A 72089-nucleotide genomic window follows, 5' to 3' on the forward strand; every position below is an offset into this window, starting at 1 on the left:
GATCTATAGACAAAAGCTACCAAGGATTTTGGTTGGGTCATGGATATGAATAACACAAACCTGAAATGAAGAGAGGTTACTGAGAAATGGAGTGGGGGAAGGGGGAGCTGAAAGGAAGAACCTGGAACTGGCAGTGGTGAGCAAGTAGTATCCTAAGGCCGCTGCCTCAACCAGTGAGATAAGGAGAATGCGTTTTTTTTCCTGTTTTTCTTTTTCTTTGATCCTGCCTTCACAATTCCACCCTCCAAAAATGGAGTTTGTTTTGCTTGTTACTAATTCTTTATTTCTTAAACTCCTCTTTCCTTCTCCCTGTTCTTATATTTTTCCTTGTGGAGCTTGATGTTTCCTACATTAATTTATGTGTGTATTTTTAACTGTCTTTGGCTATTTCAGGTGAAAGTGAAAATCTGCTTTCTGCATGTTTGTATAGGCTTTTTCTTGTGCACTTAGCCTTATTTACAAGGCACAAAAACCTCCTCTGACTATCTTCTTGCCCCACCTTTCCAACCTCTAACATGAAAGTTACTTTTGCTCTTCAAATTTCTTTGAAGGAAAAAACTTGAGTTACTTTGCCTGATTCCCTCTTATTGTATTCTATCTTGTGTCATATATATTTGTATATGTTTCATAGTCCTCTCCTCTTAAACTCTGATATCCTTGATGGAAGGTACTGTGCTATTTTCCCAACTTTGTGTCATCAGTGGTGTCTAATGTGATGTCTTAAAGAAAGGAGACATTAATAAATGCTTATTGACTTGAAATGAACAGCATGTAGAGCTGAAAAAGTTATTAGAGATCATCTATCTAGTCCATTACTCTCATTCGATGCATAAAGGAACCAAGGCTCACCCATTCAGAGCCAACTGTTACCAGTGAAGAATTTCAGCATTTGAAGATTTGGATCAGGCAGGACTAATAATTTTCTAAAGCTGTGTGGTCTCACCACAGTACACTGAACAGAACAGACCAACTCTAATGACACTTTCAGAGAATGATTTTCAATGTGAATTCAAAAGAAAGCTGAGACAACTCCTATCATTTTCTTAAAACTAAACTAGAGATCCAAGTAGAGGTGTCAAAGCTTTGTGCTTTTAGGAATTGGAGAACAGATATATAGATTTTTTGATTTTCATTATGCATTGAGAAGATTGGTATTGTAGCTTTTGAGGGAAGTTGAAAATGATAAAGGATTAGATGGACAAATTGGAAGATATGAATGCATTGAAGTACTTCTGTGGATCGAGAGACATTCCTAAATAAATAAATGGTCAAAGGATATGAACAAGTGTTTTCTTTTTTTCTTTTCTCTTTCTTTCTTTTAGAATGGCTGGCATTTATTACTGCTATAGAGGTATACAAGGCATTTTACATACATCATTCTATTAATTTACTTTACAAAAATTTATTGAGGCCTCATTATATGCCAAGCATGGTGCTAAGTTGCTAGAGATATAAATACAAAAACAAAATCATTTCCTGCTGTCATTCAAAAAGTATATTAAAAATTATTACTATTTATTGGGGGCAGCTGGATAGCTCAGTGGAGTGAGAGTCAGGCCTAGAGACAGGAGGTCCTAGGTTCAAACCCGGCCTCAGCCACTTCCCAGCTGTGTGACCCTGGGCAAGTCACTTGACCCCCATTGCCCACCCTTACCAATCTTCCACCTATGAGACAATACACAAGGGTATAAAAAAAATAAAAATAAAATAAAAAAATTATTACTATTTATTTTAGCATTCTCTTTTTTTCATTTTAAGTTCCTCCACCTTCTCTCCTCTTCTCCACCCACTAAGAGGGCAAGCAGTATAATATCAATTATACTTATGAAATCATGGAAAACTTATTTTCATATTAATCATGTTAAAAAAAAAAACAAGAAAAGGGGCAGCTGGGTAGCTCAGTGGATTGAGAGTCAGGCCTAGAGACAGGAGGTCCTAGGTTCAAATCAGGCCTCAGACACTTCCCAGCTGTGTGACCCTGGGCAAGTCACTTGACCCCCATTGCCCACCCTTACTACTCTTCCACCTAGGAGCCAATACACAGAAGTTGAGGGTTTAAAAAAACACAAGAAAAATAAAGTGTAAAAAGTATGCTTCAGTCTATACTTAGAGCTCCTCAGTTCTCCCTGTGGTGTTGGATAACATTTTTCATCTTTTGGAATTGTTGTGGATCATTGTATTGGTTGATCTATGTCTTTCGCAGTTCATCATCATTAAAATATTGCTATTACTATGTACAATGATCTTGCTGGTTCTGTGTACTTAGTACTCTATATTAGTTCTTATAGAACTTTCCAGGTTTTTCTGAAACCATTCCCTTTGTCATTTCTTAGAACTCAGTCGTATCCCATCACAATCATATGCTATAACTTTTTCAGATGGGAATATATAGATCTAGTAGTAGTATTACTGGGTCAACGGGTATGTACAGTTTTATAGCCTTTTGAGCATAGTTCCAAATTGCTCTCCAGAATGGGTAGACCAATTTACAACTCCACCAATAGTGCATTAGTGTTCTCTATATTCCCACATGTCATTTTTCTTTTCTGTCATATTAGTCAGTATAATAGGTACTTCAGAACTGTTTTAATTTGCATTTTTCTAATCAATATTGATTTAGAGCATTTTTATACGACTATAGATAGTTTTGATTTCTTTTTTAAAAACTGCCTGCTTGTTTCCTTTGATCATTGATCATTTGGGTTATAGCTCTTATTTTTATAAAGTTGACTCAGTTCCCTACATATTTGAGAAATAAGGCCTTTATCAGAACAGGCTTCTGTAAATTTTATTTATATTACCTCATTATATTCTGGTTCTTAATACATTCTGCTGTCTACTTCTGTTATATCATCCATTCATATTCATGACTGATTACTAACTATATTTTCTTTCACATTGTTTTCTTCTGTTTATCTTCCTTTCTCTCTTTTTACCCTGTCTTTCCTCTCTTTTATGTAAGAATCCATTTACATCCCACCCTCCAAATACAAAACAGGCATTTAAAAATGGGGACATTGGTCCATATGTGGCCTTTTAATACTTATTAGCCGTGTAACAGAGGACAAGTCATTTGAACACTGAATTTCAGTTTGCTTATCTGTAAAATGTTGATAAATGCTTTCATGGCACTATTGCTCCAAATGGGATTGTGGACAAATTTTAAAGGAAAATATCTTTAATTACTAAGGTGATCATAAATAGTTTCATATAAAAGATTTAGGGGGCAGCTGGGTAGCTCAGTGGAGTGAGAGTCAGGCCTAGAGACAGGAGGTCCTAGGTTCAAACCCGGCCTCAGCCACTTCCCAGCTGTGTGACCCTGGGCAAGTCACTTGACCCCCATTGCCCACCCTTACCAATCTTCCACCTATGAGACAATACACCGAAGTACAAGGGTTTAAAAAAAAAAAAAGATCTAGCAGAATTACAAAAATTATGTCTTATGTGGTCTCCATTCCTAATATGCATTAGTCAACCTTCTCTAACTAGGACAAAAAGATGTCAATAGCCATCCAACAATGTAGCACATTTTAAGCAATTCATATTCTGTAGTTATAGTTTTATATTTCTTTACAAATGTAACACTTATGTACATTACAATTTTATTTCTATAGTCCATATATTAAAATTCTATAGTCTTCACTGGGAAAATAGTAAATCTATTTAATTAATACAAATCATCCCTTGTTAAAAAATATTTAATATGTAAACAATCTGGTACCATTGTCCTTTGGCATCTCAGAATTTAAGTCGGAAATATTCTATTTAATATATGAATAAGAATTTATCTATTTTTATAATATGAAATATCATTCCACATAGCTACATAAATTTGTCATCTTGCAATTAATAGGACTATATTGGTGCACTATTGAAAATATGTAGAAACCAATTCAAAATATAGTTAGTGAAATAGAATCACCAGTACTCTTTTAATTTAGTCTGACTTAAATCTGTCAAGTTCTTTTAGAAGATAATGTTTCACCTTTAACTGTCAAAACTTCAGAATTTCCCATGTCTTTCTCTAAAAGCTTATGCTTTTCTCAAAAGTTCTTCATGTTTTTATTCTTCTTTGTTTTCACTTCATTTACAAATCTCCTGCGTTTCATGAAGCAAAAATTCATAAAGAATGCAGCCTCTGTCTGGTCTTCAACTAAGTGCTAGAAAAAAGTCTGTATTGGCAGGAGTCTCATCTTTTACCACATGGAAAACTGGACTCAATGGTCTGTTGTCCATAAACCAGGAAAGAAAGAATTTGGTTCTTTAAAATATTTTTATTTAATTAATTTAGAATATTTTTCCATGGTTACATGATTCATGTTCTTTCCCTCCCCTCATTCCTTCCCCCTCCCTTGGCGAACAAGAAATTCACCTAGGTTTTATAAGTATCATTGATCAAGACCTCTTTCTATATTATTAATATTTGTAATAGAGTGATCATTTAGATTCCACATCCCCAATCATCTCCCCATCGAACCATGTGATCAAGGAAATGTCTTTCATCTGTGTTTCTACTTCCACAGTTATTTCTCTGGAAGTGGATAGTGTTCTTTCTCATAAGTCCCTTAAAATTGTCCCGGATCATTACATTGCTGCTAGTAGAGAAGTCCATTACATTCAATTGTGTCACAGTGTATTAGTCTCTGTGTACAATGTTCTCCTGGTTCTACTCCTTTTGCTCTGCATCAATTCCTGGAGGTCATTCCAGTTCACATGGAATTCCTCCGGTTCATTATCCCTTTGAGCACAATAGTATTCCATCACCAACAGTTACCACAATTTGTTGAGCCATTCCCCAATCAAAGGACATCCCTTCCTTTTTCAATTTTTTGCCACTACAAAGAACATGGCTATGAATATTTTTGTACATGTATTTTTCTTATTATCTCTTTGGGGCACAAACCCAGCAGTGGTATGGCTAGATCAAAAGGTAGGCAATCATTTAAAGCCCTTTGGGCATAATTCCAAATCGCCTTCTAGATTGGTTGGATCAATTCACAACTCCACCTGCAATGCATTAGAGTCCCAATTTTGCCACATCCCCTCCAACATTTATTACTTTCCTTTGCTGTCATATTGGCCAATCTGCTAGGCGTGAGGTGGTGCCTCAGAATTGTTTTGATTTGCATTTCTCTAATTATGATAGATTTAGAACACTTTTTCATGTGCTTATTGATAGTCTTTTGGGGAAAAAACTGGGGGTTAAATTAAATATTTATCTGGCTTCAGAAGGGTGAGTAGGAGACAGGAATTGACAATAGATGGGGACTTAACAAGCTGGGAAACAGGAGTGACTGTTGGGCCTTAACTGCCACACAGGCCCACTTAGCCAGGGAATCAGAGAAACTGCAAGTAAATGATATTGACAAGAGGGCTTATTAACACAGATTTAATTAAACTATAGTCTAAAGAAGGGAAAAGGGGGTTCTGTTCTACTAGTCTATGTGCAAGCCTCAGGGTCAGGGAATGGACTTATCTACACTAAGCTAAAACTATAGCAGGGCAGGGCACAATGGAGATCAGGAAGGAAAGTAGGATCCTCACTGCTGAGTCCTGTCAAAATCCAGTAATGGTGAAGCTTTCCCAGGACTTCAGTCAGTACTCCTTCAATTGTGTAAGTCAGGGAGCTAAACCAACCTGAGCTGACCAGGAACTCAGGTTAGATTTTATAGTCTCTACCTAATCTCCCACAGGCAAATGACTTTCCTCCTTCCGGATATCAGGATATCAGGATACAAACTCCACTTCCTCTGAGGTCTTCCAAAGGTCAGTTACAACTTGTCCCTAACCACCATAGAGGCCATCTCAGAGAGAGAAGCGACACTTCCTGCTTCCCCATTCCATTTAGAATCCTTCAACCCTGCCTGCTAAGTCTCCTAAATAATAATTTATTAATCTACCTTACAACAATAGTTTTTATTTCTTTATCTGAAAACTGCTTATTCATGTCTCTTTCCCATTTATCAATTAGGGAATGGCTTGATATTTTTGTACAATTTATTTAGCTCCTTATAAATCTGAGAAACTAGACCTTTGTCAGACGTTTTTGTTATAAAGATTTTTCCCCAATTTATTGCTTCCCTTCTAATTTTGGTTGCATTGGTTTTGTTTGTATGAAAACTTTTAAATTTAATGTAATCAAAATTATTCATTTTACATTTTGTAATATTCTCTATTTCTTGCTTGGCCTTATATTCTTTCCTCTCCCATAGATCTGACAGGCATACTATTCTATGTTCACCTAATTTACTTATAGTTTCCTTCTTTATATTTAGGTGATTAACCCATTCTGAATTTATCTTGGCATAGGGTATGAGATGTTGATCTAGACCTAATCTCTCCCATACTGTTTTCCAATTTTCCCAGCAGTTTTTGTCAAACAGTGGGTTCTTGTCCCAAAAGCTGGAATCTTTGGGTTTATCATATACTTATCATATCATATCATATCATCTTGCTGAGGGCATTTACCCTAAGTCTATTCCACTGATCTTCCCTTCTGTCTCTTAGCCAGTACCATATTGTTTTGATGACCACTGCTTTATAGTACAGTTTAAGATCTGGTTCTGCTAGGCCCCCTCTTTCAAATTTTTTTCTTTATTTCCCTTGATATTTTTGATCTTTTGTTCTTCCAAATGAACTTTGTTATAATTTGTTCTAAGTAAATAAAAAAGTTTGTTGGTAGTTTGATAGGTATAGCACCAAATAAGTAAATTAATTTGGGTAGAATTGTCATTTTTATTATATTAGCTCGTCCTACTCATGAGCAATTAATATTTTTCCAATTACTTAGATGTAGTTTTAATTGTGTGGAAAGTGTTTTGTAGTTGTGTTCATAAAATTCCTCTGTTTGTCTTGGCAGATAGATTCCTAAGTATTTCATATTGTCTAGGGTGATTTTAAATGGAATTTCTCTTTCTAACTATTGCTGCTGAGTTGTGTTGGAAATATATAGAAATGCTGATGATTTATGTGGGTTTATTTTGTATCCTGCAACTTTGCTAAAGTTGTTGATTATTTCTACAAGCTTCTTAGTTGATTCTCTAGGATTCTTTAAGTAGACCATCATACCATCTCCAAAGAGTGATAGTTTAGTCTCTTCATTGCCTGCTTTGATCCCTTCAATTTCTTTTTCTTCTCTAATTGCTACTGCTAGGGTTTCTAGTACATGTTAAATAATAGTTGATATCAGGCATCCTTGCTTCACTCCTGATCTTATTGGGAAGGCTTCTAATTTATCCCCATTGCAGAAGATTCTTGCTGATGGTTTTAGATATATACTGTCTACTATTTTAAGGAAACACCCATCTATTGCTCTACTTTTTAGTGTTTTCAATAGGAATGAGTGTTTTATTTTTTGTCAAAGGCTTTTCCTGCATCTATCGAGATAATCATGTGATTCCTATTGGTTTGGTTGTTGATATAGTCAATTATGTGGATGGTTTTCCTAATCTTAAACCATCTTTGCATTCCTGGTATAAATCCCATCTGATCATAGTGGATATTTCTCATGATCACTTGCTAGAGTCTTTTTGTTAGTCTTCTATTTAAAATTTTTGCATTAAGGAGATTGGTCTGTAGTTTTCTTTCTCTGTTTTTGGTCTGCCTGGCTTTGAAATTAGTACTATACTTGTGTCATAAAAAATTTGGTAAAACCCCTTCTTTACTTATTTTGTCAAATAGTTTGTGTAGTATTAGAATTAGTTGTTCTTTAAATGTTTGATAGAATTCACTTGTGAATCCATCTGGTCCCAGAGATATTTTCTTAGGGAGTTCTTTGATAGCTTGTTCACTTTCTCTTTCTGATATGGAATTATTTAAGTATTCTATTTCCTCTTCTGTTAATCTATAGCAATTTATATTTTTGTAAACATTCATCCATTTCACCTAGATGGCCATATTTATTGCCATGTAATTGGGCAAAATAGTTCTTAATAATTATCTTAATTTCTTCTTCTTTAAAGGTGAGGTCACCCTTTTCATCTTTGATACTGTTAATTTGATTTTCTTCCTTCCTTTTTTAAAATAGATTAACCAATATTTTGCCTATTTTATTTGTTTTTTTCAAAGTACCAGATCCTAGTCCTATTTATTAACTCAGTAGTTCTTTTACTTTTGATTTTATTAATTTCTCCTATGATTTTTAGGATTTCTAATTTAGTTTTTATCTGGGGATTTTAAATTTATTCTCTTTCTAGTTTTTTAATTTACATGCCCAATTCATTGACTTCTTTCCTCTCTGATTTGTTGATATATGCACTCAGGGATATACATTTTCCCCTGAGTACTGCTTAGGCTACATCCCATAGGTTTTGATATGATGTCTCCTCATTTTCATTCTCTTCAATGAAGTTATTGTTTCTATGATTTGTTCTTTAACCAACTGAAATAAAAAATTAAATAAGGTGGATTGGGAAATTATGTGTTATATATTGTAATTCAGGTTTTAGGGCCAATATCAGAAGTTCAAAGGCTTGGGAAGGCTAGCCAGAGAGAGACTGACAGTATACCCACAATTATATAAACAAGGTTTATTAAACAAGGACAGGAAGGGAAGGGAATTGGGACAAACTCACTAATTATATGTCTAAGCCTCCCACCAAAACTTAGTAGTTATTATATCAGATTGTAACTGCCCAACTGTTCTCCCTCTCTCTCTTCCTAAAAATCCCAGTACCTCACTAACCAAATTTCCCCCTTTTGCTGATAACTAGAGTAGGGAAACAGACTGGATGGTAAGCTGATCCAGAGGGTCAAAAAGAAGAGATACTCACTGACAGTTGGTTTTGGCAAGAGTCTCAGCATAAACACGAGTAACAGGAGCAAACAGGAACAAGATGAATATCCAGAAAGAAGAGTAGTAATGGTCTAACCCACACAGTCCACCTGTGGGGTCCAGACAAACACTCAGCTACTTACAGGGAGATAAGCTGCTTCTCAGAGAAGTCCACACACTGTCTTCCTCCAGAAAGAAAGTCCAACTGCCCCTGGAGAAATTCCGTCTCCAGAGTTCTGGAATCTCCCTGTCTCTGCTTTTGCAGTATTTCCTACTTTCCCATGATTTCCCTATAACACAACCAATTTTGGAGAATGATATCATTTAATTTCTTATTAATTTTTGATTTGCCTCTCCATGTACCTTTGCTAATTATAATTTTCATTGCATTAGGATCTGGAAAAATTGCATTTATTATTTCTACTTTTTTGCATTTCTTTGCAATGTTTTTATGCCGTAGTATAAACATGGTCAATCTTTGTGAATGTACCATGTGCTGCTGAGAAGAAGGTGTATTCCTTTTTGTCCCTATTTATTTTTCTCCATATATAGTAACTCTAATTTTTCTGGGATTTCATTCACATCTCTTACTGCTTTCTTATTTATTTTTTGGTTTATTTATCTAGATCTGATAGAGGAAGATTCAGGTCCCCCACTTGTATAGTTTTACTATCTATTTCCTCCTTAAGCTCCAATAGTTTCTCCTTTAAAAATATGGATGCTATACCATTTGGTGCATACATGTTGAGTACTGCTAATTCTTCATTGTCTATACTGCCTTTATCAGAATGTAATTACCTTCTCTATCTCTTTTAATCATCTATTTTTACTTTGGCTTTGTCAGATATCATGATTGTGATTCTTGCCTTCTTTTTCTCAGTTGATGCCCAATAGATTTTGCTCAAGCCTCTTACCTTTACCCTATGTGTGCCTACCTGCCTCATGTGTGTTTCTTGTAGATAACATATGGTAGGATTTTGTTTTCTAATCCACTCTGCTATCTGCTTCTGGTTTTATGGGTGAGTTCATGCTATTCACATTCAGAGTTATGATTGCCACCTGTGCATTCCCCATCATTTGATTTCCTCCTCTAGTCTTGCCCTTTTTTCTTTCATTATTTTCTTCCACAATAGTGTTATGCTTTTAATCAGAATCCTATTCCCTACCCTTATTTTACTTTCCTTCCCACCCCCTCCCTTCTTATTCCCCTCTTATTTTTCTTTAATGTCTATTAAATTCCCTCTCCCCTCCTTTTCCCTCCCTTTTAATATTCCCTGCTCCACTCCCCCCAACCTTGGTTTTCCCCTCTCAACTTCCCTGTAGCTTAAGATAGCATTCTATACCTCAGTGAATCTAGCTGCTCTTCCCTCTCAGAATTGATTCCACTGAGAGTAAGGTTTAAGTATTACTTATTATCACTCTCTTCTTCTCTTTATAATAGTATTCTTCCCCTCCCCCTCCCATGCACCTCTTTATGTGGTATTAATTATCCAATTTTTCTTCTTCCTTCAAGTTTCTCTTGGTGTCATCTTCTATTCCCTCCCCCTTTTAAATATCATCTTATCATCTTAAACCACTTAGTATCCCAACCTCTGCCTTTGAATAACTCTTCTATCTGCTATGATAGTGAAAACAGTTTTGGAGAGTTACAAATACTTTTTTTCCATATAGGAATATAAACATTTTCACCTTTTTGAATCCCTAAAAAAAGAATTCCTACCCCACCCTCTTTTTTTACCTTTTCATGTTTCTCTTGAATTTTGGATTTGGACATCAAATTTTCCATCTAGTTCAGATCTTTTCTTTCAGAATACTTAGAAATCCTCTATTTTATCAAAAGTCCATACTTTCCCCTGGATGTTGTATGGGGGTGAGTATTGTTGGGGGGGTGTATCTAGACTACCCCCTTGTTAGCTTTCAATGGGCCAGATCAGCTATCACCCCCATCCCCACCCCAGGGAAGACCTATGAGGGAATAAACTCAAAGAGGTTCCCAAACTGGCAAAGCTATAGTTGAGATGTTGAAAGTGTTGGGGTTCAGTTGTGACCTTAATGGGTTGGGTCTCACCCTCAGAGCCAGCCCTGTTGAGACAAGCCTCCCCTACTCTTAAGTTCAAAGTAGTTTTACCCCTCAAGATGGAGTCAGGTAATAGTCTGCCCCTCAGCCCCAAGATCGGTCACCTCCCCCCTCAGTGTAACTGCTCCAGACTCTAAGTATCAAACTCTCAGGGGTTTATTAAATGGTAAATTAATTTCAGGGTACAGGGGAAAATGTATAGGGGAATCAAGGAAGGAGGGAAATGATGAACTTCACTATCAGCTAAGTCTTCTCCCTAAGAGAGCAGCTCTGGACTTCTTCTGTGGCTTGGTCACAGTAGCTAACTCTCTCTTCCCCCTACAGTCTCCTATCAAATATTTCTAAACTAATTTAAAAGGGAAGTAACAGCATAAATGGATTCAAGCAGGATCAGGGAAGGGATCCATCCCCCCAATTCAAGAACACTCCCCCAGGAGTTCAAACTCTCTAGCCAAATTGGATAATTGCTGATCAATATCTTCTTTGTTGATAAATGAAGATAGTAGGTATTGATGTTAGAAGTTGTGATCTCCCAATAATCACTAATAAAAGTACAGAGGAACCCAATTCCCTCAGAATCCACCCCAAAATCAAAACCTCCCAACCCCAGAATTCCAGTCTGGTCAGGAGTGAAGTGACAGTTGAGAAAAACTCCTCCAAACTCCTCTTGCTGCTGGCCCCTCCCAAACAGAATTCTCTCAGGGTTCCATGGAGTTAGTTTCCAGTCCCCTTCCAAGATGAATGTTTAGTGATCCTTGATTCACCCCAATTCCACACTTACAGATTCCCGTTTTTGTCTAGTGCACCCTCCACGTATGTTCCATCTACTCTATTTATCTATTCCCTTTCTATTCTTAATTCCTCCTCCCTCCCCAAAATAAAAAATCTTACATCTATCTTATCCTATATTAATGTTATTCTTTCTATATTTTGCTAAGGCAGGCTAGGAAAGTTGGTAAGGGAAGGGAAGAGAATACAAGATTCCAATACATATTTCTAACACGTGAAACAATTTTGCAACAATCAATGGACTTTTCCTAATGAATACAATATCAGAGTTTTGCAACATAGAAATTCCTATTCTTAACAATTTTTTGTTAGTTTTATAACTAAGCTTATTAAACAATATTCTTAAATTATTTCTACTTAGCTACTTGCTCTATTCTTAATGCAATAACAATAAAATCAATGCTCTTCTTTTATGTTTAACTATTACTTTACTTTTGTTTTGCCAATTTATGCCTTAAATACAATACTATTTTATATTCTCTCCCTGATTCTTTCTTCCTTGAATTTTAAATTTTCCCTAACTAACTATCTCTGTCTCTAATGTCTATTTTCCTAATTACCTCTATTACTATTAGTATGCTTAGTATTTACATGGTTTGGAAGTATTTACAGCCTACTCTAAGGTTTCCATCTATAATACAGTTATTCACAAGATTTTAAAACTATGTACATCCTTTTTGCAAACTGTATTCCAGTGTTAACCAGATATAAAGCTTTTCAACTTCATACTTGGCTAAGATCTTCCTGAGTTGCTAACTATTCACATTTATGTACATTCTTATACATTTATATATACATATTTACAATCCAGTCTTTTGACTCTTGCTTATTTACACACAGTGTCAGCTAGTTATCAGTTTGTGTTGAATTTCATGTCCTTTTTGTGTTGTGTGAATGCACATACTTACCCTTTTCTTCATTTCTCATTGTCTAGCTTCTCAAGTTGCCTTTAAACTCTCTTCTTTGATGAGTTTTATGTAATATGATACAATTTTCCTATTGTGTGATGTTAATGTGTTTTTGTGCCACCACCGCACTAGTCTTACAACTCCCGTTCCTTGTCCTTCTCCTTGCAAAGATCCTGATCTTTCCCATTGTCTTTCAAAGTCCTCTTTCTTTGCATCTTTTCTTGGTAATTTTTTTGTTTACTGTTCTTCTCTTGATTCTTTTCCCCTTCTCTTTATCGCCTTCACATATTGTTGGTTGTCCACCCATGTTGTCTGAAGGGCTCTCTGGTCCAGATGCAGGAACAATATGGATTATGATGTTTTGTCAGTGATGTTAATCAATTGTTTGTGTGTCTTTGTTTGTTTGTATTATAATGGGTGATAATGTCATGGTTAATATGATGCTGGTGGTAAAAGTGAGTCACCAGGGGCCTCGAAGCCTGTAACTAGACCAACAGAAGATTTGGGGCTATCAGTGATGAGCAGCCTCAGCTGTGGTGCCCAGTCAATCTCCATTGCTAGCTGTAGGCTTCTTTAAGGTGTTGAGTGAACTGCCCCTCCCTGCTGGAGTAACTGCCTTCCTATTGGGTGAGAGCAGAACCCAGCAGGAAGTGGGGCTCAACTTCCTGGTTGCAATGGAGGCTTAGCTTCCACTTCTCAGTAAACTCAACTAATTGATATTCTCTCCTCTCCTCAGTCTCTTTAGCCTTGGTGATGATATAGGAATTACAGGAACTCACAGATTTAGGCTAAGAAATTTATTTTAAACTGGAAAGGGAAAACTGAGGTAAGAGGGTTCAAGGTCTTGAGAAGCTATTGCTAGAGGTGACTGGCAAGTGTTGGCAATGGACCTAGAAGGTAAGGTCAGGCTGATGTAACCAGCCCTCAGCCAGAGATGACTTGACACTGGCCTGATGTTATTTGATTCACCAGCTAAACAAATGAAGTTGTTGATCTATACAAGGGCTGTCCCTAACTACTAGGCTACTCTAAAACTAAATTCTGCCCATGTTCCACAACCCAACCTCCCTTCACCTCCTGGGGTCCCCAAGGGGAAGTCAGGGGTAGCTGGGTGTCTGGGCGAGGTCAAGGAAATCAGAACCCCAAGGTTGTGTTTGCAGAGCTTTCTATAGTCACAGCCCAACTGTCAGGACCCAGGATGGCACCTTCCAGGCCAGAGTTCCATTCTGCTAACTGACAGGATTGCCCAGGGTAATATTGCAAATGTAAGAAATCCTGTATTACAGTATATAGTGTTATAAAATAAATGGGCAGATGGAGAGGGAGAGAGGAGGGGTAAACTGAATACTACCACTGGTAATTGTATGACAGCAGTGAAGTCCAGATATGTGGTTAGTGCAAGATCAACTGAGGTTTGCCACCTAGCTAGATGATGTAACACCTCCCTCCTTTATAACAGTGCCCAGGCAGGATCCTTCAGGTCAATGGATGGTATCCCTTCAGGTCCCACCTGGGATTGATTGATGATAGATATTGGGCTCTATTAGCCTTGGACACATTTATCTGTTTCTCCTTTCCCAGAGAAGTGATGACACAGCCACTCCAGGAAGGTACTTGTATTTCTAGCAAAGAAGGAATATTAGGAAATGGGTAGAGGAATTGGGAAACCCTAAACTAATCTGATAATAATAAACCCTCAGAGCTGTAGGCAGGTAATTGAGTCTGGTTAGTTAGCTCCTCTGGCTCAGCGTGGCCACAGCCAAACCAGAGTAAGCAAGCTGCTGTTTGATGTCTTTCAGCTTCTTCTTCCTGCTAGATGTTATGCCTATACAACCTTCATGATCCACCCCTTTTCCACCCTCTTCTTCTTCTCCTGCCCACTTCCCAGATCCCTCCCAGGCCCTGGGATACCTAGATAACTACAGATGATTGAATTCCTAAATATCTAGGGAACAGTGAAATAAGAAGATTGATGGTCTGGGTACAGGTTGACAATGCTAATCAGGTACAAGACAGGAAGTTCATGCAAGGTTGAACCCAGCAAGTCACCAATCCCCAAAAGACCAGGATCCACAGATCTCAGGTCCAAGGGAAGTGAAAGGAACCAAAAGCCAGGGCTGCCAGGGTATTTATACCACCTGGCCAACCACTTTCTCCCCTGTCCTCATGGCCTCTGGGAACATTCTAAGATCCAATGTTCTCTACCTGTCAATCAACAGTGTGGACTCTCAGCTCCCAGAGTTTCAATATAACAATAGTGAGTTTTGATGGGTAGGTATTCATTGGTTGTAGACCTAATTCTCTTGCCCCTGAATATCATGTAACAAGCCTTGTGGTTCATTAGTGTAGAGGCTGCCAGGTCTTGTGTAATCTTTATTGGTGTTCCTTGATATCTGAATTGTCTCTTTCTGGCTTCTTGCAATATTTTCTCCTTAGCCTGGAAGCTCTTGAATTTGGTAGTAACATTCCTGGGGATTGTCTTTTGAGGATTTAATGTAGTGAGTGATCTGTGGACTCTTTCAACATTTATTTTGCCCTCTTGTTTAAGAATATCAAGGCAGTTTTCTTGGATAATTTCTTGTATTATGATGCATTTTTCCCCAGGTTTTCTGGTAGACCAATGATTCTCAAATTGTGTCTCCTAAATCTATTCTCTAAGTCCATTGTCTTCTCAATGAAATAGTTCATATTTCCTTCTATTTTGCATTCTTTTGACTTTGCTTTATTAATTCTTGCTGTCTTGTGAGATCATTAGCTTCTACTTGCCCAATTCTATTCTTTAAAAGACTGGTTTTCAGCTATGATCTTTTGATTTTCCTTTTTTGGTTTGGTCTATTTTGCTTTTTATGGCTTCCAGCAGGTCAATTCTGGTCTCCAATTTGCTTATCATTTTGTGTGATTTTAGGGCTTCTTTTTCCAAGTGGGAGATTCTGTATTTTAAACTGTTTTCTTTTTTAATTACTTGCATTTCTATTTCCCACTTTTCTTGCCAAGTTTCTTCTATTTTTCTTATTTGGTTCTTGAACACCAATTTGAGTTCCTGAAGAGCTTGTGACCAACTCCCATTTTTTTGGAAAGTTTGGATGTGTTTGCTTGTTTGTAGCTTTCTGCTGCCACCTCTGTACTCTGCTGTTTTTCTCCATAGAAGTTATCCAATGTCAGAGGCTTTTTCTTTTTTTTGGTAGTTGTAGATTATAGTTCTTGGGTGTTGGTGGCCATTGCTGTGTTAGTTTTTTCTTCCCTTCCCAGCCAGAAGTCTGGGAGAGGAGGGTAGACAGCTCTCTGTATTGAACTATAGAGTGGTTTTTGCCCTGGGGCTATTTTTCCAGTCTCCACCTAGTCTGCTGTGGGTAGCCCCTCTCTGCCCTATTTCTGTACCCAAGCTCCAAGTTCCTCAGCCTCCTCAGGTCTCAAGTCTTGCCGCTCTCAGGGGTAAGTCTGTGGTGCCCTCAGCTAGCCCCCAAGAACCTAGAAATCACCTCAGCACTTGCTCTGACTCTGGCACCGTAGGTGGAGTTGGGGAAGGGTGACCAGCTTGTACTTTGGTAGGTATAATTTTACTTTTTTATAACATGGGAAGGCCCAAACCCTGCTTACTTTTAAGGCTGCATTAGAGCCCCTTCACTCATCTGATTTTGATTTTTGTCCTTTTGAGACCCTTTATATTGGTCAGTTGTGAGGAGAGGAAGATGCTTGCTTCTATTCTGTGGCCATCTTAGCCTAGAAGTCCTTGAATTTGGTTCTTTTTGAGGAAAGCATATCTAATTCTGGATGGTGTATCAGTTTCTGTTACCAGTGCATAGTTTGGATAACCAAGTATATTTTTTATAGTTTTATCATAGGTTTTCCCAATCTAGATGTAAACGATAGAATTAAAAGTCATAAGGAAGGCATCCTCTGTCATTAACATGTATTCCACCCAAATAAACAAAAAATGCATTGCACCCTTATTAGTCAGTTTGTGTGTTCTGTAAAGGTTGGGATGAATATTTCATTAGATGAATAGGTGACTGATAATTCATCTGGCACATGGCAAACACATAATCATCCAGGCATGTACTCTTACCAATTCTAATAGCTTAATGCTTGAGAAGTATAAAACTATAAAGAGGAAACAGCTTGAGGGAGATGGCAGCTATCAGAGTGGACTGCTGTGAAGTAGAAGAGGTCAAACTATATGCAGAGATGGAATCCACCACCTCATTCACTAAGACATCTCCTGCATCCAATAAACTTGATGAAATTGATCTGCAGCCATGTTTGCTAGAAGGTAGAAGATAGGTACTTGTACATTGACACCTGCATAAATATCTGCCAGTGAATTCACTACTGGCAAACAAAGTGTTTGTACTTTTGCTTGGTATACAATAATGCAGTCTAAAAACATACCAGAGACCTATCTGTTAAATTTTCTTCAATTGCTATCTATACTGCAAATCTAGCACCAGGATTGATGTTAACAAGGGAAAGCAAATCAGTAGATTAAATGAAAAACTTTCTGTGGAAAGTGTGTATTGAAAGACCTTTTGTCCATCTTACTCTCATGACTGCTTCAAATCCAGTTTTCCTTCTGAGGTAAAGTTTTCAGCTTTTTACAGTTTTTCAGCTTGTGAAGTATTTTGAGTATGATGAAAAGCTGAGTAATAATTGATGTAACCTGTGGACATTCAAACTAGAAAAACCCAATCAGTATACTATGAACTTAAAAGAAACAGATCCACTTATGTCTGTTGATCTGAATAGTCTAATGCTAATTTCTTATAAAAATCAGTTGTAGGACCAAGGTATTGCAAAACTTTTGTCCTTGGTGTCTGATTACAATCTTCTTTGGTCTGCAGGAATCCTATACCTAAGGAAGATAACTGTGTCTAGAAAACAGATATTGTAGACATTAATTTAAAGGCAACCTAAAGTATAGGACCAAAAGCACTATGGGATTCTCTTGTGTAGGTGAATATATTTGGTAAAGCATTCAATAAGTTTTTTATTAGCTCTTTGGTTTCATATAGATTTACAAGAAATTATCAGGTGTAGGTAAGAAGATATCATCTATGTCTAAAACAACCAACATCTGAGGCTGTGATAATCCTTCTTTTAAGTTACAGAAATGAACTGTGCTATTAATGGTTACGAATTTGATTCTTCTTGAATCTCTAAGCAATTTGTCTTGATTTTTCAGTTGGAACTGTCAGACAATTGTCAAATATCCAATTTCTACTGCATTCTGTGACACACCTAAAACAAACAAGTATAATTCAGACTGAACACAGCCTGTCCAGCTACTTTTTCAGAAGATCCCTATTCTCTATATCAGGGGTTGGCAACCTTTTTGGCCGTGAGAGCCATAAATGCCACATTTTTTTAAAATGTAATTTCATGAGAGCCATACAGTGCTCACAGTGCACACTCCTGTAACAGTGCGCGCTCCTGTAACAGCGCCTGAAAAAAAATTGGCTTTATGGCTCCTGCAGAAAGAGCTATATCTGGCCCTCAAAAGAGCCAACCCCTGCTCTATACCTAGAATCCTCTGACAATTTACCATTCTCTAGTCTTTTAATCCAGTCTTTAATGCCTAGGTCACCCTTCTCCTCACCAACTCTGACCCTTCTAAATGTTCCCTTGATCCCAATCCCTTCTGTTTGATTATCTCAAAATTCATCTTTTCACCTCAAATCTTTCTTCTTTAGGACTTTTAACTATTATTGTCAAGGTTCATCAGCCTTCTAGTCCACCTAGTTTTGAAAACTTGGTATCATCCTGAAATTTCACTGATCCCACAGATCTAATCAGTTGCCAGTCTTTGGCATTTCTACCTCAACATTTCCTACACCCAATGCTATTGCTGCTTTACTTTCAGCCCTCATCACCTCTTGCCTAGACCATTGTAATAAAGCCTTCCAACTGGACTCCCTATCTCATTTCTCCCTGTTCTAATCCATCCTTCATACAACTAACAGTGATTTTCCTAAAATATAGATTTAATTATGCTACCCCTTTCTTATCTTTAGCAGTTTCCCATTACTTCTAGGAGCAAATATAAACTTCTCTATCTTAGCATATAAAACCTATTACAACCTAGCCTGAACATACCTTTCCATTCTTATCACACTTCTCTTTAAATACTCTGTAATATAGTCAAACTCTCTTTTTTACTGTTTCCCCTAAGAATAGCACTTTCCCTTTCTCTTTACTTTTCTACTGGCTGGCCCCCATCCATGGAATTCACTCTCTCCTTATTTCTGCCTCTTAGAATACCATGTTTCCTTTAAGATCCAACTCAAATACCATCTCCCATGTGATACTTTTCCTGATTCTTAATGTCCTCCTTAACAAAAATAAATCACTTTGCACCTATTCTATTTCTATCTCTATATGTACATGTTGTCTCCTCAATCCTACCCCCTCCCCCTTAGAATGTAAGGTCATAAAAAGCCAACTCACTATTGTCTTTGTATCACCGGCACTTAATGATGTGTTTGTACAAGGCAGGCTTGCTTGTTGATTGATTGATCAGAGGTACTAGGGTTACTTTATTAGTGCCACCTGTTGACAATTATTTTTACTCCCATTTCCCAGATGTAGGAATGTAAATACAAAGGATATAGGAGGTATAGAGAAATATTGACTTGTTCTCACTGTCACATATAAGCCTGGAAGAGAGTTACATAGTCCATTCAATTCATTGCTTTTTCCAGTATGACCACCCCACCACAAATCACTGGACAAAGTTCTATTTTTACATAAAGCACACTAGAAATATTATACATGAAAATGGTTCCAGTTTGGTTCTTAAGGGGCAAGTTTCAGTTATCTGAAAAACTTCTGGGTAACAAATAAGTCATTCCCTGAAGGCAAATTAGCTATAACTACCACATCAACACTTACATATTTTCAGTCAGTATTCAGTATTAGGTAGAACAAATATATAATTTCAACATAGAATAATGACAGACCCATATTGCTCTAAATGTTTTTGGACTTGAAGTCAATTTTATTATATAGTACAGGGGATTATCACAAATTTATATACAAATTTGTCTTTAGTAGAACATCTTTAGAAGGCTCCTAGAAGGCCTTAATTTACTAGATGTGCATTGTGTTCCTATGCTTGTTGGCTCCCTGCCCCAGGGCTCATAATATGAATTAGATAATTCATATAACTCTTAGATTATTGGGGAAGATACCAAATATCATTGTTGACTCCCAATGGAGGGAATCTTTTTGGCATTCTGTCGATTCCTATACAAGAACAAATACCAACTCTTCTCTCTTCTTAAAATCTCTCTTTTCCAGTAAATTTGGGGAAAATGATTCTGTTTCTAATCAAGTAGTAATGGAAAAGAGCCTTACAGCACTAAACTGAAACCAAGATTACATTGATATTTTCTGTCCAGCAGTATTTAGCGCCTTACTTTGGGACTGTTGGTATCTGTAATCTAAAAAAACACCATGCCCAGGGCAATATATCACAGGAACTTGGAATGGTTTAGTGCAGTGATGGGCAAACTTTTTAAAGAGGGGGCCAAAGGAAAGGAAATGTTTGTCTGTCAGTCTGTTTCTAAGGCAACTCTTTCGAAGTTTCATTGTATTGTATCCTCATCGTATTCCTCAGATTAGGAATAATGTCATTCGGCTGGATAGAACATTTCAGGGGCCTGCATCTGGCCTGCTGGACATAGTTTGCCCATCACTGGTTTAGTGGTATACTCCTGCCACATAATCCAGGGTTCAGCCAACTTGTTTGAGATATAAATGTAAAGTGCTGTGCTGTTCAAAATTTTTAAAAAGTGCTAGCTGCAGGATTAGCAAACTAAATTATTCATCAGTCCTTAATTCATATCTCTTGAGTTTGTCAAATCAGAAAATTTCCAGCTCTTTAGATCACAGATTCAGACCTGAAAAATGAAAAAAAAATCATTAGGTTTATTTATTTGTTTAGATAATAACTCTAAACGTCTGCATAAAAATATTTTAGTGGATTTTTAGTGGAAAGCACACTAATGTTAGGGGTCCTTTGACTTCCAACTTCAAGGGTCCTGTGAACAGTGGCAGAGAAACAACTAAGGGACCAGAAGAAGTTACAGAATGTGTTGTCAAAGACATAGATATGACCAGCTTTCTGAAACAGCGTCACCATCACACAACTCTTAAAATTTTTTGTTTTCATGAAAAAACAGTTCATGATGTGCCCCAATACATTCAATTTTTCCAGAAGGGTATTCAACATATATGTACACAGCTAGCCAGTGAAATCATCCAAGCAGCCATACTAACAAGACTCCCTTAAAGCTAAACTATTCTGCCATAAGAATGTCAACTGCTTTTGTTATTTTCCCTCCTATCAACACAGTCAAGTCTAGAGTCATTTTATAAGGACCAGTTTAGGGAGGATAGCCAAGAGCCTGGACTTTTATTGCTTTCATTCTCTATCTCAAGAAAACCTCAGAGTATAAGAGAGGGTGTCCTAGGAGTCATTGGCTTCCTTTCTGAATCCATCAGCACATCTGCCCTTTCTCCATGACTTTGTTGACAAGTAATCTAGTATTTTGAACACCTGGAGTTTAATTTAATTTCTAATTTGCTTTGTGGCCTTGTCACCTCACATCTCTAAACCTTAGTTTCCTCAATGGAAAATGTTCTTTAAAATCCCTTTCATTTCTGGCATTCTGTGATTCTTAGTAAATAGATGCTCTTAGAATTAGTTTTGTTTTACTTTTAATAGAAAGAAGGAAAGATGCTAAATAACTTTTTCCTGAGAGTTTGACTCTCTAAAGTTGCTAATGATCTTATGATTGTTGAACTTCAGTCTCATGCTTCTTGACTTTTCTGCAACATTTCACACTGTTAATCACATCTTCTGGATACTCTCTCCTTTCTAGGTTTTCATGATGCTACTTTTTCCTGATTCTCCTCCTACATGTCTGATCTCTTTGATCTTCATTTCTATTTCTCCATCCTAAGATAGGATTGAGGAAAAAGAAAAGAGGATCCAGGATAATGCTTTAGGGGAACTTCTTCTTCTCTGTCACATCTAGTAATGATGGGTGTTCCCCTAAAGCATTATCCTGGATCCTCTTTTCTTTTTCCTCAATCCTGTCTCATTTGGTAATCTCAATAGCTCCCATGGGTTCAGATGATTCCCAGATCTGTCAATCCTGCTCTAGTCTTTCCTTTAGCTTTGGTTCCCCATCACCAATTTGTAAATTGTAAACTGGACATCTTTTTTTTTTTAACCCTTGTACTTCGGTGTATTGTCTCATAGGTGGAAGATTAGTAAGGGTGGGCAATGGGGGTCAAGTGACTTGCCCAGGGTCACACAGCTGGGAAGTGGCTGAGGCCTGATTTGAACCTAGGACCTCCCGTCTCTAGGCCTGACTCTCAATCCACTGAGCTACCCAGCTGCCCCCTAAACTGGACATCTTGTAAGCATCTCAAACTTAATTGTCCAAAACAGAATTCATCATCATTCCCCACAAATCTTCCCTTCTTCTGAACTTCCTCATTACTATTTAAGGCACTGACATTGTTCTAGTCACCCAAGATGGTGACTTCAGAGTCATCTTAGATTTCTCACTCCCACACAACCAAATCTTATTACTACTACCTTTACATTGCCTCTTTATATATATCTTTTTTTTCTCCACTTTCACAGCCATCACTCTAGTTCAGACCTTCCATGTGGTACATATATTGCAATACATTTCCCTATTTCGAATCTTTCCCTACTTCAATTGACCCTCCACTTAGCTGCCAAAGAGATTTTTCTAAAGAAAAGGTCCACTCATATTAACTCCTCTCTACTTAATAAACTCAAGTGGTTCAATATTACCTCCAAAATCAAATACAAAGTCCTAGGTTTATCATTTAAAGCTTTTCATAGCCTGATATCTTCCTGTCTTTCCAAGCTTCATTTACATTTATTACTTGTATTTCTATATTTATTATATATACTTATTTTAATTTTTTAATTTATTTATTTTACTTATATTTATATTCTAGTATTCTTTTACTATGCATGTACATTTGTTGTTCTTCATACACAATCTTCCCATCTTCTTTCTCTCTTACCTTTTCACTGACTGTTCTCCATGCCTAAAATGTTCTGCTATCCCTCATCTATGTCTCCTAGTTTTCCTGGTTTCCTTTGAGATTTGGATCAAATTCCACCTACAGCAAGAGAACTTTCTCAATCTTCCCAGTTTCTAGTGCCTTCCCCTCACAAATTACTATCCATCTACTATATTATATTTATCTTGTATAGTTTACATGTTGCCTCACCTTTTTGAATGTGAGCTCCTTGATGGCTTTTGCCTTTATTTCATGTCCCTAATGCTTAGCACAGTGTCTGGCACACAATAAGCTCTTGTTGACTGACCAACTGATTTGACTTGGAGTGGACCTGAATGGCAATACCCAAAGGAATGAGGTTAGACACAAGGAAAACTTTCCAAATAAAAATGTTCTTAAGAAACTGGAATGTGTCTTGAAAGGGGTTTGTGTGTTACCTTTCCTAGAGTATGTTAGGTACAGAATGAATAATTCAACTTCCTGACAACATCCCTTTTGGGATGAAGAATGAGGAACTGGATAAGAGCTGAATGCTCTGAATGTGCAGGGCAGTTAGGGAAAAAAGAACCTCAAAAAAGATTTTTCCCATATCCTGTTTTCCTATCCTCTCCCAACCTCATGCCCAGGCTAAGTTCAGTATTTTCCACCTCTCTCATATCCAGGCAATTCCACTCTTATCAGCTTAACAGGTTGTTTTTAACTGGTAACAAAGGAATATTTGTTCTTTCAAGAAGGGTTCCGAGAGATAGAAAGGCTTTCAAGGCCCCAAAGTTTCCCAAATATTTCCAAAGGGAGGACTTGTGTCATATATATCATTATATCTTCAGTGCCTTCCTTGCACAGTGCTTGGCACAATGTGGAGCTTAATAATTGTTGAAAGTTTGTTAAACATAGACTGCCTGGAGGAGAGTCCATAAAATAAAGATGGAAAGGTAAATCTGAGCTGATTATGGAGGGCTTTAAATTATAGTTTAAGGAATTTGTATTTTATTCCATAAGCAATACAGAGCCGCTGAAGTTTTCTGAGCAAGTGAGTAAGACAATGAAATCTGTTTTTTGGGGGAGACAATTACCCAGGGAGTTGAGATATATACATAGGAAACATCCAGAGAATATGTTGAGCTGATCTAGGATGTGAGAGCCATGCATGAGAGTGAGCTCCAGGCATTATTCATAGATCCTGAAAATTCAGAGTAAGACTCAAAAACTTGATAGAATCATAGAATTTTCAAAAAATCTTAAAAATTCCTTCAAAACATAAGCTTGGAGGATTTGTCAGGGTGGGACTAGAGATATCAATAATAAGTCAGTCCTATTTTCATTATGTTTATGCATCACATACAGTTATACAAATACTGTTATACATATCAGGATCTCATCTAATGACTGAAGAAAGATAATTAAATCTGAAAAGTTATGAAACCGCAATTAGGCAAATATATTCATTGCACCATTTATTATCATTGAGCTAAAGAATTTATGTCCTATATATGTTGGGGACATTTCCAGATCTATCAAAATCTGAAGGTCAAGATCACTGAGTAAAATATTTCATTTCCTCATTAGTTGGTGGTCAGGATTACAGTGTATTATGTCTAGCTGCAGTAGGCTGGGAACTGATATTACAATTCTTATCTTAATCCTCTTGAGAAGTCATTTCTAGTTCAGTATTTAGATAAAAAATTTTGATCATTTCAAGTTTCCAGTCATTCTGGCTGCTGGTTCTTTCCAGCTTTACTTAAAAGTTCATGATTTCAATCTATGTCTACCAAGATAGTTATCAGGTTATACATGACCTTTGATCTCTGGTCTCTAAATAATTTCAGGGAAGCAGATGCTTTACATACAACTTGAAAAGGGTGGAGGCGTTGAGGTGAGAAAGTAATCTGCTGAAATGAACAAAAAGCCCCAAATCAGCCTTGCATGCAAACCTAGAGTCACCAAATTCAGAGCAGAATAGCTGAGGAGAAAAGGCTTTGAGTCTCCCAACTGCACCTCACCTCCACACTTCTTAGTGTTCTCTCCCAATTCAATTTATACCTCTATCTATATTTAATAATAATAGCTACCTTTTATATAGTGCTTTAAGGTTTTCACAAAGAAATTTTTGTAGTGTTATATCATTTGATCCTCACAAGAACTTGGTGAGTTAGATACTTTTATTCTCCTTATTTTACAGATAAGGAAACTGAGGCAGTTTAAAGGACTTGCCTATAATTACATAGGTAAATATCTAAAGCAGGATTGGAATTCAGGCTTCCCAGATTTTAAGTCCAACACTCAAAACACAGTCTTCCAAGCTGTCTCTTTGTACTTCCTGCATCCTAACTCACTGAAGGCACAGAGAATATTAGTCTTCATTTTGTCTTTGTGTCCTCAACTGTTAACACAGTCATCACACATAAGGAAGTGCATAGTACATCCTTTTTGGATTGGAGCATTTGGGATTTGTAGTCAGAGGGCTGGATTGAAATCCTGACCTTTTTACTTAATATCTGGGATGCTCCTGCCAAATTGCAGAATTTGTTTCTTCATCGTTACAGTGGAGGTATATATAGGAGTACAGACATGGTTGGACTGGATCCTTTCTATTATTCTAATGCCATCCATTTATTCTAATGCCTTCCCAAGTTAGGTGGAAATTACATATGACTTTTAAAGTGAATTTTGATTAACTTCTGAACTTATGTATATTGCTAAGTGACTTATCCAGAAATGACTGGAAAGGAAATACCATTTTCTCAGGGAGATTGCTAGAACTGCCGGTTTCACAATCAGGGGGAAAAGCATCTGAAGAAACATATTTACATCCTTTCCAATGATTCTGGGCTTTGACCAGACTCTCAAACACCAAAAGGCAATGAAGAGGGCATTGACTCTAGATTCAGAGGACCTGGGTTCAAATCCTTCCTCTGTCACTCACTACCTATGTGCCTTTGGGCAAATCCCTTAACCTCCATAGTTAGTCAGTCAACAAGCATCTATTAAGCATTTACTATATTCTAGGCACCATGTTAAATGCTGTAATTTCAAACAAAGGCAGAAATATGCCCTGCCCCGAAGAAGTGCTCACCCTAAAGGTGAAGAAAAACATGTAAATAACTAAGAAAATATAAGACATGTATAGTCTAAATGAGAGTTGATCTCAGAGGGAAAAGTGCCAGCAGCTATGGGGACCAGCAAGTCTGAAGAAGGTGGAAATGAGCTAAATCTTAAAGTAAGTCAGGGAAGCCAGGAGGTAGAGACTAGAAGAGAGAATTCTAGGCATAGAGTGTAAATAAATTAAAAAGTCATAGAAAAGGGAAATGGAGGGTCTGGTGTGAGAAACAACAAGGAAGCCAGTGTCATTGGATTGTAGTGTTCATGATGGAGAGTAAAGCATAAGATGCTTGGAAAGGTGGGAATGAGCCAGATTATAAAGGGTTTTAAAAGCCAAACAGAATATATTTTATTTGATCCTAGAGGTAATAATAGCTTCTGGAATTTGTTGAGTAAATAAAGCTAATGGTAGCCTTTGGAGTATGTTGAATAAAGGGGTTTGTTGATTAAAGGGTGAAATGGTGGCACTTTCATTGTAGGAAAGCCACAGGCAGCTTAGTAGAAGATGGCATGAAGGGAAGAGATTTGAGACAGGGAGGCCAACCAAAATGGGTGCACCAGTTTCTGTAAAAGTCATTCTGAAATGCCTTAGAAGGGCAATAAACAAGCTTCTTTTGGTAAATGGCACAATTTGGAGGCCAACCATAGATCTGAAGGCAGCCTCAGGAGGCAATGCTGACCTCCTTCCTTGAAATGAGGTGATGGTCTGTACCTATAGCACGAGGATTATAATTGCACCTACCGGGGGCAGCTGGGAAGCTCAATGGAGTGAGAGTCAGGCCTAGAGACAGGAGGTCCTGGGTTCAAACCCGGCCTCAGCCACTTCCCAGCTGTGTGACCCTGAGCAAGTCACTTGACCCCCATTGCCCACCCTTACCACCCTTCCACCTATGAGACAATACACCGAAGTACAAGGGTTTCAAAACAAAACAAAACAAAACAAAACAATAATTGCACCTACCTCTGAACGGTTGTGATAAAGATCAAACAAGAAAATGTAAAAGTGTGAGGTCTCAGTCTATTGAATAAACTATATATCCCCAACCAATTCTAACAACCCGGCATCAACTGCCCTGCCATCTTGTGATGAGGCTGGGGGGCTTGTGAACTAGAGGTCTCTTTAGGTACCTTTTAGCATTAAGTTCCTAACTGCTAATTGACAGTGGTGCTACTGTGCTACAGAAGACATCCTTGCTATCTGGGGAAGACTTTCTATGAATCCCCTAGAGCTGAACAATAACTGATTTCTGCTCTTATTTGGAGCAACTGTGTAATGATAACAAGAGATGGCATGACTTTTCTATGACATTTTATAGTTTGCACATTACCTCATTTGAAACACACACACACACACACACATAAAACCAATCTTATGAGACAGGTAGGGAAGGTACGATGATCATTAATCTAAACAACCCAAAAATAGAGAAGGTAAATTACTTGCCCAAGGTCACGTAGCTAGTAAATGGCTGGTCTGGGCCTAGGATAGTGTCTTGACTCCAAATCTACTGTTGATTCTAATTAATCTTCCATGATACAAAGAAAGTATTTTGACTAACAGGAAGTTAGCAGGAATGTCCAATTTACAATATAAAATTGTTTCATTTCCCATTGCTTATTATTAGAACAGTGGTATATTTCCCTATTTGTATTGACAGAGGAAAAAAATGTGAAAAGTGAAAGAAAGATTGGGTCCACTTACAGTTAACGTTCATTTCCTTTTATACTACTTGGGCAATGAATCTGGTGGTGCGAGGGGAGAGTAATGAATCAAGTTGTATCAATAGTAACAAGAAAATGTATTTGATCTTAGGAAGATAAATTAAATAGGATATAGTAGAACGAATATTGGATTTGGAGTCTCAGGGTCCAATTCTGACTTTGCTACTAATTTTACCTGTGGAAATGGAGCAAAAACTTTTGGGACCTCCATTTCCTTGACTAAAAAATTACAGAGCTGGAACAAATAGCTGTTAAGGTTCCTTCTAGCTTTATTTCCTGTGGCCTTGTAACAGTACCAAAAAAAGAATTACCTTTAAATAAAATCCATATCGATTTGGGATCATAAATTGGATCCTATATAATGCAGGAGCCCAACTCTCAATGTGAATCCTATGCAGTATTGTCAAGTAAGGTTTCCTTTGGCCACTTTCTCAGTTCCCCTTCATGTACCCTTGTCTTCTTGGTGTCCAGTGTTTTAATGTTGAAAATTGTGATATATTGTCATTCTACATTTTTGTAGAAATGACTTTCCTAGACGCTGGCCCTTCCCCATTAACATCCCTCCCTCTTTCTCTCTTTTTATAATTCCTCATTTCTCTGGTATTATATCATAAAGTTAGACCAGCCTCCTCATTTTATTGATAATGAAATTGAGATGCAGAGAGGTTAACTAATTTGCCCAGGGTCTTATAGCTAACTAAGTGTCCAAAGCAGGATTTGACCCTGGATTTCTTGAGTTCAGAACTCTACTACCTAAACTATAATCCATTCAGCCGTCACAGAGAAAAATATCAAATAAATCAATTCAATAAATTAACTAAGATTTCAATATAGGTAATAGTTCATGTGTTTACTATCTCAAGGGTATTTGTATTTTTTTTTGGTATTTGTATTTTTTTAAAAGAATACTTACTGACTCTAAGGAGAGATTCACTAATAGCTGAACTTTATAAAATTACAGAATAGCAACTTAATAATGATGATAATGTTGGAATAATATTAATTTTGGAAGGAATTTTAAAGATGACCTAGTTCAACACTTCCCAAATTATTGTCTCGAGAATTCTTGTGTTCAGTGTGACATATGGTATTAAAGGGAGATATTGATAGTCTTTCTGAAATTATACTTGTCAGTACCAATCTACTCTGACTCTGTTGAGGAACATAAGGCCAGTCCTGCCAATTCAATTCAATAAGCATTTATTATTGGATTACCATGTTCAAAGCATGGATAGGCATTGGAAATACAAAGACAAATCAGTAGAATCATAGATGGGATCTCAGAAGATATCTACTCCAAACCATGGATTGCTCTCTAGAATGTACCCAACAAGTGGTCATGCAACCTTTGCTTGAAGACCTCTGGAAGAGGAACTTGCCACCTCCTTAGGCAACATTTTCCACTTGTACGTAGTTCTGCTGGTAAAAAATGAGTTTGGAGCTCCTAGTTTGATCTGAGATGTTTTCTCATTCCCAACAGAAGTCCTCATTCATTTGTAGACTTTCTGGTACATTCTAATCTGTAGAATTTCTCCAATTTCTTTTTTGTCATTTTGTATGGATAAATCTATTTGCTTGCTACTTACTATTTGTGGTAGTCTTTATACTTGCCAGGTTAGCTCCTTCTCATCAAACTCTGGTTACACAAGCTGCCCTTCCTATAGGAGAAAAGAGGTTCTTTTCCTGAACTACAAACCATTGTGCCACTAGAGATATTTTGGGGAGAGACAGACATAATTCTAACCTGATTTTACTCTAGAAGTTAGTAAGGGAAGGAACATGCATTCAGTCATGGTCTTTCTCCTGATCCTCTCAAGGCAGAAATCACAGTCTCCCTTGGAGAGGGAGCCAGATTCAGGAGGTATCTATCCATGCTTCTCATGAATCGAATCATAAATGAATATTTTGGCAGTTCATGAAGACATATATACCTTACATGGATACATATATACGTGTATATATTTTATACATGTGAATAATTGGAGAATAAGTGAGAGGGAGTAGAAACACTGCATGGTCATTTTGTATACAGAGAAAGCACTTTGTAAAATGTATAGTACTATATAAATGTTAGCTGCTATAATAATTATTATCATCCTCATTATTATTATATTTCTCAGAGACTGCAGGGACAAAAGACTGTGTTGCTTCTTCTTGAGTTGAAGAATAATTCTTATATCTTTGAGCCAGAGATGATGGACTAGAGCTCATCCTGGACAAAATTGACAAAGGACAATGTACATTTTTGACATGGTCAATGTGTGGATTTGTTTTGCTTGATTATGCTTGTTTATTATAAGGTGGGATGTTTTAAAACACTTTTGTTGGCAGAGGTAGAATTTGAGGGATGAAGAGAGCTTGTGATAGTGATAAGTAGGGCAGTAAATTTGCCAATAGGAAGCAAGTTCAGTATCATTTCTGTAGGGCTGTCTCCTAATTCTTCCTCTTTAAGTCAAAGATTTCACTTGCTCTCTTTTTGCAGCCCTCCTCCTCACCCCTTTCCAGTTTCTGTGTTTTATATAATAAATAGTGGAGGCTCAATGACACTTCCAGCCTTCAGTTCTATAGATCTTTAGGGTATTGCTCCAAAACCTCATGACTACAGAATCAGGAAACTAATCAACAAAGATAGGGTTTTATTTCATGATGAACATAAATATAGAAATAATGACTAAGCTAATAAAAAAGGCATTTCCCCAGTTGGAGTATCATATGATAGATAATACATGTTATTTTCCCTCATTATTTTGGAATGGGGAACCAGGGCTGTGGTCCTTTGGAGGGACCAGCTTGATTCTAATAAACAGATTGTTTAGGAAAGTACCAGACATACCCTACGAACTATCCTGTTGGTTTTGCAGATAAGGGCCTCCCATGAAAGCCAGTGACAAACATGCAGGACTTGAACCTTCTCACTAGGAAATCAGAAGATCTTAAGATCTGGAGTCAGAAGGAACCTTTAGAGTAACTACTTAGTCTTAGAGATGAAGACAATACTTACTAGGGAAGGGAAGTGACTTGCTGAACATCACAAAAGTGGTACATGGTCAAACTAGATTTGGAAATGAAGTTCTCTCACTCTAAATCCAGTATCAAACACTACTGACATCATGACTGGTCTTCCATTTTGCGGGATTTTAGTCAAAGTATTTTGCTTTTCTTACCTGCTTTAAGATTTTAGGACAGAGTAAGTAAGGGGCCAGTAGGATAAGAAGAAAGAAGGAAGGGGACCATGCAGGGACCTCTTCATTTATATTTCTCTCAATGTCCAAACGCCCAACCCTAAATATATTGGGGAGAAATCCCTAAAAGATTTTCTAGAAAATCTAATGATGGTGAGAGTCAGAGATGAATTCTGAAGTTCAAGTCAAAAAGACTTCCTTAGGGTGCTTGATCATATTTCTTTTATAAGGAGCACTGGACTAGGAGTTCTAATACTTGGAAATGACTTTATTTTTTGGCCCCAGAGTAGCAGAACTACAAAGAATGTGTGTCCATTGCAGATATGTAGATTTGGTTTCAGGATAAGGAAAAATTTTCTAAGAATCAAAGTTGTGTGTAAATGTGAATGTACTGCCTCAGGAGGTAAGGAGTTCTTTATTATTGAAGTCTTCAAAAGGACATTGGTAAGGGTTAGAAGAGATAGCAACTGAGGTCCCTTCCATGATGAGTATGTATGCCTCTATGCACAGTCTTTGAAAGGCTAACCCTGACCTAAATGGAACTCAGAGCCAGCACATTTACTCTTTTAACATCTGGATCTCATAAACATTAATATAGCCTTGGATCAGAGACTAAGCAGAACAAGGCAAATAGTCATGGCTGAAGGAACAGAACATTCCTTCAAAAACAAAACAATTTTTTTTTAATTTTAAAAAGCAAAAACAAGTATGGAAAGACAAAGAGAATATAAAATCAAAACCAGCAGGTCAGGGTGGAGTTTATAGCATCATGGAGACATAAAACTGAGAGCTAAAAGAAACCCTTACAGATTATATAGTTCTAACTCATTTAATGAATTTGATGAAAATGCTGAGTCCAAGGACATAAAGTGACTTGCTCAGTTATTAAGACCAGAGCCAAGATTTGAATCCCTAATTTCCTGACTCCAGCAAAGTCCATTCCACTTTCCATTATGAGTCGAAGCAAATCATAGAAACAGTTGGGCTTACCTTTTCTGTGAACAACCTTTGGGCAGAGCCGTCTTATAAGAAATATCAATGCTGCTATAAAAATTAAGATGATGATGCAGGTGAAAATGAAAACATAAGTCTGGGATGATTTTATACTTGTATTATCCTTCTGATCTGCAAAAATAAGTTACACCAGAACACTGTTAATAAATAACCAATTCTAACATGGATTTAGATATGCACCATGAACAACTACACTGGACTGCCTGCCTCATGCAACCTACCAAGCTGCCAAATTCTTATCAGTTACTCAGGAAATAACAGTTGAATTGAATTGGGTCAAATAAAATTGGTACTTGCTTATCGATTATATAAGGTTTATTGGTTAGGCCAGCATCATAACTAATAAAGTGATAGGGGTTTCTATGACTCTCTTATGACCAGAGACAACCGAAGCTGGGTCAGGCAGCTTAATAGATTTTTAGGAGCTCATTGTTCAGCTCCTCCCTTAAAAAATGAACTTACCAGAAAGAATTTCTGTTTTAAACAAACAAGAAATGGTTCAAGGAGCCAAATATCATTAAGTACCTAACATGTTGGGCTACTAGAATTTGGATATATGTCAAATCATTCAATAAGCCTCTGGGGTACAGTGGTTCATGATTTCCATTTATGTTTCCCTTGATGATACTTTGAGAAGGGCTCTTAACCACTCTAATAACGAGAAGAGTGTGGTCATTCTCAGAAGCCAAGAGCAGATGGTCAGGGTGACATGAACTATAGAGAAGAGGTAAACAAATCTAAATGCAGTGAAGTGGAAACACCTAAGGCATTTTAAGAAACAGAAATTATGAGGTCTTTAGGCAATATGACTACAGAGACATCATTGATGGTATTAACGCCAAGAAACCATAGAACCAGTAACAGCTACCATAGAGTTTTCTTGCCTTTGTATATACATCAACATAATTCATTAGAGGACTATTGGGATTGAAGTGACCCAGCACAGGTGACATCCAGTCAATAAATATTCATTGTCTACTCTGCCCATAGAAGGTAAACTCCTTGAGAGCAAGGACTATTTCATTTTTGTCTTTGTATCTCTAATAGAGAGCACAGTGCCAGGCACAGGAGAGGTACTTAATAAGTGTTTGCTTGGTTTATTGGAATCATTAAAGATAATGCCTTGCTCAAAAGAAAAATAAAGATCAGATAGAAGAGGCAGTATATTATCTTTGTATCAGAAAGGATATGGCAAGCCATGAACATGAGGATACAGACAGAGCAGAACATTTGGGTGAAAATTAACAGAGGGAGAAATGAGGTTATCTTGTCAAAAGGAGCATATACATGAATTTCTTTCAAGAGATATTACAAAAACCCAAAGAGACTCCAGAAAGAGGGAATAAACCCACAGATATAGAAATATCCAAAGTAACACTTCATGTGTAATGTGGTTGTTGTAGCAAAGATATGGAAAATAAGAGAGTGCACATCAATTGAAGAATGGCTAACTAAATTATGGATTTTGAATATAATCATGTTATTATGTTGTGAGAAATAGTGAAAAGGATGGAGTCAGAGAAGTTCAGAAAAACTTATGTGAACTGATGCTGAGCAAAATGAATTGACTTAGGAAATCCTGCTTTTCTGTCCTTCGTACATGCAAATCTTTGTTGAAGTGTTTTCTGAGTTAAGAAAATAATGACAAAAAAAAATTTAGAAAAATAAGCTTTCAAATTAACTCAAAAACAAAACATAATAGTAATGATATGGTTATTTCTTAAAAGACTCATTCTACTAAAAAGCAGAGCATCTGACAAATGCTTTACCTGATACTAGTTTTATTATTCAGAAAGTAGAGGAAGTCATAAAATAAGTTACTCTTCTAGTAATATTTCTAGTAGTACTCTAATTCTCACCAACAAGGAAGAAATTGGTTGGTGCATAGAAATATTGCAAACCCCGGGAGAAAGTAACCAAGTAATTTTAGAGTTCATAATAGCCACAGAGGGAAATAGTATCAAAATCTATATTGTACTATACTCAATAAAATACTATCAAGTAGGGAACACACTATCAAAATCGCTGATACAACCTTGAAGGTATGAATAGAGAGAAGAACAATGAAGAGCACTTCAGGAAAGAGCCATACCCATATCCATTATCATATATCAGAATGGTTGAAGGAATTGGAAAGGAAGATATTAGATTTTTGCATGACTTTGGGTGCCTGGAATAAACCCAATGGATAGAAATAATGTTAATGATAATAATAATTATGATTATTCCCATTTATATAGTACTCTAAGACATATAAAGTGCTTTTCTCACAATAACCCTGGGTATTATATTTTATTATATATATGTATATTCATATACATATATATAAAACACATATTACATATTACTACCCCCACTTACAGATGAAATATCAGAGGCTTAGAAAAATTGACTCCTACAGTCACACAACTGGAAAAATACTAAGGAAACCCTTTTATATAAAAGCATTTAAAACTAAAAAGGACTTTAGAGGTCATTTGGCTTACCCCCTGAATTTATACATGAGGAAACTGAAGCCCAGAAGATTAAGTTATTTACCCTAAATAGTATAAGTAGTAAATAGTGGAGCTGAGATTACAAACAGAAAGCCAGCAAACAATAAAACACCCCGAGAAGAGACAAAAGGCACCATTTGCTGGGTTGGACAGTGGAGGAGGGAAGACTAAATCATCTGGAAAGCTTTTATGAAAGACGCATCTCTCTTGAAGGGTATATAATATTTAAGGAAAAAGAGAGGAGAGGATTAAGAAAGGTAAAGAAGTATTTGGAGGTCAATAAATCTTTATGCCTAGAGCCTCTTTTAAAGGAGACAGAAATCCAGAATGTGAAGCACTTTTTAAAGTCTATGATTTATATAAAACTTTCTGGTCTCAGACTCAGGAAGCTTGAGTTTGAATATTTCAACTTTGACATTTACTAGCTGCACAATTATGAGTCAGTCATTTTGCTCTGGTTTCATCATCTGTAAAAAGGGACTAAAAATGCTTTCAGAGTTGTCGTGAGAATAGAACTTCAGAATACTAAAAGAGACATCAAAATGTGGGTTATCGCCATTAGGGGTTTAGGTTTCCCAAGGAAAAGACAGAAGCTGATGATCAACTGTAGTCTCTGAAAACTGGCTACTGTACTTGCATGGTTTATGCAGAGTTGTTGCCAAAAAGCATTTGATAAAAACCACTCTTCCACTGCTAGCCACTGATGTTTGAGAGATGTTACCTAAAACGTTAGTGTCCAGAATAGCTGTTGTCCTTTCTTGGGTAGCTGGATTCCAGAATTCACAAGTGAAGTTTCTATGGGTGTTTGTCTTTAGCCTCAGAACACTGGTAATGTTGTAGAGACCCTCAGGGGTGCTTGAGTGGGTGGTATTCACAGGTACACTGATGTTTGTCCAGGATACCACTGCCAGTGGATAGCCTTTAGACCAACAGGTAAGCTCCATTTCATTGCTTCCTGGGACCCTGATGACTTGGATATTTATTGTCTGGTAGGAAGCTGAACAATAGAAAAAAATTAAAATGGAGTGAGTTTTCCTTTTCTACTTCATTCATTCCTTGCTTCCTTGCCCTCATAAAGTCTACATTTTCTTTCTAGTTGACCCTAAGAAAAACTTTAGTTGAAACAGTTAAAAAGGTACTCTGAGGGTTTTAATTAATTTTTCAGTTCAGTTCAATAAATTCTAAATAGTCACCTATGTAATAATGGCTCCTTTGGTCCCATGCCACTTGCACAAATCTCATCCTTACACCTACTATGTATAGGGCTCTGCTAGGTAGAAATATTTAAACATATATGTCTGTGTGCACATCCATATATAAAATATAAATATGAAAAATGACACAGTTCCTGCCCTCAAGGAACTTATGCTTTATTGGGATGTAAGGAATCCCCCTTCCTTGCTTTTAAAAAATAAAGAAAACTATGCTCATCATCATAGCTTTACAATGACATCATGGGCAAGAGAGCAAATAGAATTACAATAAGGGTCCTAGAGTATTTTAGTTGCATCTTTCCTTTATCTTTATCATATATTATCTTGTATTAATATTAAATCATGTGTAATGGACTCTATTCCTTCCTTGTAGATCATAGGTTTCTTTTTTTGTGATTTGAAAATTTTTATTTAATTAATTTAATTTAGAATATTTTTCCATGGTTACATGATTCATATCCTTTCCGTCCCCTCCTCTCACCCCACCCCCTTCCGTAGCCAATGAGCAATTCTACTGGGTTTTACATGTATCATTGATCAAGACTTATTTCCATATTATTGATAATTGCATTAGGGTGATTGCTTAGAGTTTACATCCCCAACATATCCCCTCGACCCATGTGATCAAGCAGTTGTTTTTCTTCTGTGTTTCTACTCCTGGTTCTTTCTCTGGATATGGATAGCATTCTTTCTCATAAGTCTCTCAGAACTGTCCTGGATCATTGCATTGCTGCTAGTAGAGAAGTCCATTACATTTGATTGTGCCACAGTGTATCCCTTTCTGTGTATAAGGTTCTCCTAGTTCTGTTCCTTTCACTGCATCAATTCCTGGAGATTGTTCCAGTTCATTATTCCTTTCAGTACAATAGTATTCCATCACCAACAAATAACACAATTTGTTTAGCAATTCCCTAATCAAAGGACACCCTCTCATTTTCCAATTTTTTGCCACCACAAAGAGCACAGCTATACATACTTTTGTACAAGTCTTTTTCCTTATTATCTCTTTGAGATATAAACCCAGCAGTGATATGATTGGATCAAAAGGTAGACAGTCTTTTAAAGCCCTTTGGGCATAGTTTCAAATTGCCATCCAGAATGGTTGAGATCATATGTTTCTTGAGAGCAGGAACTGTTACTTTTCATATTTATTCTTCCTATATCTATATAATATATTTCTGTCTAGCAGAGCCTGAACATAGTAAGTTAACAAGTATTTATTGAACTAATTTGAAAAATTAATTAAAACTTTCAGAATGCCTTTTTTTAAATTTAAACATTTATTAATATTCATTTTTAACATGGTTACATGATTCATGCTCCTGCTTTCCCCTTCACCCCCCCGCACTCCCCCCACCCATGGCCGATGCACATTTCCACTGGTTTTGTCATGCAGAATGCCTTTTTAATTTTTTCAACTAAAGCTTTTTTGGGGGACCACTAGCAAGAAAATGTAAGTTGTATGAAGAAAAGTATTCTTTCATTTCCTCTGCTGGAGGAAAGCAAGAACTAGATAACCTTAAATAATCATTAGTTGATGGTATTTGCTTAATACTCACACACCTAATTGTTCTTTGGATATTACTAAAAAGTAAACCTAGACACTGAAGACCTAAAACGGGCATTAGTGATTCTGGTTGCTCAGTGGGTAGAGTCTTAGACCTGGAATCAGGAAAACCTGAGATCAAACCCGTCAGACACTTACTATGTCTGATCCTAGACAAGTCATGTGACCTCTGGCTACCTTGGTTTCTTCAGTAGTATATGAGAATAATAATAGCACTTACTGCCCAGAATTGTGAAGATAAAATTAGGTAATGTTTGTAAAGTACTTTGCAAGCCTTAAAATGTTAGTTTTATACAAAGATAAACTGTATATGAGAGAAAATGATATATAGCAAGGTACTGAGCTAAAAGTAATTCAGTAAATATTGACCTAATTTGTGGACATCAGTGAGCTGTGGAAAATATGAGTTTCTTGTTGGCATTGGGTGAAAAGTAGAGGAAATCATTACCAGAGTTCCAGGTAGGCACAGAAGGCTTTTTTGAAGGAGGTAGAATTTTATGTGGTTTCTACCTAGTTAACACACTAAATCATGTAATATTATATATTATAGTTGTCTGTGTTTGTGTCTTTCCTCTATACTATCACTAATAAGCAAACCACTATTACAATTTGCTATTGTGTAAGCTTCACAAAGGCCAGGGATCCTATCTTGTCTAAACTTCATTGTTTCTAGTATCTACAAGTAATGCTTGGCACACAATAGATGTGTAAGGTTGGTCGAATGAATTAATGCATGATTAAATGAATACTTTTTGTACAAGGGTATTAAGGATATTAAAGCATAAGGGGAAATAAAGAAAGTGGGAAGCTGGGAATGAAAGCAATAGCAACAGTGAGGAAAGTTTTACTTTCCTGGGTAGGATTGAAAGTCAGCTTAGTTCATGTAATTCTTAGGCTACTCACTAGTTAAAGCTGAACATTACCGATCCTGATATACAGAGAAACAGCACACAAAAGACATGAAAGCAACATTAGGCAAACACTGCCATCATCGTCATCATCATCACCACCAACAGAAAATGTCCACTTTGTACATTACATTATATGAAATGGTAATTTTGGTATCCTTTTTCTAGAGAGAGGATTAAAGCAGGAAAACCAGGACCTAGAAAGTTACAATAAAGATTTTTTTTAATTGAATAAAGTAACCCAGTCAGAATATGACTAGTGGGTGGATTAGAGATTTTGACATGGGGGCTGAGAGGAAAAAAATATAAGGGAGTAATGTTTGGTAGAAAAGGATTTGAGAAACTTTGAATTAGCATTTATTAAGCAACTATTATGTGCCAGGTGGTATACTAGGTTCTGGGATCACAAAAACAAAAATGAAGCCATTCCTCCCCTAAAGAAGTTTAGCTTCTATCCAAGGAAACATGTATGCAGCTAAGTATATACAGCCATATCAAAAATCCACATCATCTCCTTGTTTGAGAAGTAAGATGGAAGCATTACTCAACCACCTCCACAAAATGTGGAAGTTGGGCTGAGGGAAAGTTTCTTAAGAAAAGATGAGCAATTTTCATGGAATCCTATTACGGAATATTAGAGGTGGGATATTAAAAGCCTCTGGGTCTAGCCTCATGCTTAGGGAGGAATCCTACCTATATCAGTCATAATAGATGACCACTAACATGGAATTTGAAAGAAAGTGAGACCTCTATCTTTGGAGGTAGCCTCTTTTACTCTTGGTAGCTTAAGTGAATCAGGAACGTTTATCAAAGACCTCCAAGTCCCAGTCATTGTGTTAGGTACTAAAGATCCAAAGACAAAAGAATTTCTTTCATAAAGAAGTTTAGAGCCCACTGAGGAAAACAAAATATAAGTAGATAAATCAATGCAAAAAAATATGAGATTATATATAGTAAATTAAGTGTTATTCAAGGAGGAGAGCACTAATAATTGAGAGAATCAGGAACAGTGTCTTGGAAAAGGTGGCATTTGGGGCATGGAGAATGTATTTTTTCTCACCCCTCACTTGCTTCCCAGCAGCAGCTATAGCAGTGAGAACAGATACTGGCCTAGATGAGTCTGAGATGGAATCTCAAATTCTTGGCTGCTTCTTTTGCTGTGTGTGTGTGTGTGTGTGTTTGTGTGTGTGTGTGTGTGTGTGTGTGTGTGTGTGTGTGGTGTGTGTGTGTGTGTATGCATGTGTGTGTTTCCCTTGAGCACAAGTGACCAAACAATGATCTCAAGAGATTACTGCTTTCAGTCTTGATGGCTACCCTCAGAGCTCAAGGGCTATAGAGTCATTGATTTGGATGTTGCTTGCTTAGTAGGAGGTTCCCTGTAACTCTAGCTATCTTGGAAGAGAAGATGACCTCTTCTAGGAAAATGAGCCATTCATGCCTGGATGTCCAGAATTTGGACACTCAGCTACTGCTTTGACAGTACATATCTGAGGTGAATATGAAATTCATATATATCCAGCAGTTCTATAAGTTTTCCATAGGTCAGTGCCTCCTGGAGATTCGAGTATATTTTATTTCTTAAGAGTGTATTAGTGAGCCTGTATGAGCCTTTTGCCTTATAAGTATTTCTTTTGCTGTGAAGGAAGTAAATATCTATCTTAAACCTGTAATTACTGTTTTATACATTAAGTACCCTTTTCCAGAACGGATTCTTATAATCCCTTTTAATGGAGACGCTAGACATAAGTTTTATTGTAAAGATTATGAGACCATAAGTTTAAAGCTGGGTGGAATCTTAACAGTCATCTTATCCAAATTGCTCATTTTGTGGGTGAGGAACTGAAACCCAGAGAAGTTAGATGACTTGTCCAACATCACTTATCTAATAAGTTGTAGAGGCAGAATTTTTTCCCAGGCTGTCTGGCTCTAAATCTATCATTCTTTCTATGCTAACTCTGGACTTCAGGAAAGGGCCATAATGAACTAGAACATACAAGAAAATGTCTGCTTCCCTCTCTTTAGGATCTGACCTCCCTAGGAGTAAACTGTTTACTCGAGCCCAGAATTGGAGACTTTATGCATAAAAAACTCTTACACATTCTAGAACATAACTTCATTTACCCTTACTTACCCTCACACACTTTCACATATGATCATTTACTTTTCCATACTCTTATAAGATAACCAACCTGTTACTTGCAGAGTGACGTACTTGTAGTCACCAGCATCCCCATAAAAAATCAGGCAATGATACTGGCCAGCATCCGTTATTTGGACATCCTTAATATGAAGTAAGGCCTTCCTCATGTATAGCTGGTCCTCTATCAATGTCATTCTTCTTCTACTGTGTTCACTGTGAATTTCCAGGTCTTCCTGCTTGTTAGGAAAATTCACAATTTTCTTTTTATCCTTTGTCCAAGAGACTCTTAATTCCTCAATGTCCACTCGCCCACCAGTATCAAAGTTACACTCCATTGTCACATTGCTACCACAGTCTGCCATATATAGCTCCTTGGGAACAGTCACTGTAAATAAACCTGTAGAGGAAAACAAAATGAAAGCACCCTGGAATTGTCTGCCTACAAAGCCTAATTTTGTCTTAATTGGGTCAAAAGAGACCAATCTCATATCACCCCTATGGATTACTACAGTGAAAAGAGCCCTTGACATTAAGAAACTGTCACTATGAATAAACTTAATGTGTGTCAATTCCTATAATCTCCACCTCAAGTTTCCCTATAAAATCAAAGATTTGGACTAGATGATCTCTAACTACTCTTCCAAATCTGACAGTTTTTGAGTCTATAATCTGTGGCCTCATTACTTCATTTGGGGCTCTTCTCTATCTTTTCCATTAGTGACTCTTTCTTTTGTCTTATTTCTTGGATACACTGTCACTTCTCTTTCTTATATCCCTAAACATTCTACACTTTGACTAATACAACTCTCTCCTTTCCAATAGAGTCAATCAAAAATTCCCCTTTTCAAACATTTTTTACCTAACTACCTCCTTTTTAAAGATCCTGTAGTGGGGCCTCCTTCCCAATATGTTTCATGCCAAATCATAAACTTCCGTATTTCTGTTCAAAGCACTACAATCCACCCCATCTTGCCATTTCATAAACCTCAGCATCAGCCTTGATTCTCCCTTTTCCTTTCCTCCCTATAGCCAATGTACTGAATTTTCTATTTCTAACATTTCTCACATTTGTCTCCTTGTCTCCATTCACAAGACTACCAATTATTTCTAGTCATCATCATTCCTTTCTTAGACTGTGGCAATAATCTTCCAACTGATCTCTCTGCTTCCAAACTCCTCCCTTTCTCAGCCATCTCCTATTCAGCTGCCAAAATAATCTTCCTAAGATACTGCCCCACTTCCCAAAGTGAATGAGGAGTGAGACCGAGGAGTCCAGATGAACACCTAGGTTGCTAACCTGGGTGAATTAGGAAGATGATGGTGCCTTGTCCTTAATAGGTGCTCACTAAGTATTTTGATTGAACAAATTAGTAATTGGAAAAATGAAGGCTAAAATTAATTGGAGTGATTAGGGTTCAGTGATAAAACTCCACATATGCCAAAACCTTCATTGGCTCACTGTTGCCTTTAAGATAAAATGTAAACTCCTTAATCTGGCATAAAAAAAATCTATCAAAGTCTGGCATTATACCTGGATTGCACAACTTCCTAAGACCCAACTCTCAGAATCTTCTTCCTTTAGATTCAGCTAAGATGTTACCTGCTCAATGAAACTTCCTTAATTTTCTCCATTTGTTAATACTTTCAATTGCCTTATATTTCTTTAAATGTATTCTCTTATATCCTAGTATATAACATAACCTTGTTGAGGGCAATGGCTGCTAACATTTATATCTTTGTACCAAACTCTATGCTATAAAGCAAGTATACAACTATATCCTTATTTTAGAAATTAGGATAATTACTATATATAACTTTATTCAAATAAAAATATCACAAAGCTGTTATTATACACTGATATCAAAATAGCTTTTCTTTGAACAAGAGAGTCAGTTAATAATCAAGCATTTACTAAGTATTTACTAAGTGCCCACTATGTGTCAAGGACCATGCTAAGTGCTGGGGATTCAAAGAAAGGCAAAATATACATACACACATATGTATTAATATATATGTATTTGGGTGTGGAGAGAGAGAGAGAGAAGAGGAGAGAGAGGATAGAGAGGGGGAGAAAAGGAGGGAGGGAGGGACAGAGAGAGAGAGAGAAAGAACAAATACACAAATAATTCCAAAATATGTGTAAAATATTTTCAGATGAGAGGAAAGGAAAGGAAGAGGGCAAAGGCAGAAGGAGACAGACAGACATAGCACAACCTGGCAGAGTGCTTGGCTTAAAGCAGGTATTTTACAAATATTTGCTGATTTAATAATCTATAGGCACAATAAATAGAATTTCAGTACTAACATTTCTCTAACACTGGAAAGTTTACAAAATGCTTTCCACACATCATTCCTGTGAGATAGATGGTACAAGTATGATTGCTTCTCTAATACAATTGAAGAAACTAAGTAATTATGAAAGGAGACTTTATCCAAGTATTCCACTCAAATAATAGTACATACACAAACTCATACTAAATGTCCATGGATGGATATAGCCACATTGATCTGTCTGTTACAGATTAAAAAAGAAAAGTTCCAGAATTTCTGACCTTGGGCCCTTGCCTTTGATTTTATTTAAACAGCCTATCTTGTGTGTTCTTCTGTTAGCTGATAGAGCCAGGGACTTGAGGAACACTAAACACTTTTAGGTAAGTGTGATATTTTGCATCTTTTGTAGTGTGGCATAGCTCTCAGCTAGCAACTATGATGACTTCTGGAAACTGAAAACAAATCACTGTTTTTATTATCCAGCTTACTGTATAAAAAATCTCTAGTGACAATAACTCCTTGGGTCACCTCAGTCAAGGAAGCCAAAATTAGGTAAAATTCTTATGAACTCTGTGTAGCCCAGGATTGGGGAGTTCTGGGGCTTGAGGATGGTTATAAGACTCTGTCATGGAGTCATACCTGCACCTAGAGGCAGCTTGGTAGCACAGTGAATAGAATGCTGAATCTGTCATCAAGTTTAAATCTAGCCTTTGTTACCTACTGTGTGACTGAAGGTAAGTCACTCAACTCTGCTTGCCCCAATTTCCTCATCTATAAAATGGGGATAATAATAGTATCAACCTCCCAGGGTTATTGTGAAGATAAAATGAATTATTTGTAAAATGTTATGTTAATAGCATTTTATACAATATTAGCTGGATATTATTGTTATTATTATTATCATCATCTATTCATTGCCCAATATTCAACCTGTTGTGATCCATTAGCAGTAATATGGCAATAAATACCTTGGTTTGCCTTGGGCCCCTGAAAAGCATGTCAGCTAAATCAATATACAATTAAACTGATTATGAAGAAAGAAGAGGATAATGGTTGTGGGATGAAGGGCTGAGATCTCCTCATTAAGCAAGATAATTCAAAGTGGGTATCCTGATCACCTAGCTCAGTATATTGCATGGAAATTTCACCTTCAGTTGGAGACTAAGAGACAGAAGAGACAGAAAACCCTTCAGCAATTCACTTTCTCTTGACCTCAGTTTTCCCATCTGTAAAATGAGGTCAGTGGACTAGATCTCTGAGTTTTTTGAAGAAACATTGGTGGAGGCATAATAATGATATGATGATGATGATAGCCAGCATTACTTTAATATTCGCAGTGAATTATATATCATATTTGTTCAGCACAACAACCCTAGGAGAGAAGTGCTTTAATTATCCCTATTTTACACATGGGAAAACTGAGGCAGGTAGTGTCAAATGACTTTCCCAGCTAGTAAATGTCTGAGACCATATTTTAATTTGAATCTCTGTGATTGTAGGACCAACATCTACCTACTGTATCACTGGGCTGCCTTGTTATTTAAACTCATTAAGGTATTAAAACAAAATGCTTTCCTTTAAATGCAAATGTTAGTAAGATACATTGACATTTGAAAATGGGGAAAAAATCACTTTGATGGAAACATTTCACTCAAATTGCAGTATGTAATTCTAAATATGAGGTCCCTGAAGTGGGAAAGGGCAACTCACTATGGAATTTTTCAGGACTTTTATTGAGTGGGAGAGTCCCTGATTCATTTTTATATTCCTCGATGGTCTACTGAGGCCCCATATATCCTGGAACAGTAGAAGTGTCACACAAAGGATCATATCCTTTTGCTCACCCTCATCAATCAAATACACTGGCATCATCTGTGGTTTGAGACTCTTACATGTGTTCTAGCTAAATTAGACAATAAGATATGTTTGGTTATTATTATTACCTGTTATCAGACGGAGCTTCATTCCCACAATCAGAAATAAAAGAAAGAAGAGCATTTTACTTCCTTCGGTCTGAAAAAGAGACAAGCAGAAAAAATACCATCAATCTCTGTAGTTTTTCTGCTCTGACTGTGAATCATTGTGCGTTGTGATTCAATGACTTCCCCAGTTTCAAGAGTGAATGAATGACTCTTAAACAAGTCACTTGGGGGACACAGAGGGGTGACATGAGAGATTTGTTATTAATTCACTGGGGAAAGAGTGGAAGAAAGAAGAAGATGATTCTTAAGAAGATTTTCTGATCCACATGATAAGCGACTATTTCCCAGAATCCTTTACTAAAAGTGAAAGAATTCAATTCAATTTAGGAAGCATTTATTAAGCACCTTCTGTGGGCAAAGGCGGAGGCAATATGGCATAGTGTACTGAGGGTCAGCCTTGGAGATGGAAATTCTACCTCTGACACATACTGGTTGTGTGACCTGGGAAAAGTCACACAAATATGAATAACGTGAGTAACCTCTTAGTCCCCTCAAACAATCACTGAATTACAGAAAGGTTACCAATTTACATCATTGAAGGTAATTCCTTATAACTAATAATATCAAACACAAAATTCATAAGATACTAAGTTTTATGCTTGAGATAGAAAGACAAAAACAATACAGTTTCTTCCCTTAATATCTAAATTAAGTGGGAGACAAGTAATATACACACAGATTTGGGAGGGAGACTAAATTACAGAGTTATAGGGAACTCCATCTATCAATGTTTTGCAATTTATAGTCTTAAAGACTTGCCAAAGAACTGAGTTTAAGTTATTGGTTAACCACTTAGTATGTGATAGAAGCAAAATTTAAACTCGGGTATTACTGACTAGGCTTATGTCTAAGAAGTCAAGGAAGAGTCAGGAAGACTCATCTTCCTAAGTTCAAATCTGGCCTCAGACACTTACTAGCTATGTGACTCTCGACGACTCACTCAAATTCTGTTTGCCTCAGTTTCCTCAACTATAAAATGTACTAGTGAAAGAGTGAATTATTCTAGTAATTTTGCCATGAAAACCCCAAAGGGAGTTATGAAAAATCAGACATGACTCTTGAACAACAACTTCCTGATTTCAGATTCACCATTCTATTCAACACACACACACACACACACACACATATATATACTGAGATAGGAATATATTCATATATATATATATACATGTATATATATATATATATTTGCCTCCCCAAGTAGATTACACACTCCTGAAGTCATGGACTTTGTGTTCTGTTTTCATAGCATCATAGATTTAGAGCTGGAAGTCACATTAAAAGTCATCTAGTCCAGACTCCTCCTTTTATAGATGAGGAAACAGAGTTCTAAAGGGGTTAAGTGATTTTCCCTGGGTTACATAGGGAGTAAGTGGCATAGATAGAATTCAAATCTTCATTCCTTTGACTCCAAATCCAGAGTACTTTCTAGTGGGCCATTTTTTTGCTCCTGGTGCTGCCTCACACAGTGTTAGGAACATATAGAACCTGGAGTCAGGAAGACCTAATTTCAAATTCAGCCTTAGCTTTTTATTTGTTATGTGACCCTAGTCAAGTCACTTAACAAGTCACCTCTGCCTGCCTCTGTTTTCTCATCTGTGAAAATGTGGCTAATGATAGCACCTCTCACCCAGAGTTATTGTGAGGATCAAGTGAGAAAATATTTGTAATGCTCTTTGCAAACTTGCATAAGTTAATAAGCCTCTGGTTGAGGAAAGAAGGGAATATAAAAGCTGACTTGAAACTTAACAGAAAAACAACTTAAGGTTGTGGCATCTAGTCCCATTGCTTCCTGGCAAACAGAGAGAGAAGAAAGGGAAGCAATGTGTGACTTCATATTCTTGGTCTTAAAGATCACTGCAGATGGTGACTTCAATCACGAAATTAAAAGACACGCTGCACTGAAGGAAGGCTACGGCAAAGACAGCATACTGAGAAGCAGAGACATCATCTTGCTGACAAAGGTCTATGTAGTCAAAGCTGTTGTTTTTCCAGTGTCAATGTATGGTTGTGAGAGTTGGACTCTAAGAAAATCTGAGCACTGCCGAATCAATGCTTTTGAATTATGGTGCTGGAGAAGACTTGAGAGGTCCTAGGATAGATAGGAGACTACAGCAATATATCACAAAGATTAGACACTGTGGCCAAGTTGGACTTATACTAGGAATGCAGGGCTAGTTCAAAATAAAGAAACCCATTAATATTGTTGATTATATTAATAACAAAATCAATAAAAATCATATGTTACACTAATAGATTCAGAAAAAGCTTTTGATTAAATGCAACACTCATTCCTATTAAAAATACTTGCAAGTATAGGTATAAATGGATATTTCTCTTAAATAATAAGAAATATCTACCTAAAACTATTGGCAAGCTTTATCTGTAATAGGGATAAGCTAGAAGCCTTACCAATAAGATTATGAATGAAGCAAGAATGCTTATTATCACCACTATTATTCAATATTGTAGTAGAAATGCTTTCAATAGCAAGAAAAGAAAGAAAAGAAATTGAAGGAATCAGAATAAATACATAAACTATAATAATAAATAAACTATCTCTATTGTAAATAATGAATAAATTATCTCTTTGTGAATGATATGATAGTATGCTTAGAAAGTTTTAGAAATTCAACTAAAATTTGATACAATAATTTTAGAAAAATAGCAGGATATGAAATAAGTCTACATAAGTGATCAACTTCTCTATTGTACCAATAATGCCCTGCAAGAAAAATAATAAGAGGTATTATATTTAAAATAACAATAAGCAATATAAAGTACCTAGACTATACCTACCAGGGCTACTATATATAATACACAGTAGTAAATGATAATAGTAACCTCATATTTGATAATATAAAGTTCTAAGCTTTGGGGATAATAACTTACTACTTGGCAAAATTTTCTGGAAAAACTAGAAAGCAATCTGGCAGAAACTAGGATATAAACCATATCTTACATCATTTACCAGGATAAGATCAAAATGGATACATGACCTAAACATAAAAGTAGATAAGTAAATTAGAGGAAGCTAGAATACATTGCCTATCAGATTTATAGATAAGAGAATTAATGAATTAACAATAGAATTCATTATAGCATGTAATTGGAAATTTTGATTTGTTGTGTGGAGATGCAAAACATGGAATCCTTGCAAAGGTACAGGGATAGCCTCACCCAGAATTCCAGGGGACCCCCCTGGAGAACTTTGTGTAAGGGGGCAGTTGAGAAGGGTTGGAGACAGTTTTTTGGTGGGAGTGGATGTGAGCAGACACTCTGCTTGCTTCTCCTGACTTGGGGTTTCTCCTGAGGTGGGCATTGTAGCTTAAGCCAGTGGTTTCTACTCATAGGGTTAGCCTGTTTGTTATTACTATTCTTCATTAATATAATTATATAATTATATAATTATTTAGTGATTAGAGAGTAAGATATTTATCAATAGCAAGAGAGCCAGTTTTAGTTAAGTGCTTCATCCCCTCCAGTGAGGAGGGTGAAGGGGGCATCAATTTAACAGTTCAGGGTCACCTTTCCTTTATCCTAAAACTTTCATTAACTTCTCTAATTTTTGCTATTGATAAATATCTTACTCTCTAATCACTAAATAATTATATAATTATATTAATGAAGAATAGTAATAACAAACAGGCTAACCCTATGAGTAGAAACCACTGGCTTAAGCTATAATGGCCACTTCAGGAGAAACCCCAAGTCAGGAGAAGCAAGCAGAGTGTCTGCTCACATCCACTCCCACCAAAAAACTGTCTCCAACCCTTCTCAACTGCCCCCTCACCCAAAGTTCTCCAGGGAGGTCCCCTGGAATTCTGGGTGAGGCTATCCCTGTACCTTTGCAAGGATTCCATGCTTTGCATCTCCACACAACAGATTATATTCGATTAAAAGCATTTGTACAAATAAAAACCAATGTACCAAGACTCAAAGGAAAGCAGAAAATTAGGTGAAAAAATTTTACAGCCAGTGTCTTGGATAAAAACCTCATATCTCAGAAATATAAAGAACTGGGTCAAATTTATAAAACTGTGAGTCATTCTCCAATTGATAATGGTCAAAGGATATAATTTTTTAAAGAAAAAAGCAAGGAGATATATATATATAGTTATATGAAAAATGCTCTAAATCATTATTAATTAGACAAATACAAATTAAAACCTGTTGGGATACTGTCTCACCTCTATCAAGTTGGCAAAAATGTTAGAAAGGAAAAATGACAAATGTTGGAGGGAATATGGAAAAGTTGAGACATTAATATACTGTTGGTAGAATTGTGAACTGATCCAACCATTTTAGAGAACTTCTGGAATTATGCCCCCAATGTTATAAAATGTATACATCCTTTGATGTAATAATACTACTAATTAGGTTTGTTTCCCAAGGTGATCAGGGGAAAGAGGAAAAGAACCTATATGTTCTAAAATGTTTATAGTAGGTCTCTCTGTGGTGGAAAAGAATTGAAAATTGAGGAGATGTTCATCAATTGGGAAATGGCTGCATAAATTGTGGTATATGATTTTGATGGAATATTGCTGTGCTATAAGAAATGCAAAGCAGTTTGATTTTAGAAAAACATGGAAAGACTTGCATGAAATAATGCAGAATGAAATGAGCATAACCAAGAGAACACTGTATATGGTAACAGCAATATCACTTAAGGATAACTGTGAATAACTAAGTTATTCTGAGCAAAATGATCATTCATGTCAATTATGAAGGACTTATAAAGGAAAATACTATCCTCCAGAGACAGAACTGATATATGGGAGCATGTATTGTATGGTTACAGACACATATGCACAAACACACCACACACACACACACACACACACACACACACACACACAGTGTTGGCCTTCTGACAACTTGAAACTTAAATGTAACCAGAAAAAAAAGTGCCTATTATGTAGCCTGCTCTAGAGGTGTTTTGTTGGATGAATGCTAAGTATGATTTTGGGAAAAAGCCCTGAAATCAAAGTAAAAATTTGGAAAACTAAGGTTGGAATTCCAGCTCTGCTATTAACAACTTGTGTGACCTAGGAAAAGTCACTTACTCCCTCTGGATCTCAGTTTTCTTTATCAGTCAAGTGAAGGGATTGAACTAGATCGCCTTTATGGTCCCTTCTAACTATAAAAATGGGAATGATTTATTCTTCCCCCTCACAAGAATGATTATATTTTCTTCTCCTTCTCTTAATGTTAAAAATATAGTTGTAGGGGGCAGCTGGGTAGCTCAGTGGATTGTGAGTCAGGCCTAGAGACAGGAGGTACTAGGTTCAAATCCGGCCTCAGACACTTCCCAGCTGTGTGACCCTGGGCAAGTCACTTGACCCCCATTGCCCACCTTTACCACTCTTCCACCTGGGAGCCAATATACAGAAGTTAAGGTTTTAAAAAAAATTAGTTGTCTTCAATAAACTTAGCAAAAACAAAAATAAATGAACAGGATGAGCCTCTGCATTTGGTGATTACAGTCCATGGAAGCAGCCCTGGCTGCTTACAAAACAACTCCTTCTTCCTGTTTACTAATGCCATCAATTATACAACTAGAGTTTCATTACTTTGGTTCAAAGGCAATGGGAATTTTGTTTCGTTAAAATACACATCACCAGGGGCAGCTGGGTGGCTCAGTGGATTGAGAGCCAAGCCTAGAGACTGGAGATCCTGGCTTCAAATCTAGCCTCAGACACTTCTTAGCTGTGTGACTCTGGGCAAGTCACTTAATCCCCATTGCTTAGCCCTTACCATTCTTCTGCTTTGGAGCCAATACACAATATTGACTCCAAGATGGCAGGTAAGGGTTAAAAAAAAATCACCCTGGGTATCCAAAAGCTCTTTTCAGCTGAATTTGAATCCATTCATCAGATCCTTTAGTAGTCATCATAATAAAAGCTGACACTGATAACAACACTTTAAGGTTTGCAAAAGGTTTTAACCTATATTATCATATTTAATTCTTATAACAATACTAAATCTGTGAAAGTAAAGAACAGGAGGGTACTGGATATCTAAGGGAAGTTTAAGTCACAGGATGATAAGATTTAGAGCAGGAAGGGCCATCTAGTGATTCATGGATTTTTAACATTTTTTGTGTCCTGAGCTCCTTTGATAGTCTCATTCTCTTCAGAAAAAAAGTTTTTAAATGCATAAAATGAAATACTTAGGACCACAAAGGAAACAAATTATGTTGGAATATAATCGAATTAAAAATATAAAAATATTTTTAAAAGTTCACAGAACCCAGATTGAGAATCTTTGATTTAAGTCCAGCTTCTATATTTTATAATTTTTTCAAATAATTTTGGGTGGAGAGGGTAGAAAAAGAAACAAAAAGAAAGGTATGGAAAGAGGAATCTACAGAATAGACTTCACTGTAGTATACTTCACAATTTTTGTCTGGGGTCAGACCTTAAAAACAAAGACAGATACTAGGGTCTAAGTAGAGCAGCCTGGCAGGCAGGCAGGCAGGTAATCCTTAAGGGAAATACTCAAAACCAGACCTAAGCAGACCATGCCAGTTTTACCTTTCCAGGGTTTGGCAGCCTTCCCTTTGTAGACTACAGCTGCAACGCTAGAGCCACCCTGGATGCAGAGAAGTCTGGTGGCTCATCTCACTATCCCTTCCCTTTCTTCCTTACCAGCTGGCCAAGCAGGGACTTTCCATCTGAATTATTTGCTGCTGCTGCAGTTGCTTTACTCTTCCTAATTTTTGCTGAGCCATAATTCCTGAGCTTCCTATGGTCTCTCCCCCAACCCCATGCCACTGTTATTGATGCCAAGGCTTTACTGCTTCCAGGACCAGAAAGCAAAGATAGAAATCAATTTAGCTTCTGGTAAGCCAACCTCTTTTCCCCTCTTCCTACTTCTGAGCAATCTTCATCAGTAGACATCTCACAATACTTTGTTTTCTATCTTAGATTGTAACATGCAATAACATTGTGTATCATTGTTGTTTAGGTTCATATCTAAGCACGTGCTAGACTGTGCTCAATGAGAATAAAGGTGTGTACCTTCTGGTCTAAACATCACATCTTCTCTCTGCCCTCAGTTCAGTGTTCTACATTTAGTAATAGCTTAATAAATGTTTGTTATAGTCTCAAACACTTGCAAGCTATGTGATCCTGGGCATGTAACCTCTGTTTGCCTCAGTTTTCTCATCCGTAAAATAAACTGGAGAAGGAAATGGCAAACCATTCCAGTATCTCTGCCAATAAAATCCCAAAGGGGATCACAAAGAGTCAGAAGCAATTGAATACCAGGCAAGTGTCCAGATTTATTTATCATCTCCTGATAATCTGATAAGGACGGCTTAGTTGATAAAGAAACAGACACAGGAAAAGATCTTGACTGTTAACTCATAGCTGCTTCTTGGAAGTGCCGTTGAGTCACAAATTTATTATATATGACAGTTCAAACTCCCTTTCACCCACAAGCACAAGGAAACTTTCTCACAACTACACAGAGCTGTATCTTTAACACAGACAAAACAAAAGGCTTTAGAAGCTTCAAGGTGTAGATAAGAACCAGGCTGGACTTTCAGCTACGTGATTATCAGCAAGCTGTCTGAGAATACTTTTCTCAGGGACAAAATGCTGATGCTAAACTAAGGTTTCCCCCTTGGCTTGCCAAGCAGCTGCATTTCTGACCAAAGGGGGAAAATGTTAACGTTTAGACTGGTTTGCTAAGAGATTAAAGCTTTCCAATAAAAGCTGTGGATTAGAAAAGGAGTCAAAAGAGGAGTCTCAGATTTTTATCTATTTGAGACTGTTTCTCTTATTGGCTTCCCTCAGGCAAGATAATGTCTACTGTCCATTAGGGGTCTGAATAATTAAAGCTAATATTTTATTATTCTTTTAAGGTTTGCAAAGTGGTTTACATTATTTTCTTATTTGATCCTCACAACCACCTCAGAAGCACAGTGTGATCATTATCCCCATTTTGTGGATGGGGGAAATTGAAGCTCTGAGAAAATATATATCCTCCCAAAGGTCATGTAATAAGTAAGTATATAAGGCAGAATTTGAACGTAGGTCTTCCTGCCTCTAAGTCCTGTGTGCAATCTCTTATGCTTCTTGGTTACTTCTGGAATGCTATCTTATGATATATTGCTTCCCCTGTCAGAGACAGAATACTGATTTTCCTTATATTCTTAAATCAGGTTTGAAAAGATAAACACCACAAATTTCAAAAATTTGTGGAGAGTACATTCTATTATCCTTCCCTCAAACACAATAATCTCAGACCGTAATAACAATCAAATGAAGTAAACAATTTGTTGTTGTTGTTCAGTCTTGTCCAGCTCTTTATGTCCCCATTTTGGGGTTTTCTTGGCAAAGATACTGGAGTGGTTCACTATTGCCTTCTCCAGCTCATTTTACAGATGAGAAACTGAGGTAAATAGGATGACTTACCTAAGGTAACACAACTAGTAAATATTTGAGGTCAGTGCCTGGAATAGAGAAAGCACTTTTTCTCTTGTAGTAAGAGCCCTAAGCCTAGCATAAAGAGACTTGAGTTCAAAATCTAACCCTAACACTTACTGAAGGAAACCTGTTCAAGGCCCTTCACCTTTCTGAGCCTCAATTTCTCCATCTGTAAAATGAAGATAACATTTGTATTGCATATATCACAGAATGTGGTGAAGAAAATGCTTTGTAAATCTTCATATGCCATCAATGTGCTTAATTATTTTTATCAGTTTGTTTCTCTCTCAGTTAATTTTTGTGTACCATTTGCATGAAATTATGTATTGATTATTGTGAGCACCATCTGTACCTTCATCCAGCTTTTTTTTTTTTTTAAATGCATCAGCTCTGTACTTGGAAGATGTACAAGATTGTAAGGGAACAGATGACATAGATGACAAGAAATGGGTACTTGAGGACACTTGAGACTTTCACATCATTTGCTTATAGACAACAATTCAAAGGAAGGGAAATTAGAAAGCCAAGAAAAAGAAGTGAAATTCTGTAGTTTTTAATGTCACGTGAATCATTGTGGAGCCTGTGGTTTCTGGCTCTCTTGAAAACTTTTACCTGGAAAAGTTTTCCTCTTTTGTTTTTCAGTTTTTGGGGGGTTTTGCTCATAAACTTCTCTTCAGAAATTTCAGAAGTTTTCATGATTTCTATGGAAAGATGCAACTTTCTAGTATCGAATCCATTTCATGCAATACATATTTGCTGAGCATTTATTAAAGCCAAGGCCCACTGGTAGACTCTTCCAGGAACATAAAGACAAATTCCATAAGTTTATTCTGCAGTAGACTGGATGAGATATAGACAAATAACTCCAGTTTTTGGCAGAATATGATAATCAATCAACAAACATTTGTTAAACACTTATTCTGTGCCAGACATTATGCTAGTTGCCAGAAACAAAGATAAAAATGGAACAGCCCCTATCCTCAAAGACCTTACATTTTATGGGGAATGGGGAGAAAACAGACAGTATGTGCATATGTTAGTAATTATATAATAAATGCAATGTATTTATTTATAGATTCCAAAGAGTGTGATTCAATCCATTAAATAACATGCATTTATTAAACACCTACAATGTGCCAAAGAAAGTTAGTGGTTTGAAATTTGGAAGAGGAAGATCATATCTTGTTTATGGGCAGCAAAGAAATAAGCGGAATTTCAGAATCTCAGAAACAGGTCTTGAAAAGTCCAGTTCAGCCAGGAACATGCTAGAGCCAGCTGCAACTGGAAATCTAGAGCTGATTGTTAATTTTTCAATATGAGCAATTATACTTTGGAAATTGGCAAGTATTACAAGACAAGGCTTGATATATAGTTTTGTTGATTGTCTAGGTTTAAGAAAGTGTTGGAGGAAAATAGTGACAATGTAGATTAAACTTAGAAATGTATTATGTTTTATACTATTACACATGTAAAATCTACATCATATTGCTTATTATCTCAGGAAGGGGGAAGGAAGAAAGAAAGGGAGAAGCAGAATTTGACTTTTAAAAAAATGAAGTTTGAAAATTGTTTTTTTTTCAGGTAATTGAGGAGAAAATATTTTAAAAATATATCATGTTATTTTTTTTTCTTCAGAGAGTTGATGGTTAAAAACTTCCTGACATGCCATTGAGCCTAAACCATTCCAAAACAGGGAGTTGCCTTTACAAAATTCCCCCAAATTGTCACCCATTCTTTTCTTGAAGACCACCAGTGATGAAGGACCCACCACAAAAGATGGCTAAAATTTTTATAGGTGACATGAAGATGAAAAAGAAGACATATTTTAGTCCCTGAATGGCTCTCTCTGTTCCACTTAACTTCTACCTGAAAAAGCTCTGGAATTATATTCTCGAGTATTTAGTACCATTGTTATCATCCTTTCCTCCTCCCAGAATTCTTCACTCTGGAGGCAGCAATAGCCTGGGACTTAGAAGACCCAGCTTTTAGTCCTACTACAGCTACGTTACTGTATAACTTTGGACAAGTCACTTCTCTCCTCTCTGTAAAACAAGTGAATTATATTTAATGCAGCCTATACATTAACTTCAAGTTTCTGAAGGACTATCATGTGGAAAAGGGGTTAGATTTGGGTGTTTTTGACTCTAGAGGTCAGAGGTAAGCATACGTTGGTAATGGAAATTGCAAAATAGCAGATTATTTATATTAAATTATAAATTTACATTATATAAAAAGAAATACTTTCTAACAATTCAGGTTGCCCAAGGATAGAAAAACGGATACCTTGGGAGACAGCATGTTCTCTAGCATTGGAAGTCTTTGAAAAATAGGTTGGAGAGCCATTTATCTGATATATTATTGAGGGATTCTTGCTCAGATGTGATTTGGAATATCTGAGCTCAATGGTTAATTCCAACTCTGAGGTTCTGAGAGTCCGTAGTTCTTTTAAGTCCATCTCCTCATGGAAAGGGGTGTTGGTTTCCAAATTCTCCCTTCTATCTTTGAAGAAAGAAAACTTTATTTTGTGGATTTCAAAGAATTTTATGTATAAATTATTATAGTAGAGAGGCACTTATCTCTTTACCAGCAAACATTCAAATCAGTTGATAATCAGGAATATTCATGAGTACTTCAGGACCCTTTAGCCTATAAATAAGCTAAATGTAGCTCTCTAATTGTTTTTATTTGTTCTTCAATTTAATGTTGTCTGGCCTATGGCATGAGTACAGGGAGGACATAGAATCTTAGCAGCTAGGTGGCACCGTGGAAAGAGTATGAGTCCTGGAGTCAGGAAGGCTCATCTTTGTTGAATTCAAATTCGACCTCAGACATTTATTAGCTGGGTGACCCTGGGCAAGTCATTAAACCCTATTTGATTCAGTTCCTCATCTGTAAAATGAACTGGAGAAGAAAATGGCAAAATACTCCAGTATCTTGACCAAGAAAATCCCAAATAGGATCATGAAACATTGGATACAGTTAAAAAATGACTGAACAAAAAGAATCTTGGAGTCAGGAAGGACCTCAGAAGTCTTCTATCCTAACCTCTCCTTCACTCTCTTCCCACTCTCTTCCCACTAAAAAAAATTCTACAACATCCTTAAGTAGTCATACAATCTTTGCTTAGAGACCTACATTGATGAAGAATGCAGTTCATTGTAATACAGTTATTTTGGGACATCTTGAATTATTTGAGTTAACTTTACCTTGAGCTTGGATTGATTTGAGACTCAACTGTGAGCCCTCTGTGCAAGGAGGCTGGCTATACAAGCAGTTTTCAAGCTTTTAGGAAGAAGCTTCCAAGAACCACAAACAGCTTCTTGCTGCCTCCTTTTAATTGCCTTACTGGTAGCTTTTACTTTCCTGGACTACCTTTTTATTGGAGATTATTGGCTATGTTTTTATCAAAAGAATGGATTATCTGAATTCTCAGACTCTGAATGATCCATTGTACCAGACAGGAAGCATGCATGACCAGGGCTTCAAGGTCATACAGGTAGTGAGCATCATAGACAGGATTTGAATTTAGGTACTCTGACTTCAGATCTAATGCTTTTTCTTTAGTGCCTCTGGCCAAAACATGTTTTGACCATGGCAGAAGACAAAGAGAATAACATTCCTCATTCTAGACTGTAAACTTTATGAATGCAGACCAAGATCTTTTTTTTTCTTGGCTTACACTGCTCACAAAGTTCATTAGAAAGCCTAGGTCTTTTTTAAGTTGTTAAAATTTCTTTCAAGGAAACAAAATGTCCATTAACTAGAATACAATTCAGAGTTATTTTAATGTGTTCATCTTTTACAAAATACACATAAAAGGTCTCTTTCACAATTGGAGGCTTCTAAAAGTTGTCCTGTTTTAAAATTCTGATGCTGTTACAATCATAAAATAGAAGTTATTCAAGGGTTAGATTTTTTTCTTGAAATATCTAATTCAAAAAATGTCAGTTTCAACCTGAGTGGCATAGTCTTTCCCACAATCTTCAAATAAGTTCCGTTCAGTTCTCTTACAGAAAGCAAGGAGATTGCTATGGTTTTTCACTTTTTCAGAAAACTCATCATTGGTCCACTGATTTAAGTATCTCAGAAAGCACAAGTATAGTTCTTAATGGAATGTTCTCTCTAGAAATAATGGTTTTGGTTTAATTACCAGTGGTGGAAAAGGGAGGAAGGAGAGGGTGTGAAAGTATGACTATGGACAGGGGTTGCCTAAATTAGGTGAACTCTTACTGAATAGGACCATAAGGCCCTAGAGTGCTGAGTCAGAGGAGGACTATGTGTTATAGAAGCACGGCATAAAGATGATAGGTTCACAGTATCAAAGACTTATAGATGAAAGGGATAGGGACCAACCAGCCATTCATCTTAATTTACAGATGAGTAGAGAATAGTGTTTTAGATTCAGCCCATCATTCTAGCCTATTGACATCTTTTGGATACTGACGCCATTGCTCAACAAATTATCCCTTTCTCTCAAACTCACATAACTGTGAATCAGACATTAAACTATAAACAGATGTTGTAGATTCATTTTACCCTACAAACTTGGCAAGCTTACTTCCAGTCATTGATGACAGTGTTGAATGAACAAGGATAAGGACTTCATACTATCCGTCACAGATTTTGAGCTAGAAGGGACATTAGAAGCCAGCTAGTCCAAACTGCCCATTTTTCAGATGAGGAAACTGAGATCCAAATAGGTTTAATTGACTAGCCCAAGGTCACAGTGATAGCAAGTGATTATGCTGGGATTAGTATCCAGGTTTTAAGGTTTCAAATATAATGCCTTTTACATAGTGTCATATTAAATTAAGCTCAGTATTTTTCAACCCTCATTTTTAGTTTATTGTCCCATTTCTACTGTTTCTGGCAATAATAATAATAATAACTAATATTTTTATTGTGCTTACTTTGTATCATGCAATATGTTAAGTGCTTTAGGATCATTATGTCATTTGATCCTTACAATAACTCTGGGAAGTAAGTGTGATTATTTTCATTTTACAAATGAGAAAACTGAGACAGAGATGAATTGACTTGACCAGGGTCACATAGCTATTAAATGTTAAGGTTGGATTTTCCCTTATGCCTTTTTAATTAAGCTTCAAAATAGTGGCACAGAATTTATTCACAAAAGGAAGATAAAGTTGGAAATTTAAACTATTACATATAAATCTATACACAGTGTCTCAAAAGTCACAGTGCAGTTCAAAATTATTAAAGCTAAAAGCTAAGACTTTGGGGACACCCTGTATATGTATATATTGACACATACAGAGAAAAAAAGATAGTGAATGTTCACAACCTTTCCAGCTCAGAGCATAAAGTTCTTGATAGTCAAGTGCTTTGCACATAGTAGATAATCAATATTTGATGAAGTGAATGTTTTTATATAAAATTGTATGCAATAACTGTTTTCTGTTCATGAGATGAACTCCAAATGTTTAATATTGGCATTCAAGGCTCTATGATTTCTGATTTAAATGTAGATCCTACTACTCTCCAGTAGGTATATACCTTCTCCTCTAGTCAAGTCTTTCACTGGATTATAACCAAGATGTACTTATCTCAAACTGTGCTTAATAGGCTCTTGAGTTTACTTCCTCTACTTTCTCTTTACCAGGCCCTGACAACAAAATACCTAAGAGTATATACCTGCCAAAACAAACTTAAACTACATGAACATAACTATAAAATACTTCTTATGCAAATAAAGTAAGATTCAAATAATTGAAGAAATAGTCATTGTTCATGGGTGGTCAGAGCCAGTGTAATTAAAATGATGATCCTATCTAAATTAGCCTATTTATTCAATGTGATCAATTAAATTACAAAAGATATTTTATCAAACTAGAATAATAATAACAAAAATAATTTAGAAAAACAGTCGAGTATATCAAAAGAATAAATGAAAAAATGTAAAGGAAGGTAGTCTATCAGTATCATATTTTAAACTGTATTATAAAACATTAATTATCAAAACTATCTGAAACTGGCTAAGAAACAGAAAAATAGATGAGCAGAAAAGAACAGACATCCAACAAAAAAATTGTAAAAGATTATAGTAATCTTGTATTTGACAAAAATAAAGATCCAAGTTTGGGGGATAAAAATTCACTATTTGGTAAAAAAAATGTTTGGAAAACTAAAAAGTGGTCTGGCAGAAAGTAGATATAGATTAATACCTTACACCATTTTACCAAAATTAGATTAGAATGAAGATGTGACCTAGGCATAAAGGGAGATATCATAAGTAAATCAGAAAAACAAGAACATATTACCTACCTGATTTGAGAGTAGTAGGAAAATTTATGAATAAATAAGAGATAGAAAACACTATGAGATATAAAGTTTATAATTTTGAAAACATTAAATTGAAAAGGTTTGTACAAATAAGATATGGACAAAATTAAAAGGAAAATATTAAACTGAGAAAAAAAATTTATAGACAGTTCCTTAGATGGAGGTCTAATATCTAAAAAACATAGAGAACTTTATCAAGTTCACTATAAAAATATGAGCCATTCCCCAATTAATAAATGTTCAAAAGATATAAACAGATAATTTTTGGATGAGGAAATTAAAGCTGTATGAAGAAATGCTCTAAATCATGATTGACTAGAGAAATGCAAATCAAAACAATTCTGAGATATCATCTCACATCTATTAGATTGACCAAAATGATATAAGGGCAAAAATGACAAATGTTGGATGTGAAAAATATGTGGGGCACTAATAAGGAGCAGTAATTGGTTTTTTTTTTCTTTTTAAAAACCTGTATCTTATGTCTTAGAATCAATAGTGAGTATCAAAAGAGCAATATGGGTTAGGTAATTGGGGGTAAATGACTTGCCCAGGGTCATACAGCTAGGAAATATGAGACTAGATTTGAACACAGTACTTCCCATCTCTAGGTCAGACTCTCAATACACTGAGCCACCTACCTGCCCCCATACTAATACACTGTTTTTGGAACTGTGAACCAATCCAACTATTTTGGAAGGCAATCTGAAATTATGCCTAGTCATAAAAGGGTGTATTCCTTTTGATCCAGCAATGCCACTATTAGATTTATTTCCTATTTATTTCAGGGGAAAAGGGGGAAATTTTATATATTCTAAAATTTATAGTGTCCCTCTTTTTGGTGACAAAGAACTGGAAATTGAGGGCATGCCCATCAATTGTAGAATAGCTGAACAAGTTGTGGCATATGATTCTGATAGAATATTACTGCACCATAAGAAATAATGGACAATTTAATTTTTGAAAAACATGGAAAAGCCTACATGAATTTATGAAGAGTGAAATAAGCAGAACCAAGAGAGCATTATATGCTGCAACAGAAATATTGGTTGAAGAATGATTTATGTATAACCATCTCAGAGAAAGAATTAATAAATAGAAACAAGCAAATTTTATGTATATATACAAACATATAATTTTATATATACATATATCTTTTTGTCAAACAATGTTTTCTCTAACGGGAGGAGAGGGAGGAGAGGAGTATTTTAATGTAAAAACGAATAAATATTTTTTAAAAACAACAAAGAGAATTTAATTAAAAGAGATGTCACTGGAAAAAAAAACACATCTGTGACTGTTAAACTTCAGAAAGCTCTCTGACAGGAACTCTAGAAAGTGGTTCAGGTTTCCTGAACAGAACATTTCCTCCAAATCTAAAAATATACTCTGCTGAATAAAATCTTCCAAGGAAGACAATAATCCTACTGTCAGGCAGGAAAAACCCCAAGATCTCAAGGCAGAAAAAAATGATTTCATGCAGATCATGGGTGCCATCACTTGGGACCCCCTTAAATCATTCCCAGTGATAGGAACTTATTTTAGCTTCCAAGATCTCCCTAGTATGATGCTTCAGAGCCCCAGCTTTTCTATCATCTCAATTGCTTGTCATTTGCTCTGTTTCAAAGACCAAGTGCCACATTATAACAATACTCACATCAGAGCCCAGCAAGCCTCCTCCTCTGAAAAGAAGCAGCACCATGTCCTATGCATCAGATTCTCCTCTGGCTGCCATTCAGCTTCTTCAAAGCTTTATAAAGGAAGAAGGAAGAGAGGGAAAGGGTAGAAAATCTTCAGGAACTTAAAGGTTAAGTAGTCTGTCATATAGAATGCAAGTGGTTTTTCACATTACCTGGGAGGCTTTAGATGAGAATCTTTAAAAAAGTCAGAACCACCCCTTTACCACCAGACCCAACCTACTTTGTTTTAATTTCACTTTCATATTTAAATCACAGTGCTGAGAATACAAAGACAAAAAGAAGAAGAAACAATCCTTGTGCTCATCCACTGGAGGGATGCAAGGTATATAAAGAAATTTAGAGAAGTAGTAAGCACTAATAGCTGGAGGAATTGGATCAGGAAAGACCCTCTTGTGTTTTTCCTCTTCTAAGGTTTCTGCCTGCCTTTGTTGTCTACATCTGACTGTGGTCAGAGACTTAAAACAAGGTAGGACTGTGGATCCTGGGATTTAAAGTTGGACAGAGCATTTGGATGTGTTCCTTCTCTGAATGGACATATACATATATGTGTATATGTATATGTATATGTAATCATAGATTCAAGATGAGAGAAACTTCAGAAGTTATTTAGACTCAAGCACTTCATTTTGCATTTGAGGAAACTGTGGCTCAGAACTCTCATTAATTGATTTGAACCTAGATCTGACTCTGAATCCATAATACTTTTTTAGTTTTGCTCTGATAACTCTCAACAAATGAGAAAAGTGATGCTGAGAAGTAACTTACCTACAGTTAGTCAGTAAAAAAGCAATGAGGATACAGAAAAAGGTAAAAGATGATCCTTGCTCTTTTTTAGTCTTGTGACTTGGGTTCAAGGTTCATGCCTAGAAAACTTCTAGAAAATTAGCACTTAGGAAAATGATACAATCAAGAACTTTATTTTTCTGTGTCACATGCAAACAAGCATGTATATGATGTATGACAATATACAAAGAGGTTTGTCCCCACCTGCAAGAAACTCTCCCAAGTCAGAGGGTAAAGGAAATATTCTGGGAATAGACCATGCCCAAAGTTGGGATTCAGGTGGTAATATTACATACTCTAAGAACAGACTTAGTTGAGGACAGGTAATCAGTGTTAGATGGAGGAGAGGGCATTTCTAATCAAACCCAAATGTGGTGGAAAATGTCTTGGGAATCTCTTATCTGGGAAGCTTGGATAAAGGGAATTTCTTTAGCAAGACCACAAACTTATAGGAGGATCAACACTAGCTAAGGCAGCAGAAAGAGAATGACTCAAGGTCTCTGCCACAGATCAATAGTTCATCCGATTAAAAACTACAAATCTTATATGCCTGACAAAGTTAATAGTAGAAAAGTACAAGCTCTGTTTTGCTCTCATGGGCATAGGACCATTTAGCCTAAGTAACTCCATATTGGAGCCCTATCATTATGATAAGACATCAAGGTATGACTATAATATTGAACAATAAAATGTCTATAATTATCATAGTCCTTGCCCTCAAGGAGCTCACAGTCAAATGCAGGAGACAAGACACAAATAACTATATACAAATAGGATATTCATAAGATAAATTGTAGATAATCAACAGAGAGAAAGCACTATCTTTAAGGAGGAATTGAGAAATGTTTCTATTAGCAGCTACGGATCATACAGGTAATTCAGAATTTGAACCCAGATCCTCTGGCTCCAAATCCACTGCTCTTTTCAATATACCATATTGCTTCTCATATTGTAATTTATATATTCTTTACCTCCTTGATGAGGTAGGTTGGTCCAAGAATCTAGAGTTAGGACCCCACATAAGCAGGTCTGATTCATTTCATCAATCATGGAGCCTTACATCGTCTATATTACTCTCTTATAACCTGGTCTCTAGGACTCACAATCTCTCCTTCCTTCCTTCAACCTCCTCTTTACAAACTCCTCCTTCCCCAAATTCTTCATCTGTGTCTATTCCCTTTCTCATCCCTCAATTCTATCTTTTTTTAAACCCTTACCTTCCATCTTATTTCCAAGTTTTGGTTCCAAGGCAGAAAAGTGGTAAGGGCTAGGTAAAAGTGGGTAAGTGACTTGTCTAGAGTCACATAGTTAGGAAGGGTCTGAGACCAGATTTGAACCTAGGACCTCCCATCTCTAGGCCTGATTCTCAAAGCACTGAACTACCCAGCTATCCCCTCAATTTTATCTTTCCTTCCATCCTGCTCCCATCTTTACTTCACTCATCCTCTTCCTGAGAAGCATTGAAGGCAGAAAGAGCCCTAGAGGCAGACCTGTGTTTGATTCCTTGCTGTGTAATTATTTACCACCCAAATGAGAGTGGCCCAGTTACTTCACTTCTCTCTTGACAGTTTTCTCATCTGTAATATGGAGGCTTTGACTAGATAATCTCTAAAGTCCTTTCCAGCTCTAATTCTGTGATATGACACCAGAGATTTTCTTCTTCTCTGGTCTTATAGTTTCTACCCAGGAACCCTGAGACACTGTATGTATAGAATCCTACTACCCCCTATACTGAGACTGATTCTACTCTTAAGTAGGCATTAAGAATAAAATAGGAGAATGAAAAGTAATAAGCAACCATTTTAGTCCAAGGATGCAAGTGACTTTCCTCAGCCCTCTACTGAGGACTCTAGAAAATGAAGTCTGCTTTTCGTGGAAATTTCTTTCTCAACAAGTCCTTTCTTAGATTTGACAACACCTGTTGCTTCTTTGTGGTAACATTTCTCTCATTTGATGGCCACAAAGCATCCCTGCCCAATGTTTCTGCCAATTAGCAAGACTTCATAGCATGGCCATTCCATCAATCTCTCAAACTGGGTTGGGGGCAATCTTTTAGCATACTCCAGGCATTTAACACTCTCCTCAAGTTCCATATTGGAGGAGGGGGAAAAGAGGGGAGGGTGGCTGTAAGGAATTAACCCCTTCAAAATTCTCTTCTCCCACAGTTTTTTACCTCTTCTTCCCACAGAGGACCTTCCTCCTTTTCCTATTTTATTTGTTTCTCCTAATTACCAGTCTCTTTCATCACTATTCATAGTCCTTTGGGCAGACAAACAATTTTCTCCAAGTTATTCAAACTGGAAAGGGAGGGAGAAAGGGCAGCTAACCCAGAATTTGTATACCCTCAGAATTAGTCTGTATTTCCAGGAATTCTCTGACTAGTAGTGTCAAACTCAAATAAAAAAGGAGTAGGCACTAAACCATACATAAGGATTCCTGTGGGTTGCATAGTTTTGAAATTTAACATTATGTTTAATTGTATTTTTATTTAGTTTGTTCAACCTTTCCCAATTATATTTTAATCAGGTTCCTGCCTTACTCAAGAGGGTTGAAGACTGGCATGAAGTCCATGAGACACATTTGACATTTATGCTCTAGATCAGGCTAGAAAGGGACAGGCTGTCTAGACTGATTTCAAATTGAAGCCAGAAGGGAAACACATGTAACTGTGAAAACAGCATTAGGTTTGGTGTAGAGATTAAATTCTGGCTCTGCCCTATGTGGACAATGTGACTTTGGGGTAAGCAAAATGATCTTTGAGCTTTAATTTCCATATTTAATTTCATTTCATTTCCATATATATATAATGATGGAGGGAGAGTTAAAGGACGCTAGATCAAATTAGATGAACTCCAAGTTCCCATTGTGTAAAGGGAACCCTTTTCTCCCAGGGCCATGAATTTTCTGCTCCTCCAAACCAGCCCATTAACTTGGCTAGAATGCTCCAGACAGAGAGACTTTGATTGGTTCCTGAGATGTGACAGGCCAGCGCACAGAGAAAGGAAATGACATGGAGAAAGAGGACTATAAAAAAATGAGACCTTAGAAGAGATGGGCTCTTCTTAGAGGTCTTTGGCTGGGGGTCTTTCTGTGATTTGGTATTGGTGGCTAGGGGTGGAAGACATTCTTGTGGACTGGTAAGATTAGGATGGTAGGCAAGGAGGAAACATTTTTTCTATTTCCTTCCCTCCTTATTTCTTTCTTAGACTATATATTAAAATTATATTGTTAAAAGCTACTATTATCCTCATGTCTTAATGGTTAATTATTTTATAAACAGTGACCACAATAATCTTTTTTAACTAATATTACATTTAGCATATTACATTTGATATAATATTAATTTTCAATATTACACCTTTAAGTTCTAAGCAAATGATTCCATGTCCCCCAATCTAAACTCAAATTCCTGATGCTAGCACAAGTATTAGACTGACCCCACATTTGGGGAAGCATGTGAAGGGGGGATAGCTACCTTTTATTCATTCAACAAACATTTATTAAGCTCCTTCTATGTGCCAGGCACAGATAATAATAACATTTTTATAATAATCTAAGGTTTCCCTCCTCCCATCCACAGTTTTCACTTTCCATGGTTTCAATTTACTTATGGTCATTCCAGGGGAAGGAAGGAGACAGGAATGGGGTTGCCACAGGATGAGGGAGGGGGCTGGCATATGGTTCAAAAACATGTAGAGGCAGCACGAACAGATGGAAGACAGACAGGGAAGGCAGATGTGCTGGTAGGCAGGTCGGCAGCAAAATGCTACCATTTTGCAGATGAAGACATTAACTAGAGAAGGTGTTATGGGCTAGAGAGTTGAGAATTAGGTAGGATTGGGTAGAATCCCCAAAGTCCCACATCATCAAGCTATTTTGACCCAAGGTACTATGGAATAGATTGGGGGTAGCTTAAATTAATTTTGCACCCAGGTAGATTGACCTGAGGCCCAGCTATGGACCCTTACTCAGCTCAAAGACTCTGATGAGGAATTTCTGAAACCCTAAGGAACTTCCTTCTTTTACCTGGGGATGGACTGGAGTAGGGGGAAGGCTTCCTCAGTGTGTTTTTCTTAAAGGAATTAATTACATCAACCCTCAAGTGATTGCCACACAAACCAGAAAATGAGAGAAACAAAGTTTGAGCTAATCATAGGATCAAGGTTAGGATAAATTTAGTGTTGGAAAGAACAACAGAAGTCATTTGTCCAGCTGCCTCATCTGATAGATAAGGAATCAGTCCCAGAGAGGAAGTGATTTGTCCAAAGATACCCAGAAAATAAATGGCAGAGCAAAAATTTGAACCCAGCTTTTCTGATTCTAGCCATTTTCCTTCTCTTTCATATAGTTTCCTTCACAGATCTTCATGACTCCCACTATCCACTGCCCCAGAATGTGTCCTTCTTAAGTCCTCAGTGTCAAGGATCACAAGGCTGAATTGGCCTATGGACCATTCCATGTCTTGTGAAGCACCCTCAAGTTGTCATTCCTAATTCTGGACCATGTTGGAACTTTCTCCTTAAAGGAGAAGGGTATGAGCCCAATAGCAGTTGCTCTAGATGTTAAGCCAGAAAAAAAGTTTTGCAAAGATAGGAGAGCAATAAGACAGAAAGAAAAACTGAAAATATCTCCCTTGATCTATGTTTTAATTTGTGTCTCAGCTCCCTTAACCTAAAACAGGATCAAAATCTGACCTTTTGAGGGAATGATTTCTTTGGCCCTAGAAAGCTTCTTTAGTCTTCAAGAGTTCCTTATTAAAAATGCAAAAAGCCTAATTAGAGATAACTCATTAAGGCAGTCATCATTCTAGCTGAGAGCATTCCTTAAGGGAACAGGAAATAGGATCTCTTCAGATTAGAGAAGATGGAGGGGGTAAGAGGTGGGGGAAATTGCCAAGTAGAAAAAGAGATGAAAAAATATACACAAAACTCATGCTGCCCAACTTTGCCTACTTTGAAATTTCTCCAAGAGTTTACTCTGCTTTTTAGCTTTTCTTCCCCAATTCTTCTACAAGATGATCTGGCATTATTATCACCTTTTTTTCTCTTGTGTAAATTGAAGTACACAGATTGAATGAATTCTCCAATGCCATAGAGTGTGGTTTAGAGCAGTTGTGGGCAAACTTTTTAAAGAGGGGGGCCAAAGGAAAGGAAATGCTCATCTGTCAGTCTGTTTCTAAGGCAACTCTTTCGAAGTTTCATTCTATTGTATCCTACTCATTGTATTCATCAGACTAGGAATAATGTCACAGGGCCAGATAGAACATTTCAGGGGGCTGCATCTAGCCCGCCGGCTGTAGTTTGCCCATCGCTAGTTTAGAGGAATGAGCATAGAATTTGCTATCAGTAGATCCTTGGTTCACATCTTAACTCTGACATTTCCAAGCTCTATGACCCTGGTCAGGTCTAAGACATAAGATCATAAAATCTAAAAGTTGGAAGGGACCTGAGAGACATCCACTCTAACCTGTACTTGAGCAAATATCCCTTCTACAACATCTCTGATAAGTGATCATCCAACATTTGCTTTAAAATCTCCAATAAGGGGGGAACCTACCCTCTCTGGAGATAGCCCTACATTTAAATAGCTTTAGTGATTTCAAAATATCCAATTATGGTTTTCTTCCTTATACTAAGCATAATCTTTCTTCTGGGATTGAGCAGTACAAGTTTACTCTCCTTTTGGTGGCTCTTCAAATACTTGAAGATGGCTATCATATGCCCACTTCTCAAGAATAGGATAAGCATTGTCATTTCTTTTACTGATTCTCAAATGGCCATTCTCCAGGCTATTCACCATTGTGGTCACCCTTTTCTAGATGTCTGTCCTAGAATATGAAGCCCCAGGATGAACACATTACTTCTACTATGTTCTTCCAAGACCTTCTGGGCTTTCTTAATGCAGACAAGGAAAGCATTAGCCTTTTTGGTTGTGTTCCCATACTGCTGATTCCTATTGACTTGGGCATTTGGCCATCAAATGGTATGGGGTACTCATGGAGGACTAGTACCTATGGTGTGAAGACTTGATAAGTCTTTCTAGGGCTGCTCATCCACTGATGGTATCTAACTTTCACCTAACTCTCCTGTGGCTCTAAGATGTAGCATACACAATGATCACACCATGGTAAAACCATCTCAACAGATGACCTCAGGTTGAGGGTAACTGATAGGCTGACTCATCAGTGAGTTAGGGGGATTTCTAGCCCAAGCATGTGAAGACTTCTCTTGGAGGAATGGATAGATGAGGCTAAGTTGTTCCAATATCCAGGAAGGTAGCTGAAGCAGGAAGAGTAGTGGTCAGACACAGAAGGAGCCAAGGTCATCTGTTGCATCCCAGGCCATCACTAGTCATCCTGACTTTTGTTTTGCCTTCAGACTCAGGATGATCATGGAAGAGAGTGAGGCTGAGGACTTTGTGCAACTCTGTCTCACTTAAATCCAATTCCTGTGCAAATCCATACCTCATCCCCTGATGCCATTCCTCCTCTTCTAAATGAAGGATGAACAACATAGCCATCATTTATAAATACTTACTCTATGTCAGACACTGTGCTAAAATGTGGAGATATTAAAAATATAAAAATAGTCCCTGACCTCAAGAACATATATTCCAATAGGGGAGAGAATATGCAAATAACAGTATACTTATGAAATGTGTACAGACCAGATGAAAGATAATTCCAGAGGACAAGGCTTCTAGGAGAAGGAGAGATTTCAACTGAACATTTAAGGAAGTCAGGGAAACTAGGAGGCAGATTTCATGCTTGAGGAAAAAGCCTACCATGGAAGGATGGGGACAGAAGATGTAATGTCATGTACAAGGAACAGTAATCATGATAAAATCTGTGATAAAGAGAAATTTAGGCACAAAACATTAGAACATAATCTATTTATTGTCAAAGTCAGCAGTTACCAATAATAGAGGTCAATGGCCCCTCAGTGACAAACCTTTTCCCCTAACCCCATACAATCAGAGCAACTTTTTAATACAGGTTAGTACTTACATAGGGTCTAGTGATAGAAACTAAACTAAGATTGTGATTAGTCCATAATTACACTATCTGATAAAGAGATGTCTAAAGATGATAGCAACAGGGAAAACACAGAGTGAGTCAACATTCTCCAGAAAGCTTGGTGACATAATTCCACATAAATTTGTTAGGAAGGGCTCCTCTAGAATCCATGATTATAGGAAGACATAGAGATAGTCATTGTCTCCCAGAACATTCTTTGGAAGGCCCCTAACCTACCACTCCCTGTACCAACAGGATATAATTCTAGGAAAATCATGTACAATCAGGTTGAATCATCCTTCATCCATCTTTATTATTTCCTTCAAATGGCATGGTTGTTTATTTGCTTATTGAGATGCATTCATGTTCATGAGGCCCACACAAAATTACTCTGAATCCAAGCCTTGAAAACTTGGTTACAATGGTTAATGCCATGATTAATAAATCTTAACTATTACTCAGTAATGATCAGTAATCAGTAATCAATTTCACACAAGAAAAAGGGCCACCTCTTCATGTGAGTAAGAAATGAAGAAGGAGATAGTGGAGGAAGAAGTCTGAATGGTATGAGCTGAAGAAGATTGAGAAGGGAATCCCTGGAGAATATTGAGCTCAAAGACTACTAAGACCCTCAGATTTTTTTCATGTAACTCTTTATCTAGGCACATCTCCCTCATCCAGTACTTGTAAAGTTGATTCTTTAAAACCAAATGGAAATCTTACATTTATATCAGTTAAATTTCATGCTATTCAATTTGGTCTATTATTCTAACTTGCTTAGATCTTTTGGGATCTTGTCTCTGTAATCAAACATGTTACCTATTCCTTCCATATTCAAGTTATTTGCAAATTCAGAAATGGAACCTCAGTTTCCTCATCTGCAAAATGGGGGCAATAATAATTATAACTAACCTCCAAGGTTGTTGTGAGGATATAATGAAACAATATTTGTAAAGTGATTTGCAGCCTGACAGCTCTACATAAATGCAAGTTTAGGTATTTTTGTTGTCATACAGCATAGAATTTAGCTTGCCTTCAACTTAAATGATACATTGATATCAAGTGAATTCTCAGATGATCAGTATTCATTTGTACAGGGACAAGATCCCAATAAAGAAGGAAATACCAATAAGGAAATTAACGTGTTATAGGGTATGTACTTAGGTATTGACCTGAGTCCTCATTGCCATTAATTGATAAAATGTTAAAAATATTTCTATATATTAGGTAGAGAAGTGGCTTTAAATGGACATTCATTAATGCCCTCTTAATGATGATTGGTTTATGACTATTTATACACTGAGCCCCACCCTTAGATCCAGCTTTTTAAAAAGTGAGCAAACACAGAGACCAAAAGAGAACTAGTAAAGAGAATTGCCCAGGTGAGAGGGATTTTAGGCAAAGATTTGAGCTCAGTTCTCTGGAAGAAAATCTCTTTGCAAGGCTCCTTGCCCTCCAAATAAAAGGGAATCATGTGGCCCAGGATATGGCAGAAGCCAAAGATAACAGTGGAACCATGAGCAGGTATTGGACTAAGAGTTCAGAGTGTAAGAACCTGGCAGCAATAAAAAATTCCTAGTAAAGTAGAGGAATTTGAGAACCAACATTTCTAAAGAGTAAGCCAGTCCTTAGGGTCCTGAAAAAAAAGAGAAAGAATCTCTTGATAACTCTAAGTTCCCAGACCAAGTGAAAGAGTTGCCAAGAACAAGCAGGAGACAAAGTTGAGGGACAGCAAAAGATACAACCATAATGCAAAGGAGCAAAGCAGGTCTTACCCTCCACTAGAATTGCGATATAGTACTGTGTATTTAGGGAGAGAAGGAAGACAATTGCTGCTTTGTCAGTCCCACCTGATTTCCCTCTTTGGAATATATCTGTTCTCCCAGGCATGGTGCAGCAAGGTGCTGCAGGCCACTGCCTTACTAGACACTTACTATCTGTGCAATTCTGGGAAAATCATTTTATCTCTGTTTGTTTCACTTTTCTCAGTGTAAAATGGTGATCATAGCAGCACTTACTGTCAAGTTATTTGCAGGTCATGGAACAGGATAAGAGAAATGTGGTTGGCATCAGGAGGGTCAAAGATAGACTTAACAGACAGACACAAGGCCTTATACTGATCAGTGACAAAGTTTAGTGATTTCAGGTAGTATTTTATAGAAAAAGCGATGTAGGCTAAGAGATTAGGTAAGCCTTTTGCAGGGATAATGGTTAGTAATGATTTACAATCTCAGTATAATGACTTAGTTTACCTCACCAAAACTTAGAGTTTTCTATAGAATAATAAGTCACAGGTAAATATGTAACCATCTAGTCCATATTCTCAGGGGAAATATTTGCTTCAATAGGTAGAAAAAGGACGGCCTGGGGCAGCTGGGTAGCTCAGTGGATTGAGAGTCAGGCCTAGAGACGGGAGGTCCTAGGTTCAAATCCAGCCTCAGACACTTCCCAGCTGTGTGACCCTGGGCAAGTCACTTGACCCCCATTGCCTATCCTTACCACTCTTCCACCTATAAGTCAATACACAGAAGTTAAGGGTTTAAAATAAAAAAAAGAAAGAAAAAAAAAAAAGAAAAAGGACGGCCAGTTGTTGCCAGGTATAGCAGGGAGGGGTGGAAAGGAGGGATTTGGGAGGCTCATGTGATGCCTACACTACATGTTTGGCTTTATCTAGACTATGGCTTTGATTTTACTAGGACCTACTCTCACTACTGGGGGTTACACTTACAACAGAGATGGAACCAAGATGGATTCTTCATAGCAATGAAAGCTGAAAACGCTCTGAGAATTCTTCCAAACCAATCTTAAACTAGATCCTCAAAATGACAAGAGTCACAAACGAACAATATGACAGAGCTAGGGGTCTCTCCTGTGGAAAACAATGTGAAAAGTTGGCAGAGAGAGTTGATTTTCATAGGATAAGGAAGAACCTGAAGTACAACTTCACAGAAGAGTGTGAATCAATCACTCCCACCCCTCAACTACTGTGCCAGATTCCAAGTTTGGGCATAGACCAAATTTGGGATCCTGGGACCCTGCCTAAACCAACAACAGGGCACCCCATACCCACCCCTTGAAGACCCAAGCCCTGACACCAGTCCACAGGGGGGCCCTGAAGTCCCTTGTGCTTGGCCCTTTTAAGCCTGTGGTAAAGCCCCCTAGTCCAAGGGCAAAATAGCTCAGAGTATTGAGTCATGCAAGCCATCAGCAGAGGACACAGAATCATCAGCTTTCAGAACTCCCAATATATAGATCAAAAAAAAATTTTAAGTCTGGGGAAAATGAGCAAATAGCAAAAGAAATACAGTACCATTGAACATTTTTATGGAGACAGAGCAAGGCACAGTATTCCCTGGGAGAAGGTGAGATCCAAGCAACCACATGCAAAACTTCAAAGAAAAATGGGAATTGGTCTTAGGAGCTGGAAGAACTCAAAAAGTAATTCAAAAACCAAATAAGAGAGGCGAAGAAAAATGGGGAAAAGAAATGAAAGTAACATGAAAAGAAAATAACTTTAAAAGCAAATTGGTCTACTGCAAAAAAAGAGACACAAAAATTCAATGAAGAAAAGAGTTTCCTAAAAAAACAAAAAACAAACAACAGAATTGACCTACTGGAAAGAGGTAAAAAAATACAATGAAGAA

General features: G+C 36.9%; 1 pseudogene; it reads right to left on the reverse strand.

Annotated features, from left to right (window-relative positions):
- Positions 1-4083: 4083 nt before the first annotated feature.
- LOC123248440 lies at positions 4084-44225 on the reverse strand (annotated as a pseudogene).
- Positions 44226-72089: the final 27864 nt, after the last annotated feature.

Source organism: Gracilinanus agilis, chromosome 1 (assembly GCF_016433145.1).
Source record: "Gracilinanus agilis isolate LMUSP501 chromosome 1, AgileGrace, whole genome shotgun sequence".
Lineage (NCBI taxonomy): Eukaryota > Metazoa > Chordata > Mammalia > Didelphimorphia > Didelphidae > Gracilinanus > Gracilinanus agilis.